General features: G+C 43.1%; 1 protein-coding gene across 1 annotated transcript; it reads right to left on the bottom strand.

Annotated features, from left to right (window-relative positions):
- Window positions 1–22122: 22122 nt before the first annotated feature.
- Window positions 22123–35024, bottom strand: LOC126234256 (uncharacterized). Its single transcript, XM_049942948.1, has 2 exons — window positions 34903–35024; window positions 22123–23926 (listed from the first exon to the last, which is right to left on the bottom strand). Exons 1-2 carry the CDS (start codon window positions 34961–34963, stop codon window positions 22599–22601), a joined length of 1389 nt encoding a protein of 462 aa, XP_049798905.1. The 5' UTR covers window positions 34964–35024; the 3' UTR covers window positions 22123–22598.
- Window positions 35025–72089: the final 37065 nt, after the last annotated feature.

Raw genomic sequence — 72089 nt, 5'->3', positions numbered from 1 at the left:
TGCCTGTAATTGAAGTTCACTGTACCCGCTCTGATGGAGAAATACATTTATTGATCATTGAATTTCATTACGCTGAGGATTTAGGATGATGTCTGGGATTCATAGAAAATGCAGTTTACTATAACACTTTTCACTATATTCTGAAAACGACAAAGCGTAAAGTTTCATAGAAATGTTTACCCAAGCAATGCTACTATCAGTTATTGTACTATCAGAGCTGCTCAGAGTCTACTGCGCAGATCCTATTATCCCTACATAACGAAACTGTTCAATAATCTTTACTGATGTAAATGTTCAGAGTGAATGCTCGCCAAAATTTGATGTTAATAGTCATCAAATGCCACTCTAGTAATGGTAGAGGATCTGTCCTGTGGCGACACGTAAAAATACACTCCTGGAAATTGAAATAAGAACACCGTGAATTCATTGTCCCAGGAAGGGGAAACTTTATTGACACATTCCTGGGGTCAGATACATCACATGATCACACTGACAGAACCACAGGCACATAGACACAGGCAACAGAGCATGCACAATGTCGGCACTAGTACAGTGTATATCCACTTTTCGCAGCAATGCAGACTGCTATTCTCCCATGGAGACGATCGTAGAGATGCTGGATGTAGTCCTGTGGAACGGCTTGCCATGCCATTTCCACCTGGCGCCTCAGTTGGACCAGCGTTCGTGCTGGACGTGCAGACCGCGTGAGACGACGCTTCATCCAGTCCCAAACATGCTCAATGGGGGACAGATCCGGAGATCTTGCTGGCCAGGGTAGTTGACTTACACCTTCTAGAGCACGTTGGGTGGCACGGGATACATGCGGACGTGCATTGTCCTGTTGGAACAGCAAGTTCCCTTGCCGGTCTAGGAATGGTAGAACGATGGGTTCGATGACGGCTTGGATGTACCGTGCACTATTCAGTGTCCCCTCGACGATCACCAGTGGTGTACGGCCAGTGTAGGAGATCGCTCCCCACACCATGATGCCGGGTGTTGGCCCTGTGTGCCTCGGTCGTATGCAGTCCTGATTGTGGCGCTCACCTGCACGGCGCCAAACACGCATACCACCATCATTGGCACCAAGGCAGAAGCGACTCTCATCGCTGAAGACGACACGTCTCCATTCGTCCCTCCATTCACGCCTGTCGCGACACCACTGGAGGCGGGCTGCACGATGTTGGGGCGTGAGCGGAAGACGGCCTAACGGTGTGCGGGACCGTAGCCCAGCTTCATGGAGACGATTGCGAATGGTCCTCGCCGATACCCCAGGAGCAACAGTGTCCCTAATTTGCTGGGAAGTGGCGGTGCGGTCCCCTACGGCACTGCGTAGGATCCTACGGTCTTGGCGTGCATCCGTGCGTCGCTGCGGTCCGGTCCCAGGTCGACGGGCACGTGCACCTTCCGCCGACCACTGGCGACAACATCGATGTACTGTGGAGACCTCACGCCCCACGTGTTGAGCAATTCGGCGGTACGTCCACCCGGCCTCCCGCATGCCCACTATATGCCCTCGCTCAAAGTCCGTCAACTGCACATACGGTTCACGTCCACGCTGTCGCGGCATGCTACCAGTGTTAAAGACTGCGATGGAGCTCCGTATGCCACGGCAAACTGGCTGACACTGACGGCGGCGGTGCACAAATGCTGCGCAGCTAGCGCCATTCGACGGCCAACACCGCGGTTCCTGGTGTGTCCGCTGTGCCGTGCGTGTGATAATTGCTTGTACAGCCCTCTCGCAGTGTCCGGAGCAAGTATGGTGGGTCTGACACACCGGCGTCAATGTGTTCTTTTTTCCATTTCCAGGAGTGTACGACTTACGCAAACTGAGAATAAACCACTGAAGTCGTTCCGCAATTAAAACTTTACTACGATGCGAACTCATTGTTACGTGCATACCGAGTTACATAATATGGCATCCAAGGCTCTTCCTTGCAACTGCACAGACGCGACGCGGCTTCCGACATGGAGTGCCTGCTGATAAGAATCTAGAAGAGAATTGGGGCCTTACTCTAGCTCGCAGCACTCTTATTTATATAGCCACGGTGCGGACCGCTGAAAGCGCAGCTGACAACATTGGCCTTCCTTACTAGCTGCTGGGGCTAGCAGAACACTACTTCAAGTTACTACAAAATTAATGGCTTCATTTGCTGAAGGCCAATGAAGCTCTCAATTTAACTGTGCTATCAGCACACAGGTAAGTATGTGTAATAAAATTCTGATGAGGCTAGGTTAAACACTTTTGGTGAGAGAATTATTTTAGTTGCAATGCATGCGATAGATGAGCTCTGAACTTGCCTTTTGGAGAGATGCTACAGCCATAGTTTTATAGCTACCTTTTGGAAACTTCTCACATCTTTATTTTAGAGTATCTCCATTCTACCTAAATCTAAACATCATAGCTTTATCTAATCACTTACTTAATCTATCTTTCTTCCGATCTTTTAGGACACAAAAACAGAAAACCATGAATTTCAACCAAAACATTACTTTGTGAGATCCAGCATACTGTTTCCATTAAATTACAATGAAAAAGGAATTCGAATATAAATTTTGAAGTTTCTAGCTCCTTCCTGTTGCGCATAAGATTTTTACGTAAACTGTCCAAATTTCGAAAACTGTTAAAGTTACTAAACTGAAACTTAACACATTATCATTTTAGCAACTCTCCTGACGTGCTATTAACTTTTCAGATTACTTGCTTTACTTTTAAGGTATTGCACAACATTTGTGATGTCATAGCTAGTTACAGCGGACTAGGCTGTCACGCAATGGCAAGCATATGAATTCTATATGGTGTGAGAAGGCTGCTTCCCTACAATGTCTTGCCTTGCATGGCAACAAAACGGGGCATAGATTGTCGTCAACATACTGCTTTGCTGTAAACGTGTACCGCCAATCACAACCAAAGATCCTGCTTTTCCTGGTTTTCATGTTATATGGCAGGCGGCAGTTGGTTGGAATCCCACCACTGTCTGGGGCGCCTCCTAACACGACTTCGTTGGTCATCGGGGCTCAGTTTGAAGCCCTCATCACTGAAGACAATCCTGTTCCCGTCAGTGGGATTCCAGGCCCCAGTGACAAGCGAAGGCGTGTCTGGAGACACCCTGGACAGCGTTGGGAAACCAACCAGATTGGCATGCTTCATATGGCCGACAACCAGGACTGATGTTCTGAGATGTCATTTCTTTTCGTAGCACGACGCCTTTGGTTCTCATCCGCGGCACCCTTAAAGAATAGTCCGCGACACCCTTAGATAACAGCGGTCTATCGACGATATTGTACGCCCCGTTTTGTTGCACTTCACGACAAGCTATTCTGGACTGACACTTCAGCACCTACCCTGGCCTGCAAGATCGCCTGATCTCCCCCCCCCCCCAACTGAGAACGTCTGGAGCATTAAGGGCAGGGACCTCCTCCCAGCTCGAGATTTTGGCGACCGAACAGGCAAGTTGGACAGAATTTGAAACCAAGTAATTGCATGCATACAGACCAGAGACGGTCCAACACGTTATTGACTCGCCCAATTTGTGAAGCTCTTTCTCTCTGATTAAATCGTCCAACTTTTCTGAAGTTACAATGATTGATTTGCCTGTACATGTCCCGCTTCTAGTATCACACGTTATTCTATCTAGTGCGCATGCGCCGATTCGTGCCATGAATAGCCCGCGTGTATCGTGTAATCGTCAGACGTGAACCAATCTACAGTTTCAGACATGAGCGTTAGATGCGTTGCTGCAGATTTGTATTCCATAGGTGTACCGTGCAACAGAGGTTTTAAATACGCCCGGTCGCTGTGGCCAAGCGGTTCTAGGCGCTTCAGTCCGGAACCGCGCTGCTGCTACGGTTGCAGGTTCGAATCCTGCCTCCGGCATGGATGTGTGTGATGTCCTTAGGTTAGTTAGGTTTAAGTAGTTCTAAGTCTAGGGGACTGATGACCTCAGATGTTACGTTCCTTAGTGCTCAGAGCCATCCACCGAATTTCGTCCCATTCAGATAATTCCTCTGTGGTTCACTTTTTCTTTTAATTAGAGTGTTTACTAAGTTTATTAGCAGTGTCTGCTGATCTATAATGTTGTGATATTATAAATTTCAGTTTAATAATTTCACAGCTGCAGGACCAAACGTGTTCTTTTTCCCGTTTTATAACTGTACTGCTGATTTCTGAGATCCAGTTTTCACAGCACCAGGAAATGAATATTTGTTTACAGTGGTATGTGCCTGTGTGTGTGTGTCTGTGTGTGTGTGTTTGTTTGTTTACAGCGGTATATGCCTGTGTGTTTGTGTGTGTGTGTGTGTATGTGTGTGTGTGTGTGTGTGTTTGTGTGACCATGTGTGTGTATGTTTATTTTAACATGGTTGTTTGTATTGTTTTAACATGGCTATATGTACGAAAGGATTTTTTATTTTTTGTTTGCGTTTGGTCATGTATCACATGTTTGTTCCTGCTTTGGCTTCCTACATACGATAGCGTTCCTGCATTCACATAAGTTTTATAGAGGTTGTATTCCTAATGATATTTATATCTTGATCTAAGTCGAGAAGATGATTGTTACGATGTTTTGGGCATTCTGGAAATGTAGAATAATTTGTTTCACATTGACAACACTTGAAGTGTTCTTCTTACAGTGTTTTAATCTCCTGCTTGTCATACCTATGCACACTACATCACAGCTTCGACATTAAATATTGTATGCTCCTGATCCTTGGTCGTGGGGTAGCGTTCTCGCTTCCCACGCCCGGGTTCCCGGGTTCGATTCCCGGCGGGGTCAGGGATTTTCTCTGCCTCGTGATGGCTGGGTGTTGTGTGCTGTCCTTAGGTTAGTTAGGTTTAAGTAGTTCTTAGTTCTAGGGGACTCATGACCATAGATGTTAAGTCCCATAGTGCTCAGAGCCATTTTCAACCTGATCCTTGGAAGCTGTCTATCTTCAATATTGGTTGGCTTAGATTTTTTTGGACAGTTTACACAAATTTATGTATGATATGGGGGCTCTGTTCCTTTAGTATATGCGCCACTTTGTGTGCTAATTTATGTGTGTAAGTCATAGGGAACCATGTGCTTTGATTTTGTGTGGTGCTGTCACTCTGTATGGGTGTTTTATGTGGTTGCAGGTCTGGGTCTTGTGAGTTTTCCTGCATTCTGGATGTGTTGGATGTGTTGTGTTTGTTTCGTATTTATGTTTATATTTTTGATTGGGTCTGTGTACAATAAGTGTGTTATACCCAACGTCCCTAGCTATATTACAGTATGATTGTACTCATTTCATTTTCATAGTTCCTCTTATTTACTGGAATCCTCATTATCCTATATACAGGGTGTTACAAAAAGGTACGACCAAACTTTCAGGAAACATTCCTCACACACAAAGAAAGAAAATATGTTATGAGGACATGTGTCCGGAAACGCTTACTTTCCATGTTAGAGCTCATTTTATTACTTCTCTTCAAATCACATTAATCATGGAATGGAAACACACAGAAACAGAACGTACCAGCGTGACTTCAAACACTTTGTTACAGGAAATGTTCAAAATGTCCTCCGTCGCATGGAATCCCTGATGCGCTGATGCAGCCCTGGAGAATGGCATATTGTATCACAGCCGTCTACAATACGAGCACGAAGACTCTCTACATTTGGTACCGAGGTTGCTTTCAAATGCCCCCATAAATGAAAGTCAACAGCGTTGAGGTCAGGAGAGCGTGGAGGCCATGGAATTGGTCCGCCCCTACTAATCCATCGGTCACCGAATCTGTTGTTGAGAAGCGTACGAACACTTCGACTGAAATGTGCAGGAGCTACATCGTGCATGAACCACATGTTGTGTCGTACTTGAGAAGGCACATGTTCTAGCAACACAGGTAGAGTATCCCGTATGAAATCATGGCGGTGAATCGAGGAAGTACAGTACATACTGACGAAACTAAAATGAGCTCTGACATAGAAATTAAGCGTTTTCGGACACATGTCCACATAACACCTTTTCTCTATTTGTGTGTGAGGAATGTTTCCTGAAAGTTTGGCCGTACCTTTTTGTAACACCCTGTATAATGTGTCTTAGTTAAGCTAGCTTCTGGCTGTGGGGATAACTGGATATAGAATGTATTGTAGTGTCTGTGGCTCTTAGTTTCCTACTACTATCAAAAGAGTGCTTAGCATTTGCTTTATTTCTGTTATGTTAAGAAAATTTACTTGGTTTTCTTTTTGCTTTGTTAATTTCTAAGTGCAGTTCATGTACTTTTCCATTTGGCTTAACTACCAGACAAATGATGTCATCCACATACCTACGGCAAAATACGATTGTTAATCTTTCAACAGTGGTATTTTTTAAAAAAATTTGGTTTCTGATTGTTGGAAAAATGTTGGTTAAGGTTTTTGATGTTGGCATCCAGTGGGTAGTCCATCACTCTGCAGATAATATTCATTCCAGGCGGGAAGTACAGGGTGTTTCAAAATCAATATATGTGTTTTAAGCAAACCGGGGAGCTACTTAATTGAGAAGTAGCGGCTCCGGGAGAGCGATGCGCAGATCACATGCCCCTCCATATCCGCATCCACTGACGCCTGTGGGCTGAAGCTGACACGGCGGCCGGTCGGTACCGTTGGAACTTCCAAGGCCTGTTCGGACGGAGTTTAGTTTTATATGTGTTTCAAGGCAGTGTAGCATTTATTACATTAAACTTACAATTATAAATAATTCATCACATGAAGGAGCAATTCAAACAGCTTTAATGTTAATGTCAATTCGTCACACATCAACCAGATAGGCGAGTTCCTTTCAAACTTTGCTCAGTGCGTCTGGCGTAATGGACAGAAAAATGCTGTTTCTAAAATCAAGTACACTACTGGCCATTAAAACTGCTACACCACGAAGATGACGTGCTACAGACGCGAAATTTAACAGACAGGGAGAAGATGCTGTGATATGGAAATGTCTAGCTTTTCTGAGCATTCACACAAGGTTGGCGCCGGTGGCGACACCTACAACGTGCTGACATGAGGAAAGTTTCCAACCGATTTCTCATACACCATCCGCAGCTGACCGGTGTTGCCTGGTGAAACGTTGTTGTGTGTAAGGAGGAGAAATGCGTACCATCACGTTTCCTACTTTGATAAAGGTCGGATTGTAGCCTACTGCAATTGCGGTTTATCGTATCGTGACATTGCTGCTCGCATCGGTCGAGATCCAATGACTGTTAGCAGAATATGGAATCGGTGGGGTCAGGAGGGTAATACGGAACGCCGTGTTGGATCCCAACGGCCTCATATCACTAGCAGTAGAGATGACAGGCATCTTATCCACATGGGTGTAACGGATCGTGCAGCCACGTCTCCATCCCTGAGGCAACAGATGGGGACGTTTGCAAGACAACAACCATCTGCACGAACAGTTCGACGACGTTTGCAGCAGCATGGACCATCAGCTCGGAGACCATGGCTGCGGTTACCCTTGACGCTGCATCACAGACATGAGCGCCTGAGATGGTTTACTCAACAACGTACCTGGGTGCACGAATGGCAAAACGTCATTTTTTCAGATGAATCCAGGTTCTGTTTACAGCATCATGAAGGTCGCATCCGTGTTTGGCGACATCGCGGTGAACGCACTTTGGAAGCGTGTATTCGTCATCACCGTACTGGCGTATCACCCGGCGTGATGGTATGGGGTGCCATTGGTTACACGTCTCGGTCACCTCTTGTTCGAATTGACGGCACTTTGAACAGTGGACTTCATAGTTCAGATGTGTTACGGCCCGCGGCTCTACCCTCCAGCCGGCCGGGGTGGCCGAGCGGTTCTAGGCGCTACAGTCTGGAAACGCGCGACCGCTACGGTCGCAGGTTCGAATCCTGCCTCGGGCATGGATGTGTGTGATGTCCTTAGGTTAGTTAGGTTTAAGTCGTTCAAAGTTCTAGGGGACTGATGACCTCTGAATTTAAGTCCCATAGTGCTCAGAGCCATTTGAACTATTTTTTCTACCCTTCATTCGATCCCTGGGAAACCCTACATTTCAGCAGGATAATGCACGACCGCATGTTGCAAGTCCTGTACGGGCCTTTCTGGATACAGAAAACGTTCGACTGCTACTCTGGCCAGCACATTCTCCAGATCTCTCACCAACTGAAAACGTCTGGCCACTGGTGGCCGAGCATCTGGCTCGTCGCAATACGCCAGTCACTACTCTTGATGAATTGTGGTATCGTGCTGAAGCTGCATGCGCAGCTGTGCCTGTACACGCCATCCAAGCTCCGTTTGACTCAATGCCCAGGCGTATCAAGGCCGTTATTACGGCCAGAGGTGGTTGTTCTGGGTACTGATTTCTCAGGGTCTATGCACCCAAATTGCGTGAAAATGTAATCACATTCTAATTAAATCTCTTTCTTATTATTGTTTTGTGATGTTTTGAATCGTGATGAAAGTCTTTGTGTGTTGAATGCAGCTTGCCGCGAACTTCGTGTAATGTTTGTCTGTACAGAAGTGTATCTGTCGTCTTTATCGCTCCTTCACGCTCATACCTGAATCAGTACAGTAAAGTCAGGGCTTCGTGTCTTATGATTGGCTGATCCGTAAAAGGACAGACAAACAATTATACTAATGGAGGATTGTAAGTAATTTCTAGAATTACATTCACTCTCTCTCTCTCTCTCTTTCTCTATAATTTATCTGTGTACAATAAAGATATATATTACTTGAGATCAGCCTCGTCGAATCTCTGGTAGAGCCCCTCGTCTTAATATTCAGCGGCAGTTTTGCTAGAAAAGATGTTTACATTTGTTATTATTATTAAGCGCTGCATTCAGTTGGGAAAATCGATCGTTTGAACAATTCGTTCAGTTTACGACAGATCTAATATTTCAGATGTGGACGAAGCCTTTTTGGACGATTTGTAAAACTCATAGATTGCAGGTTCTCTTCGTCACAGCTGAAACTTCCCAATTAATTACAGGCCCAGACAATCACCAATGATTCATACAGAGAACTCATTCTTCATTCACTCTGTAATAAAATGTTCACAAACCTGATTTCAGATGAACGGTTTATATTAAATCCTTTTGTTGTACAGATTCCGTTTCCGGGTATTTTAAATCTCAGGAGATTTATTTTTACAGGTTTATCAGTTCTTTATCTCTCCCACTAGCGGCACAAATTTTCCTTGTTCGCTTTAGTGCGAAGAAGAGTACCTAAAACTTCTTTAACAATCCGATTTTGGAAAAAATTCCCTTCTCTCTCTCTCTCTCTATCCCAACTATATTAACCATGGAGCATACATATCTGTACCTCTGTTGTTCCAGAGAATAAACGTACTAGAAAAATACCTTGGCGTCGACGAGCTGTCGGCGCATATCTTACTAGAAAATCTGATCAGATACTTTTCAAACGTAAATAAATGTGGATGATTTGATTAATCACCATTAATTAGTGCGTGGTAGAGGGTAATTTTCCGTGGGGATATTACAATGCCCCTCGCAGCGAGCGAAGTTTGTGAGCTCAACTTTGATTCACCGAACACACTTCGCGAGCTATCTATGAGCGTGGATAACCCGGAAGTGATGATTGTCAGTCCTCCGACTGAAAAAGAATATTATGTTTGAGACAGACGAAGAAAAGAAATGTGGAAAACAGAAGAAATGAAGAGACAGGTACCGCGGCTGTATTGCTTTTACGTGCATCTCGGTGTTATGTTTGCTGTGCACAACCAAGGAAGATGATCTTTCATGAACTGTTGTCAGGGTCTACCCATTCGGGAACTTTCTTAAGCAGGGAAACCTTGGAAAACCTCTTAAGCTTAGACCCCCAGCCTACGATACATAGGAGATAGGAAAGCCTATAGAAGAACAAAATTAATTTTGACATTTGTCTCTAAAGAAAAGATAGGGATCAATTTGTATCACGATTTGGAAATGAGTAGTTTGTGCCTCTAGCAAAAAAACTTTTTACAATAAATAACGTGAATTTGCGTTTTACAATCTTGCTCCTAGTACAATATCTTGCGGTGCTAAACTCCCCCGGGTCTTGCATGTCCCCGACGTCCACATTTGTAGTCGGTCTTCTACGCGGCCCCCTTTGTAGTAGATCTTCTACGCGGCCCACAATGGGAAGAGTAGAAGGAACCGGGATACTCGAATTGACATGCAACATTCATTCCCAAAAGAATTAGCAGTGAACAAAAAGGAAACTCTTCCTGTAAGAGAACTGATTAGGTTGCACCGTCCAAGATTCTCCTTTTTGAAAGCAAAATCCTTATGGCTTCATGGATCCTTTTTGTTACGACGTACTTCAATGAATTTAACTCTTAATTAATGATGTTGCCAAAAGCATCATACGATTTACTTTCGTTTGAATACTCCTTTTGACTTTGCCTCCCCACTGGTACTTATAAGTCCAAACGCTTTAACAGATTTTCTATGACTGATTTGTCCTTCGTAATTTAAAGGATTCATGTAACTTACTATAGATTTTGGATTCAAATCATCGAATAATGGAAAGTGTAGTTCATTTTATACCAGACATCATCCATATTCCCTTAATAAGTCATATAATTTAGCTATCCTCAAAACCTTTTATTCTAAACACATATATTTCTTCGGTTTAGTGCTGAATTGTAAAATTTATTAGCATTGAGGAATGCGGATTCGCTTCTTTCATTTTCTCTCTGATTCATACTGCGTTCATCCATGCGCATCTATGGAACTGGATTTTTCAAACAGAATTCCCAAACGAACACAAACCATTTAACAACTATTAATTCTATAAATATTAATAATTTTAAACACTCTTAACTCCTAATTGTGACACTCATTCCTTTTAAAGTTCAACCTGAATGAGTTTATTCTCGCGCTTGGTGCGAGTCTCTTATAAAGCATATCTGTGTCGTCTCTATCGATTATAATTCTCGCGCCGACGTCAACTGTTTTGCACGGGAAATTGTCTTTGCGGCGTTAACTGTCACTCACGATTCACTACCACAACACATCCCTTCACACGTTTATACATCTAAGCGTTCACATGAGATTATATCTGAATATTCACTTTGAACCTTTTTTTGATTATTCAGCGTCCTTTTGCGGGTAACATTTCATTCTTCTCGCAGGTCAGTCAGATACTTTATACATCTTGATCACATTAGCAAAGCTAGAGTTCTATGTTCACTCAAACCACAGGTGAAGCCTATTTCCACTATCCTTTTTACAACATCCAATAATAATAATTAGTCACTATTTCTATATTCTATGTCATTGATTAACTATTTCATTTTAAATGTTTTTAACACTACACACACACAGTTTATGGTTATATTTTTTACGAGTGTTCATCTCTGGCACTCGGAACACCATTCCTCCCTATCTCCTATTCTTCATTATATCCTTTTTAAGTCATTGTGAGGAAATAACCCTTTTATTTTGTTCGATCCCGTGTATGCTTTTGACACGACCAACAATAGTGAGCAGTAGGGGTTGTGGAGGGTTCGATCAAACCCCATTTCAACATGCGATCTATTTCTTTTTGAACTTGAGCCTTTAACCTCCAGGGAACAGGATAGAAAGTTCGACAATATGTTTCGTGTGGCTTAACGTAAAGATGGCATATGTATCCTTTAATCACTCCTGGCCTTTCATCAAACACGTTTTCATACATTAATAATAATTCTTTGAGCTGCTTCTTCTGATCTTCAGTGATGCAGTCAGATTCATTTAACTTCTCATACACTAATTGACCGAAATCTCCTTTGACTTGGAACTCATTATTTGCGTGCTGTTTAGAATTCTGTGCAGTCTTGATTACTTGCACGCTGATCCCACTATTATATTTTCTGGTAAGGCTTTCCTTTTTCAACAAGTCCAACTCAATTTCTTGTTTATTTATATTTAACCGAATTTTTCCTGTTTTAAAATCTATTCTGCATCCGTATTGACGTAGGCTGTCGACTCCGATAATGCAGTCTACCACCAAATTTTTCACAACAAGGAATGTGCTTAATATTGCTACATTTCCTACTTCTACACTAAGTAGTGACTGCACTTTTACATTCGCCGATCGAGCCCCAACGGCGCCTATTATTTTGCAATTTTGAACTGGAAAAATTGGTACTCTTCTTATATTTCTGATCTTGTTGAATAGAGCCTCCGAAATAACATTCGTGGTTGCAGCTGTGTCTAAAACCGCCACTATAGGTACAGTCTCCAAAATCACTTGCACTTCGGCTACTGCCACCTGTTCCTTATCCTCATCTTGGGGTTCTAAGTCTTCGGTCAATTCATCTGCCAGTAATCTTCCATCATTATACGTCAGCATGGGTACACATATCCTGTTGCCCCTCAACCTATTGTTGACCGCTCCTCCGGGGCACGAGTGGGTCCTTACAAGTTTGTTGGATTTTGATTCGCCTGGTGGTTGACATCGTCCGTCACTTCGGTAATTACCGGTTGATTCGTAGATGTCTGTCCCCACTGATGTTGATTGTTTGAGTTTATTCCCCCCGGTTGATTCCACTTTCTATTACCGTTATTGTTCCAAGCTTGCGGTCTAAAATTCCTTTCGTTTCCCCATACGGGATTGTATCTTTTCCCATTCCTGTTATTCCTTGGATAGCCCCTCGCAAGACTATTGCCGGTATTATTGTTGATATTTTGAGGGGTTTCTCCATTATTTATCGATCTCTGTGCGTTCCCTTGCCTACCATTAGCCGGAGGTTCTATCTCCCTATATTGGAATCTGCTATTACGTGCTTTCTGGCTGTTCTCTTCTATAATGTCTATATGATCTAACGTCGTTAGGAACTACTCCAGGTCTTTATCGTTGCCGTAAATTAATTGATTTCGGATGCTAGTTGGTAATCTTGCCTTAAGTATGTTTATTATGTCTGGCAAAGGCATAGGTCTGTCCCAATATCTTGTTTTATTTATATATTTTTCAAAATATTTCCTAAGGCTTCCCTTCGAAAAAGAGAAAGGCTCGGGGTAGAGCACCTCCTGCCTTAGGCGTTCCTGTACTCCTTCTGACCAGAATTTCGCTAAAAACGCTTTTTCAAAATCTTCATACGTCGAGCAAACAGAAGTCATGTCCGAGGCCCAGATCGCCCCCGAACCTTGTATATACCCAGTAACGAAACTGATCGTCTGCCACTCCGACCAATTTCTGGGTAGCACTCCTCTAAAACTTCGAATAAAAACAATCGGATGGACCCCCCTTTTGTCAGTGTTAAAAATCTGAAATTGCCGATGCTTTATCATTTTTTCTTCGGCATGACAAAGGCTTTCGTAATCTCCATCCGCTAGGACATCACGCGAACAACTAGCTCGTGGCAATTTGATATTCGAGTTACTTACACATGTCGGTATTGTGTGCGAATGTGCAGTAACTGGGTCTATAGTCGCTGACAACTTCTGCTGTCGACCTGTATTCATTTGTTCTGAGCCTTGTTGTGAAACGCGTATCGATTCTTCGATCGTTCGTTTCCAATGCTCGAGATCATCACCTAACTGCTGTCGCACTTCCTCAAGTCCTTTCGCAAACAAATTCTCTTCGTGTTTGCCGCATAGACTCTGGAATGCTGCTTTAGCATTTTGCTCAACGTTTTCACACATTAGCCTTTTGTTTTCTAATGTGATTTCGGATAATTTACCCGTTAATACATTAATCTGGTGGTCAATAACGTCTTGACGTTCTGTCAGATGTTCCACACTTTCCTTTAGGTTCGTCTGCGTACGTGCCAATTCAGGAAGTTGCACATGACATGGCATCTTGCTTTTGTACTAACTGCGGAACCATTTCCACCTGTTCGCGTACGGTATCTATCTTAATGGCCACATACTCCTTCATTTCTACACGTACACGTTGAGTAGATTCCTCACATTGAGCTTTAACCAATTCTATTTGTGCAGTTAATTTTCGTTCCGTCTCTTCGGCCTGATCTTTTAGTTCCTTTGTCTTTTCCTCTATCCGCTGCTCTAATTCGGAAAAACTGGCCTGTAAGTGCTGCTTAATCTCAGCTTTCAAATTTTCCTGCCCTTCAGTGACTGAAGCTAATTTTGTATTCAAATGGTTTTGCCCTTCAGTAACTGAGGCTAACTTCGCATTAATGTCGGTTTGCAAATTTTCCTGCCCTTCAGTAACTGAGGCTAATTTTGTATTAATGTCGGTTTTCATATTTTCCTGCCCTTCAGTAACTGAGGCTAATTTTGTATTCAATTGGTTTTGCCCTTCAGTAACTGAGGCTAATCTCGCGTTAATATCGGTTTTCATATTATTCATACTCTCGGTTATCATTTGCATCTGTCTCATTATAATTACTAATGGATCTAATCCTACCTCATTATCGTCGGTGCAAGCTTTAGTAAAAAAAAATTATAAATCTGGCCTTATTTTTCTGCGCCCTGCATGCTGTTTATTCGTAGACCCCACTAATTCAGCTGCGAGTATTTCTTCTCTTTTTTCCAAGTTAGGTTGTCTCGTCGTCGTTCACATGAAACAAAGAACAAAATTATTTTAACAACGTCCAAAAACGTGTCCTGTCACGGATTGGCCATTCTAATTAAATTCTCTTTCTTATTATTGTTTTGTGATGTTTTGAATCGTGATGAAAGTCTTTGTGTGTTGAATGCAGCTTGCCGCGAACTTCGTGTAATGTTTGTCTGTACAGAAGTGTATCTGTCGTCTTTATCGCTCCTTCACGCTCATACCTGAATCAGTACAGTAAAGTCAGGGCTTCGTGTCTTATGATTGGCTGATCCGTAAAAGGACAGACAAACAATTATACTACTGGAGGATTGTAAGTAATTTCTAGAATTACATTCACTCTCTCTCTCTCTCTTTCTCTATAATTTATCTGTGTACAATAAAGATATATATTACTTGAGATCAGCCTCGTCGAATCTCTGGTAGAGCCCCTCGTCTTAATATTCAGCGGCAGTTTTGCTAGAAAAGATCTTTACATTTGTTATTATTATTAAGCGCTGCATTCAGTTGGGAAAATCGATCGTTTGAACAATTCGTTCAGTTTACGACAGATCTAATATTTCAGATGTGGACGAAGCCTTTTTGGACGATTTGTAAAACTCATAGATTGCAGGTTCTCTTCGTCACAGCTGAAACTTCCCAATTAATTACAGGCCCAGACAATCACCAATGATTCATACAGAGAACTCATTCTTCATTCACTCTGTAATAAAATGTTCACAAACCTGATTTCAGATGAACGGTTTATATTAAATCCTTCTGTTGTACAGATTCCGTTTCCGGGTATTTTAAATCTCAGGAGATTTATTTTTACAGGTTTATCAGTTCTTTATCTCTCCCACTAGCGGCACAAATTTTCCTTGTTCGCTTTAGTGCGAAGAAGAGTACCTAAAACTTCTTTAACAATCCGATTTTGGAAAAAATTCCCTTCTCTCTCTCTCTCTCTATCCCAACTATATTAACCATGGAGCATACATATCTGTACCTCTGTTGTTCCAGAGAATAAACGTACTAGAAAAATACCTTGGCGTCGACGAGCTGTCGGCGCATATCTTACTAGAAAATCTGATCAGATACTTTTCAAAAGTAAATAAATGTGGATGATTTGATTAATCACCATTAATTAGTGCGTGGTAGAGGGTAATTTTCCGTGGGGATATTACAACATGTCAGTTCCAGTATAATATATTTGTCCATGAATACTCGTTTTTCAACTGCATTTCTTCTTGGTGTAGCAATTTTAATGGCCAGTAGTTAGATCAGCTGGTAGCGGAGACATACACATATGATCCTTCATGAACCTACAAAGGTAAAAACCACGTTGTATCAGATCGTTAGTGTGCGTGTTGGTCATGCAAAATCAGTCATCCGACGCCTTGTGGCCAGTCCAGCCGTCGGGTACACTGTCATTTAACCAGTCCCATACTGAATTATGCCAGAGATGTGGAACACCACCTTGCTACCAAATAAAGTTTGTGCTTCAGCTTCATCCTGATAAGAAGAGCGCCTTAGGCCTAGTGCATCGAGACCAGAAACACCGGTACTGTTGCTCTGCAGAGAAAGAAATGGTTCAAATGGCTCTGAGCACTATGGGACTCAACATCTGAGGTCATCAGCCCCTAGAATTTAGAACTACTTAAATCTAACTAACCTAAGGACATCACACACATTCATGCCCAAGGCAGGATTCGAACCTGCGACCGTAGCGGTAGCGCTGTTCCAGACTGAAGCGCCTAGAACCGCTCGGCCACACCTGCAGGAGAGAAAGAAAGGCCTGTATACGTTCTCCCGGGATACGGCACAACAAACATTCAATTTAGGGGAGTCTCATTGCACCTGTACCTTCGCGTGAGGGTTTTTTTGGTTCCCGGATGCACACATTACATGCTTTCACGTTTCTGCTTAGTTGAACTGTTACTTCACCACTGAATACGACACAATGCAGAAAATATTCACCATCATGTAGCAATATTTTGTCTGCAATACTGATACATAAAGAATAGTCTGTAGGCTTTAGAGCTCGTAACAACTGCAGATATGAAGGCATAGCTGTAAGCTTTTCCTTAAAAGTCTCCACACATACTTCAATGGAACTGCTAATTCACAGCTAGCCTTCAGAAGTAATTTCTTGTGGCTAAGCGTGAAAGACTCTCATTCGTTCAACAGGTTTTTCAGTCACTGATTTTCGTTCTATTTTCTTCCCTTTGCACACAGGTATACAAACAAAACTGTTTCAGTTGCCCTTTCCTGTATTATGTACAACTTTAAGTTGAATGTAAAAAGAGGGTCGTCCACAAAGTAAGTTCCGTTTCTATTTCTATCCGCGGCAGCGCTACGATCGCAGTTCCTAGCATGAGCGGCAGTTACTCTGACTCAAGGAGAAGACCTTTGCGCCGTTTTCAGATTCCTGCTGCCGACGTGTACTTTCTAGGTGCTTCTTTTTAATGTCAGCCGTAATTGAAAATGCCGCCGCGTGTGAAATCAGATATGTGATTCGTTTTCTAATTGCAAAGAAAGTTAAACCAAAGGAAATTCATCGGCAAATCTGCGAGGTTTACGGACAAAATGCTGTGAGTGACTCAGTGGTTAGAAGATGGGTCAGACTGTTCAATGAAGGACGTAATCAAGTGCACGATGAAGAATGAAGTGGACACCTGTCTGTGGTTACTGATGAACTGGTTCACACAATTGAAGAGAAGATTAAGCACAGCCGTAAGTTTACACTTAGATCCCTTGCTGTGGAAGTTCCGTAAATCTCACGATCACTAACTCATGAAGTTGTCACTGAAAAACAGAAATTTCGAAAACTTTGCTCACAGTGGGTACCCAAAATTCTTACTGAACAACACAAAAAACAACGGTGGGCAGCGCCTTTCAGATTTGATACGCTGCAATGAAGAAGTCGACGGTTTTCTTTCTCGGATAGTCACGGGGGATGAAACTTGGGTATCGTACTACACCCCTGAAACAAAACGGCAATCAATGGAATGGAGGCACACTTCATCCACAACGAAGGTTATGCCTCAGCAGATCTTGACACGTCGAAAAGTAATGTGCACCGACCGTTTTTTGGGACAGCAAAGGCATTTTACTGAATCATTTCTTACCACGAGGCCAATCAATCAATGCACATGGTTACTGCGAAACCATTAAGAAATTCCGTCTCGGAATACAAGACAAGAGCCGAGGATTAGTGTCAAAAGGAGTTGTTTTTTCCACGATAATGCCCGACCTCACACGGCGAATGTGACCAAACAACTAGTATGGGAATTTCACTGGGACGCATTTGATCATCCTCCGTACAGCCCAGACCTCTCTCCTAGCTACTTTTATCTCTCCTTACACCTAAAAACTGTCCTTGGTGGTCAACACTTCAATGACGACGACGAGCTGAAAGAACATGTTACCACATGGTTGAATACACAGGCGGCAACCTTCTATGAAGAAGCCATACAAAAACTTATGCCACGCTATGACAGTGCCTACAAAATTTCGGAACCTATGTAGATAAGTAGTTTAACAGTTGTAGATTCTTGTACAATAAATATTTTTTCTGTATCTGCACACCTTTGTTTTGTTTAACCAAACTGAACTTACTTTATGGACTAAAAAGCATTAAACTCATATATTCATTTTGAAGCACCCTATATTTGTGTTCAATAATCAGCTTGAGCATAATCGTTATTTCTGTTATTACTGCTCCAGTGAGATTGCTGTGGCATGTGAGATTTGTTCTATGATTTTTACCGGTTCTTTGATGCGGATGTAGATGTTGTTCCTTGGTTGGTTGCTTTACCTGGGGGAAGTGGACCAAACAGCGAGGTCATCGGTCCCATCGGCTTGTTAAAATGTATTCAAATGTGTGTGAATTCCTAAGGGACAAAACTGCTGAGGTCATCGGTCGCGAGACTTACACACTACTTAAACTAACTTTTGCTATCAACAACACACACACACACCCATCCCCAAGAGAGGACTCGAACCTCCGGCGGGAGGGGCCGCGCAATCCATGACATGTGAGCAAAGAAACCATCCCGGAATTTGCCTGAAGGTTTTTTGGGAAATCACGGAAAACCTAAATCAGGACGGCCGGACGCGTGTTCGAACTGTCGTCCTCCCGAATGCGAGACCATTGTGCTAAACCACTGCGCCACCTCGCTCGGTGGTAAAAGTACATTTGTTCTTTGTAAAATGAAATCAGTGATGCTGTGTGTGGTACCTCTGTATTTTATACGTGTTCTGTTAGCCCTCATACTCTCATCACTGTCTTATCAGTTTCTGCTTTATAGTGATTTGTGACTATTTATAACTGGACTGGTCAGCGTGTTATGTTTATATATTTTTGGTTGTCTGTGGAGTGTCCATTGCTGCAGGCTCTTCTGTATTGCGTAGTGTATCTGTGTATCAGTGGGTGCATTTGGATGTTTTAAGTGTTTTCTTCACATTTACCTGAATCCTGCGATTGGATCTAATTGCAGCAGATTATTTTTACTTCTCTGTGTATCACTTTTGCTGACAATCAAGACGTCTACAGGGTGGTCCATTGATCGTGACCGGTCCAAATATCTCACGAAATAAGCGTCAAACGAAAAAACTACAAAGAACGAAACTTGTCTAGCTTAAAAGGGGGTACCAGATGGCGCTATGGTTGGCCCGCTAGATGGCGCTGCCATAGGTCAAACGGATATCAACTGCATTTTCTTAAATATGAACCGCCATTTTTATTACATATTCCTGTAGTAAGTAAAGAAATATGAATGTTTTACTTGGACCAATTTTTTCCCTTTGTCATAGATGGCGCTCTAATAGTCACAAACATATGGCTCAAAATTTTAGACGAACAGTTGGTAACAGGTAGGTTTATTAAATTAAAATACAGAACTTAGGTACGTTTGAGCATTTTATTTCGGTTGTTCCAAAGTATACATGTACATTTGTGAACTTATCATTTCTGAGAACGCATGCAGTTACAGCGTGATTACCTGTAAATACCACATTAATGTAATAAATAATCAAAATGATGTCCGTCAACCTCAATGCATTTGGCAATAAGTGTAACGACATTCCTCTCAACAGCGAGTTGTTCGCCTTCCGTAATGTTCGCACATGCATTGACAATGCGCTGTCGCATGTTGTCAGGCGCTGTCGGTGGATCACGATAGCAAATATCCTTCAACTTTCCCCACAGAAAGAAATCCAGGGACTTCAGATCGGGTGAACGCGTGGTGCTTCAACGATCAATCCACCTGTCATGAAATATGCTATTCAATGCCGCTTCAACCGCACGCGAGCTATGTGCCGCACATCCATCATGTTGGAAGTACATCGTCATTCTGTCATGCGGTGAAACATCTTGTAGTAACAACGGTAGAACATTACGTAGGAAATCAGTATACATTGCACCATTTAGATTGCCATCGATAAAATGGGAGCCAATTATCCTTCCTCCCATAATGCCGCACCATACATTAAGCCGCCAAAGTCGCTGATGTTCCACTTGTCGCAGCCATCGTGGATTTTCCGTTACCCAGTAGTGCATATTATGCCGGTTTACGTTACCGCTGTTGGTGAATGACGCTTCGTCGCTAAATAGAACGCGTGCAAAAAATCTGTCATCGCCCCGTAATTTCTCTTGTACCCAGTGGCAATACTGTACACGACGTTCAAAGTCGTCGCCATGCAATTCCTGGTGCAGAGAAACATGGTACGGGTGCAATCGATGTTGATGTAGCATTCTCAACACCGACGTTTTTTAAATTCCCCATTCTCGCGCAATTTGTCTGCTGCTGATGTGCGGATTAGCCGCGACAGCAGCTAAAACACCTATTTGGGCATCATCATTCGTTGCAGGTCGTGGTTGACGTTTCACAAGTGGCTGAACACTTCCTGTTTCCTTAAATAACATAACTATCCGGCGAACGGTCCGGACACTTGGATGATGTCATCCAGGATACCGAGCAGCATACATAGCACAAACCTGTTGGGCATTTTGATCACAATAGCCACACATCAACACGATATGGACCTTTTCCGCAATTGGTAAACGGTACATTTTAACACGGGTAATGTATCACGAAGCAAATACCGTCCGCACTGGTGGAATGTTACATGATACCACGTACATATAGGTTTGTGGCTATTACAGCGCTATCTATCACAAAGTGAAAAAAGTGGTCCAACTAAAACATTCATATATCTTTACGTATTACACGAATATGTAATAAAAATGGGGGTTCGTATTTAAAAAAACGCAGTTGAGATCCGTTTGACCTATGGCAGCGCCATCTAGCTGGCCAACCATAGCGCCATCTGGTTTCCGACTTCAAGCTAGACGAGTTTCGTTCTTTGTAGTATTTTCGTTTGTTAATTTCGAGAGATATTTGGCCTGGTCATTATCAATGGATCACCCTGTATAACTGACCTCGCTACAGAAGCTCATTACCTAACTCTGCGACTGCACTAATAATGTCTTACTGTCTCCTTCTCCACCTGATCACTTTACACTACTTTATATTATTTTAATGTAATTGATTTTCAAGCCGGCCGATGTGGCCGAGCGGTTCTAGGCGCTTCAGTCTGGAACCGAGCGACCGCTACGGTCGCAGGTTCGAATCCTGCCTCGGGCATGGATGTGTGTGATGTCCTTAGGTTAGTTAGGTTTAAGTAGTTCTAAGTTCTAGGGGACTCATGACCTGAGATGTTAACGTCCCATAGTGCTCAGAGCCATTTGAACCATTTGATTTTCAAGTCTATTTTCATACTTACTCTACGTAGTTTTCCAGTAATTGCTGACGTTTATCAGGAAAACAGTATTTCTGGTACGTATTCTTGCTTCTGAATAATTCTAGGAATGCTAAAAGTCACTTTTGGCGATGTAAAAATTTCCGTGTCTGACACCCCTCTCGATTCTGTATTTCCCATTTTTATGGTGCAGTCTAGTAGAAGCAGTATAATAGATGTATTTACACTTGAACTTACCAATTTAGGTGTAATCAGTGACGTTAACACAGAATCTGTTCAAATTTGAGTTAAAAGCTTTCTCAAAATTGGTTTTCCCATTATAATATTCTGTGTTGCATCTTAATTGTTTCCTCGACTTGTCTTCTTGTAACCATCGTGAGGTGATCGACTGATCTTCACTAGAATCTGCGAGATATCTCATACGTTAAATCTTAGGGATTTCATATAGCAGATGACCCATGTTTGTAGACCGAAGAAAAATAAAGAGGTATTAAATAGGCGTAAAGTTACTTCTCTGAAATGCAGTTTCGCTTCAACTGCAGTTTTTGTCAATTTTAAATACCGATTTTCCATTTCTCTCTATCGTTTATGTTATGACCTCAAAGAAAGTAAAGGTAGTTACTTTTGAAAAACAGTAATTTCTGTCAGCGAAAGTCTGAGGCTCTACAAACTTTAATGTTGTAGAACTAATATTAATGGCGCACTATTTATTAGAAATATCAGTTCAATTTCATACGTTACATTTTCTACTGAAAGACAATTGAGTTACAGTTCACTCACTATTAACTAATGTGAGACGACTTATGACCTACAGGAATATTTTGGGTAGGAATTTTTTAGGTATCTTTCTCAGGTGCGGTAAATATAAAAACAAACGTCTGTTGTCAAAATATATAGTTTTATTTTAACAATCATGTTATTGTTGGCAGTGAAAATGGCGTAATTGTAGCGAATTGTGATTGCACAGCAAGATATAAGTAAATAATGTAACGATTTCACAGAAATCATTTTCTTAAAATCACAAATTTCCAAATTGAAAATCGTATATCAGATCTACAGAAGGAACATCAGAGAATTAGACGGCATCCTTCCAGCATTAAAGTTTAAGCATGCCACTAGAACATTTTCAGTTTACTGTGTGTAACGCTGTCCAAATGTCTTGTTTCCTAACTTTCCGTTTCTTCCAATACTGCTACACGAATGAGACAAAGAATTGCATTTAACGCAAAAATAACATAAAAATCATAAACGCTGAAAATAACCGTTTCCAAAACCGAAACACATTTCAGATTACTGCAGTACTGACTAAACCTTGAAATAGGACCCCTCTTTTTCTTGTTGCGTACTTGGAATACACAGATTACTCTCGTGATCTTTGTAGTATGACTCAATTAATCAACTTTTCAGACAGTAGTAGCTTTCTCTGCCTCCAATTTCTTTTCATATTGTTTTATTTTATGGATAGTGATGCACCTGATAATTCTCCACATTACGAGACTCGCCACAGCAAGACAACCGAACACGATTATGAGTGTAGCATCCCTGGCAATTGACTCTTCTATTTCCTCTTTCTGCTCCAGGAGATCCGGAGGTTCGATTCCTCCATCATCGATTTGGCCTAAGACATCTTCATTTAAACTTGTTGACGGAAGCGTTGTGGCGTCAGTACTAATATCTTCTGACTCTGAGGCCGCTGTTTCGCCCTGGTCTATTCGCTCATGTGTGTTAGGAATTACCGATGGTCGATAACTCCCCGAAAGCTGTCCCTCGACGCTGATTCGGAACGGCTGTAGAGCAGACGCAGTAGGTTGTGGAAGAGATGGCACGTTTGCATTCTGGGGACTGATTCCCAGTTTTCTCGCCGATGAATGTGGCGACTCACTTTCAGGTTGCTCTTTTCTGGCTGCGTCACTGTGTCCTAGACTGATGACGTCATTGCTAACAGATGTCAGTGTCAGAGGGTGTTCTTTCACCGTCTGTGCCAGTTCTCCGGCGGGAGCCATGTTATTGTAATCTTTCCAGAATCTCTTACGTAAAGCTTCGCCGGACGGCCTGTTGTCCGAATCGGACGACTTGTGGGTAGAAACGTTTCCCTGTTGCGATGACGTCTGCTTGTTCTGCTTGGGACTGGTTCTGTAACCTAGCCGTTCCGACCAATGACGTCCGTTCAGAGTTACATCCGTGTACAGCTTGTTTACAAGACCAGCCTTCGAAACTTGTCTCTCGTGGTTGCTTCTCTGCGAGTAAACAGGTGAGACAGTCGATGCTTCATCACTTACATACTTCACCGCGACTTTTTCGACGTGTTTCCTCGAGAAATAAGTCTCCAACTTATCGGAGAGGTGTTCACCACTGACGACATCAGATGCTGAACTGAAGACACCAGATGTTGACGGTGTTTGGTGGTGACCTGCAGTTGATGTCTCTCCGCGGAACTGGTCGTGTATTACGAAAGACGTGGGGACTGACGGCATACTGCTCCGTTTGCCGCCACCCAGTTTCCCGTGGTGGAGACTGCGCAGCGTCTTGGCAGCGTCCCTCGTACCGGACCCTAGTGCTGAGAAAGTGCTGTCAGATCTGTGGTTCAGCACCGCCAGCTCCGGCGTAGTCGACAACGTGGCACTGCTGTCGTGAACACTTTGCGAGGCAGAGCGGCTACAGTTAGGTCCCGCACAGCGAACAGGCGGCGGCGACGCCCACAGAGAATCGCCTGCGGATGCGGCTGCTGCTGCTGCAACAGTCAGAAATAACAAAAGATTAGCTCAATCTGTTGCTGTTCCACGGACATGTGAAAGTCAACACTCCAAGTCCTAGAGCGTAAGGAATGGGAGGGAGAAGAGAGGAAGAGTGGAATAACTACACTACTGGCCATTAAAATTGCTACACCACGAAGATGACGTGCTACAGACGCGAAAGTTAACCGACAGGAAGAAGATGATGTGATATACAAATGATTAGCTTTTCAGAGCATTCACACAAGGTTGGCGCCCGTGAGGACACCTACAACGTGCTGACTTGAGGAAAGTTTCCAACCGATTTCTCATACACAAACAGCAGTTGACCGGCGTTGCCTGGTGAAACGTTGTTATGAAGCCTCGTGTAACGAGGATAAATCACGTTTCCGACTTTGCTGAAGGTCGGATTGTAGCCTATCACGATTGCGTTTTATCGTATCGCGACATTTCTGCTCGCGTTGGTCGAGATCCAATGACTGTTAGCAGAATATGGAATCGGTGGCTTCAGGAGGGTAATGCGGAACGCCGTGCTCGATCCCATCGGCCTCGTATCACTAGCAGTTGAGATGACAGGCATCTTATCCGCATGGGTGTAACGGATCGTGCAGCCACGTCTCGATCCCTGAGTCAACAGATGGGGACGTTTGCAAGACAACAACCATCTGAACGAACAGTTCGACGACGTTTGCAGCAGCATGGACTATCAGCTCGGAGACCATGGCTGCGGTTACTCTTGACGTTGCATCACAGACAGGAGTGCCTGTGATGGTGTACTCAACGGCGAACCTGGATGCACGAATGGCAGAAAGTAATTTTTTCGGATAAATCCAGGTTCTGTTTACAGCATCATGATGGTCGCATCCGTGTTTGGGGACATCGCGGTGAACGCACATTGGAAGCGTGTATTCGTCATCGCCATACTGGCGTATCACCCGGCGTGATGGTATGGGATGCCATTGGTTACACGTCTCGGTCACCTCTTGTTCGCATTGATGGCACGTTACATTTCAGGTGTGTTACAACCCGTGACTCTACTCTTAATTCGTTCCCTGCGAAACCCTACATTTCAGCAGGATAATGCTCGAACGCATGTTGCAGGTCCTGTACAGGCCTTTCTGGATACAGAGAATGTTCGACTGCTGCCCTGGCGAGCACATTCTCCATATCTCTCACCAACTGAAAACGTCTGATCAATGGTGGCCGAGCAACTGGCTCGTCACAATACGCCAGTCACTACTCTTGATGAACTGTGGTATCGTGCTGAAGCTGCATAGGCATCTGTACCTGCACACGCCATCCAAGCTCTATTTGACTCAATGCCCAGGCGTATCAAGGCCGTTATTACGGCCAGACGTGGTTGTTCTGGGTACTGATTTCTCAGGATCTATGCACCCAAACTGCGTGAAAATGTAATAACATGTCAGTTCTAGTATAATATATTAGTCCAATGAATACCCGTTTATCATCTGGATTTCTTCTTGGTGTAGCAATTTTAATGGCCAGTAGTGTATTTCAACAGCACTCTTTCCAAAGGCGGGTAGATTGATAGTGGAGTCACATATATAGGATCCTATGTACAGATGTTTGAAGACATGATGTCTCAGCTCACCGTTACCAATTATACTAAAATAAAGAAAGACGCCGCCTCTGTCGCTTCGTATGTTTATTACGATAACCTTCTTCTGATCTTTATTACACGTCATTATAAGATCCAACATGTAATAAAGAAGGGAAAGGATTACAATACTAAAAAATCTGATCGTAATGTGACATACAAAATACAAAAAGTGGAACTTTAGAAATTGAAAATGAAGCATCGTACCTAACTAATAGGCGCAGATATACTTCCGTGTCAACAGCCAAACATATAATCTCGGTCGTTGACACAAGATGGATACCCACCGCAAACCCTAGTAGGGAGGTATCTAGAGAAGCTGGAGTATCTTGAAATATGTTCTGCAAAAAGAAAAGAACCTGACACTTTTTTTGAATCAGCAGTACCTGTTTTCTCAGCGTTCCTGTTTCAACATATACGGTGAGGTTCACTGCAACATCTACCATTTCTGATGTACTTTCCTGATTTCATAATCGCAGACATGCCTGCTATTTACGTGGTGTGTGCCATCGGCTGGCTGCACCGAGTGTAAACATGCTATATCACGCTCGACGCTCTACGTTCAATCGCTCAACTGCAGATGGTGTCCTCTTGTCCCTACATGGATATAGTCTTTCTTAAACTTATACATTTTTGAATTTTTGTATAACAATTTATACGAAACAAAAGAATAATTTATTTCAATCTTCATTTTGTTTAAGCTTATAACTTATTTAACTTAGAACTTATTATGAATATGGTTTCAATTGTATGAGGGCGCTAGAGTACGTTGTCACCCACAATACAATGTTGATAATATTTATTATGGTTCCACTTGCGCAACCTCCCCAATTTTAATTGATCTCCGTCCTACTAGCTGTGCATCGCAGTAATTAGGTATTAATTGCTTAGTGATGTTTTATTTTGTATTTGTGTACTATGACCAGCTATGTAGTATCGTGCGCCTTTCTCTTCCTTTTTAGATGTTCGATGAGAGGATGACCTGTAATAAAGGTCGAAACCAGTCGTCCTCATTAAAATACAAAGTGTCCCAGACGGCGTCTTTCTTCGTTATAGGAAGGAATATATCTATCGTCCGGTCTACACCAGTCTCCGTTCATCCATCATGGATATGGAATTCCGGCCGATCATATATTTACCAATGAAATATCACCAAACACTCGTATGTTTTCAGAAGTTGTAATTTTATTTACGCTACCAGTTTCGGCATCTCATGAAGGCCGTCTACAGACGGCTATGTATTTCATATACAGAGAATCAGATACACCGATTCATGCATAACCGGACCCTTTCATACCTGGATTCCGTGAAAGTTTTGTGGAGTTTGTGCTTCGAGGACTGGACAACAAGTTGTTATCAGTTGTTTTCAACTCTTCAAAGTGCACGCTCCACAATAGTTCCACGGAATCCAGGTACTGATGGCTCCAGTCATGCATGCATCGATGTGTTTGATTTTCTGTACAAAGAGTGAAAAGTGGCCTGAAGATAGCATTAAAGGGATGCCAAAACTGATCTTGTAAATAAACCAATACCTTCTGAAAACATGCGGTTTTGGTGATCTTTCTTTGTTATACACTCCTGAAAATTGAAATAAGAACACCGTGAATTCATTGTCCCAGGAAGGGGAAACTTTATTGACACATTCCTGGGGTCAGATACATCACATGAGCACACTGACAGAACCACAGGCACATAGACACAGGCAACAGAGCATGCACAATGTCGGCACTAGTACAGTGTATATCCACTTTTCGCAGCAATGCAGGCTGCTATTCTCCCATGGAGACGATCGTAGAGATGCTGGATGTAGTCCTGTGGAACGGCTTGCCATGCCATTTCCACCTGGCGCCTCAGTTGGACCAGCGTTCGTGCTGGACGTGTAGACCGCGTGAGACGACGCTTCATCCAGTCCCAAACGTGCTCAATGGGGGACAGATCCGGAGATCTTGCTGGCCAGGGTAGTTGACTTACACCTTCTAGAGCACGTTGGGTGGCACGGGATACATGCGGACGTGCATTGTCCTGTTGGAACAGCAAGTTCCCTTGCCGGTCTAGGAATGGTAGAACGATGGGTTCGATGACGGTTTGGATGTACCGTGCACTATTCAGTGTCCCCTCGACGATCACCAGTGGTGTACGGCCAGTGTAGGAGATCGCTCCCCACACCATGATGCCAGGTGTTGGCCCTGTGTGCCTCGGTCGTATTCAGTCCTGACTGAGGCGCTCACCTGCACGGCGCCAAACACGCATACGACCATCATTGGCACCAAGGCAGAAGCGACTCTCATCGCTGAAGACGACACGTCTCCATTCGTCCCTCCATTCACGCCTGTCGCGACACCACTGGAGGCGGGCTGCACGATGTTGGGGCGTGAGCGGAAGACGGCCTAACGGTGTGCGGGACCGTAGCCCAGCTTCATGGAGACGATTGCAAATGGTCCTCGCCGATACCCCAGGAGCAACAGTGTCCCTAATTTGCTGGGAAGTGGCGGTGCGGTCCCCTACGGCACTGCGTAGGATCCTACGGTCTTGGCGTGCATCCGTGCGTCGCTGCGGTCCGGTCCCAGGTCGACGGGCACGTGCACCTTCCGCCGACCACTGGCGACAACATCGATGTACTGTGGAGAACTCGCGCCTCACGTGTTGAGCAATTCGGCGGTACGTCCACCCGGCCTCCCGCATGCCCACTATATGCCCTCGCTCAAAGTCCGTCAACTGCACATACAGTTCACGTCCACGCTGTCGCGGCATGCTACCAGTGTTAAAGACTGCGATGGAGCTCCGTATGCCACGGCAAACTGGCTGACACTGACGGCGGCAGTGCACAAATGCTGCGCAGCTAGCGCCATTCAACGGCCAACACCGCGGGTCCTGGTGTGTCCGCTGTGCCGTGCGCGTGATCATTGCTTGTACAGCCCTCTCGCAGTGTCCGGAGCAAGTATGGTGGGTCTGACACACCGATGTCAATGTGTTCTTTTTTCCATTTCCAGGAGTGTATATACAGCCTACACACGACTCTCAATATTCACACCGCACACACACACACACACACACACACATACATACACAAACTTCAGAAGGAGCATAATGCAGATCTCAAATATGAAAACATGTCGTTATGTCGACCAAGTACACTCTTGTATCACTCCGCAGGCAACGTTAGGGAAAATAGCAAAAATATTTATAAGCATAGCATACACAAGTAAACTTTAAACCAGCTTAGATACCATATAAGAGATTGATTTCCAAGGAGTTGTACAAAACCAGGTATACGCCGCTACGGATGACAAACAGTTTGCGTTAATGAAAACAACGGTTACAATAACGTAAATACGACTCTTAATCCCGTATGACTCAGTATTTTAAGATTGAAAAATTGTAAGGGATGTGCAATAATATGTCCTTAGTTGTCAATGAACAACTCATCCAGTAAACTAGAAGTCTATCCATGGGTATTTTTGACAATATTCGCTGTTCTAAGATCATCATTCCGTACCAGTCAACCTTAATCTTGACTACAGTTGCATGACTTAAATTTGTTCAAGTCGGCCTTGATATGAAGGGTCTGACAAGTATAAAGATCATTGGGGTACTTTAATCTCACTTCATTAATTGCAGGCGCATGTGAAAAACTCGTCAGTGTGTGTGTTAAAGCTCCGCAAATGAATCTTAAAGCAAAAAGAATTTATTTGAGTTTCAAACATGGATGCATGGTCAGCGACCATTTACAAAATAAAATTAAAGCAATAACTTCCTTCTGTCGCAAAAAAAAAAAATGATTCAAATTACTCTGAGCACTATGGGACTTAACATCTGAGGTCATCAGTTCCCTAGAACTTAGATGTATGTGATGTCCTAACTAACCTAAGGACATCACATACATCAATGACCGAGGCAGGATTCGAACCTGCGACCGTAGTGGCAGCGCGGTTCCAGACTGAAGCGCCTAGAACCGCTCGGCCACACCGGTCGGACGGCCGCAAAAATTAAGTCTTTTGATCCGGTTTCGGCACTAATATGAGTGCCTTCATCAGAAGTAAAACACTCAAACTGGCACGTCACCTATATAATAAATATCAAGCGATTTAGCTTTCCACACAATTTTTTTTTAAAGAATACATGGAAGGTAAGCCACTATGGGCTACTCACACATTTCAAGCCACAGGTAGCAACAGACTCTTATCGTTTGATATTTACTTTATATGTGACATGCCAGTTTGAATGTTTTACTTCTGACGAAGCCACTCATAGTAGTGCGGAAACCAGATCAAAAGACTTAATTTTTGCGACCGAGGACTGTTATTGCTTTAATTTTATTTATTTGAGTGTCTGATTTAACTGTAGATCCGAAACTTATCCATCGGAAGTCTAAAGTGACCTTTAATTCAGAGCCAGAAAATGATTATAGGACTTGCTTAACCTTTAATATGGACTTTCATCGACACTGTTCGTGCTTAAGTGACGCAAGTTAATCACGAGAAGTTAATCAATCGACTAAATACTTCGAGTGTCGCTCGCAGTTATCAGTTAGAAGATAACTGCGAATCATAACTGCGAATCACGGTTCAAAGAGATAACTGAAGAAGTCCGAGGGCCGTATCCACACCGTAACTGATGGGATAAGAGAAAGCAGGTCGCCGCTCGTCGTCCCTTAATACACTCGATGGGACGAGGCTGCCCCTGGCCCCATAACGTCCTCCATAGTGACATATTTAGGGCATAGGCCTAAGATAAGAATTTAATGCACTTCAGTTCTGTGTCAGTCCAGTGCAGATTGGAGAAAAGCTGGAGTAGTGAGTCCGATACGAAAGTAAGATATTGGGGATCCATTACATCTGCTGGACGCAAACTGCGATTCCTGGCATTAGAATTAATCTACTTCTCAGTGGCGCTGACGGGAAACTTTATCGCGGATGAAAAGTGTTCGAAACGAAGAGCGTTTTCCGAAAAATATCAGTATCCGGCGTCGATCCTTGGCCCAGCAGACAGCATTACTGTACCAGTAACTTGAAACATTCCTTCCGTCTCATCCACAGAACTTCTGCAGCGTCGCGTGAAGTATGTAACAATCCTCTTTTCAAAACTGAATCTATAGATGGCGGTCTCACCGTATATATCCGTCCGATACCACTTTTGGTAGATTTTGCACGATTCTCGGTTTTAGCCAGGTAGCCTTGTTTATTAACAAACTGTTCGGTAATTAAAATCCCATTATCGTTTTCAAAGTTGTTGAGAACATTCGTTATATTTTTAATACAAGAATTCAAGCTCTCCAATAAGTTAGTCTTCTTGTTCCTCTTTTCACGTCCAATTCAAGCAAAAACAAATGAAATGATATATTTTTGTAAAGTAAAAAGAACCAAGTGTAACAAATCGATACCTTAGTGATGATTCTGTTGTCAACAGTCAAAAGTACAGTGAGAATTTATAGTCATATCAATCCGTAAATGTTAATGTTAGCTATAATTATGCCATTGGATTTGTAATCTCACCATTACGGCAGTTTTCGTAAGTGCAGTTGGTTATCTGTTCTGGAAGAAGACAGTTTTGATGTATAGAGCTATGTTTATGTAACGGTTTTACGAATGCAATGCAAAGATTATTCGACCTTTCCTCTGTGTCAGAAAAAAAACTGATTTGATGATGCGGATGTGGACGCACGTCATCGAATAGTTGAATAAAGTAATTTTGTTTCACTCGCGAAAATAAAACACGAACCTGATTATTAGAAAGTCATTCCACGCTATTGCAGCTGCTAGACACTGTTGTCAGAGTCAAATGAGTTAAATTTCTTTACTTTCTACCACCTCTACGATAAAAGTGTCTCTAATATTTCACAAAAGGATTTAAAATCTAGTTTTCAGTTTGCGAACTTTTGCATTTCTGGGTTCATTATAGTTCAGCATTGTAGCAGGTGGTTAGAAGTCCCGTCCACGCCTCGGTCAGGATCTGTGCGCTCTTTATGTGTCGCGCGAGACCAATTACGCGACGTACTGCCCAGCAGATTGACTCGGAAACAGATTAATCCCCCATCACTGACACACCTTTAAATCAGTCTTGATAAGGATCGACATCCTCGCTTTGACCCCCTGAGACAAGTTTAAAATTATCACAACTCTTACGTCATTGTAAAAAATTCCTGCCAGAGCATTATACTAGGGGTTGAAAATACCGCTTCAGTTGTAAGGTTTTTTAATTTTGTTTTTAGTGCTTAAACCAAGACCGGTTTCGAGCTATTAGATGCCCATCATCAGGTGCGATAATTTTGTTCTGTGACCTTGAGCGCCGCGGTGGGGAGTAAAGGACGCGGCGTACCAGCAGCGAGCGCAGAGCACAGAGTCCGTAGTTTAAGTAACGAAAAATAAAAAAATAAAAAAGCCCTTACAACTGAAGCGATATTTTCTGCCTGTACTTTTACGTCACTAACAAATGCCCTATAGCAACCCATCGGTTATCAAAAGACTCTGAGAAACCTGAAGTGGAAAACGAACGCTGCAAACATAACTACAACATTATAATAAATGAAAAGCACCAGTCTGCTGTTTCCGAATCAATCTGCTTCGCAGTACTGTAGAACAAAAGCAACCTGGTGCTTTTCATTTATTATAATGTTGCTCTACCAAGAACCGGCGGAATATTCTGTTAACATGACAACTATAGCAGCTAGTTTCCAGCAATTTCCACTGATGACCTTCTCCATAAACAAAAGATGATAACAGGCTAAGTTCAAAAAGGATAATTTATTGTCCTCTCTTACGCCTAACCAAGTCAGCCTTGTTCACTTAACACCACCCTGAGCTAACTAATGGCTCCCCGCTCTCCTATGCGAGCTCTTCCTACCGTGCCCACCAACTAAACCAAACTTCCAAATTACATGAGTGAAATTCCACGTCCACGCACGGCAACGCAATTATCTATTCAGTCGAATGTTTCTGCACAGAGAGAAGCTCTTTACTGGTCACAGAGATCATTCATTACCGACATGATACAGGCAACACTTTAAATATGTCTTCACCCCATACGGACCACGACTCCCAGTGCTACCCTCGCGGAATTGTAACTGCGTTCCAAACGCAAAATTCCCCTCGTAATTTCCGGAATCAAACTCTTTCTTCTTGTATTTCTGCTGACCAGTACGGATTGGCGCCGCTGGAATCACAGCCTGATCTTATTGCAGGTGCATTTTGGCATTTCAGGCCCCACCAATAGCATACCTCGTCTCGTACTAACCAACCGTCCACATCGCTAAATAGAATTCTTTTATTTATTACGCCGTTTAGACAACTGCGGCCATTACATACCTGCAAGTAAGACTAAAGGAACATATAGAGCCACAGGCGTTCGTTATACAGCATCAAGCTATAAAGGACGAAAAAATTAAAACATATTTCTTAAAATTTTACTCACTAAAAAGCTTAGAACTTGAAAAATGCGGTTCAATGTCAGTATTAAAACCCTATTCCAGGTTTACTGATGAACTAATTGACGCCATCTGAAAAGCTAATTGAATGAGTATGCAAGGGTATAGCCATTTAAGTCGTGTTTTGAAGTTTGACTTTGAATATTCAAATTTTTAAGACTAACTGACTTTGATAGGTACGAAAAGAAGAAAATAATAAAGCAGTGGGTTGACGAGCCGATTACTGATAGTTTTTTAATACTGACTCTTAACTTTGTTTAGCATGTTCTAACCTTTTTGGCGAGTGAACTTTATATAAAAAATATTCGTTTAATTCTGAATTTTTCGTCTTTTGTAGCTTGTATAACGCTTGTCACTCTTTACGTTTCTTTAATCGTAATAAGAGATTAAATAAAGAAATTTTATTTACCGGTCCGCACGGCTTCATTCAGGAAGTGTACTACAACTTTTCCACTGATACGGATTTCTTGGATTTATATCTTCTGACGATAATGTCATACATCTCTGACCATCGTCACGGTTTTGGGGAGATTGCTTTTTCCAAATCACTCAGATTTTTGAAGCGTGTAACGCTGTATTTGCACAGAATTAAAATCAGTACACATGACGGTCTCTAGGAAAAGAAAATTGTCGTTAGTCTGTTCAAAAACTGTCTGGGCAAAGCACAAAACCAGCAATCAGACAGTTCCTACAGTAAGAGAAGGCGGGATCTATAATGAATCCTCTCCTCTCTCAGTTCTTACGTGATTTCCATTGATACTTGCATCTATCTGATTTCAGTCACACTGTTTTCGACCACTGTCCGTAAGGTGGAAAAATCTCTTCTCGCCGTACAGTCGAGATGAAGAATCAACGAAATGCAACTGACAGAAAACTGAAGCGAAAGAGAAACTGCAAAAACTTAGTCCTAACCTGAATGGCACCAGAGCAGGCTATGGCGGCATCTCAATGTGCCACGAAGTAAGAGACGATACCGTCTCCCATACTAAACACGCGACTTCTGCTACAACAGATGCCGTCGACAACCAGGCAGTTAATGTGAGTGACACAAAAGACACCAGAATTCCAGAAGACAGCAAACAGATGAAGAGAAACTGTCTCGTGAAATCTTCACATCCGAAATCGTTGTAATCACACTGACATTTTCCCGTGTTTTATTCGCCACATCAGAATACAGAAATAGCTAAAAACTGAATCTAATCCTAAATAATGACATTTATTCGATCATTTCTTTAGTACTTGTGTTCTCGACCACCTTGAAACTTAACTAAACTCCGCAAGAACAGGCCATTAAAGCACAACGGTACCGACCGGCAGCCGTGTTACCCTCAGCCCACAGGTGTCACTCGATGCTGATATGGAGGGGCACGTGGTCAGCACACCGCCCTCCCTGAAGTATGTCAGTTTACGAGACCGGAGCCGCTACTTCTCAGTCAAGTAGCTCCTCAGTTTTCCTCACAACGACTGTACACCCCGCTTGCCAACAGCGCTCCGCAGACCAAACGGTCACCCAACCAAGTGCTAGCCCAGCCCGACAGCGCTTAACTTCGGTGGTCTGACGGGAATCGGTGTTGGCACTACGGCAACTTCTCAAATGTATGCACAACGTCCCGTAAGTCCTCTTTACTGCAGTCTTTACGCCATGTCGCTCTTGTTGAACATCATGATTGATGTTGACCCAAGTCGTGATGTCTGAAAAATAGCTTAATGGCTAAAACCTGGAGAGGATTACTTGTTTAGCTTATAGAAGGACATCGCCTCACAAAAATAAAATAACATTTACTTATGTAATTTCTGCTAATCTTGCTGACCGTTGGTACAGTTGGTAGCCCTTCTAATTTGTTTGTGAAATAAAATCTGTAAGTGATGCCCTATGCTTTTAAAATATGCTGTGTGTCTACCAGTCAACAGTAAACACAATATGAGCTGCTGCTTACCGAAACACGACAGTAGTAGGAGAATTGTAAACATGGCAGGACAGCCACACAGAGGACGCATTGAAAGCGGCGCCGCTTCCACAGTAGCAGGCAGAAGACGACGGTGCCTTCTTCCGCCATCGCTGCAGGTGTACGGCGTACTTATACACGAAACTTGTAGGGCGCCACTGCTGTAGTCGATTGCCGATTATCTAATCAGTCGCCTCGCCTTTGGTGCCTTCATAGAAATATTACGTAATCTGGGCGGCACTGATGCACTCTGGATTTCGGATAACGATTAACGATCGAGGTAACATTTCATGGGTACACAGGGCAGAATACCCTGTGCCAATGAACGAGTACTTCAGCTCCTGTAGTTTGTGTAACTAGTAAAATATTGATCGTGTATGTTTCATTCCTTACATTTTTCCCTTACTGCTCCTCTCCGAGCCTGCCTCGCAAAAGACGCTCAGTGCACTGCAGTGCATGTACGTCTCGGGTCACAAATCGAAAGATGATCTACAATACCATTACTTTAGTATCAAAGACTGTAGATTCATTTATCTAAGAATCTTCCTGGTAAGGAAACAATTACTAGCGGGCAGCGGAAATTACCTATGTACTAAAGAGAACACTAACCCCGCACGTGATAAATTTTATACTTAAGTCATGGATCTCCAAAATACGGCCTGCGGGCCATAATCGGCACTCGAGTGGATTGAGTCCGGTCCGTACCTGAATGAAGGTCTTTTAAATTAGCGAGCGATCCTTGCCACTCGTTTAATTCTTGAGTGGCAGCTGGATGCATTGCTTTCGTTTCTTCATAAATAATAGATACGGCACCGGATGAGCTGTGTTCGCTTTGTTGTTATTTTAAGTTTCTTTCGTTCCAGTACGTGTGCAATACATCAATTAAAACTAAGAAAAATGGGTAGTTAATGCATCTTCAGTGCAACGTGGGCTGTGGAATATTTCGTTACAGAAGAAGACAACTACCCGACGTGTATTACTGTTCTTAAGGAATACAATATTTATCTCCTCTACGAAATAAATCATGGTTCACAGGTTGATAAATTAAAGGGCATGGTACATGAACAGTAACTCAAGACACTGAAATGGGGACTTTGTTTTCAACAAAAAAAAACCTTACGAGACTTAGGAAAGGCAAGCCGCTACGAAGGCAAGTTACCAAATTGGCAATGAAACTGCCAAACAAGGCAAGGCCTTCACCGACCTTGATTACATAAAGAGGTTCATTTGAGTTACAGCTGAAGAACTATTTCATGACAATACAGAACAATGTAAAGTAGATACTCTTTCAGTAAATGCAGTGATTCGCCGAGTTGAAGTATTGCCAGTAATTTATGAAATCAGTTATATTAAAGACATCTCGGTACTCAATAACACTGGTTGAATCTACAAACGTTTCTGGTTCTGCTCAAGTACTGTTGTTTTTAGGGCTTTTGACAACGTTACCGAAGTTACTGAAGACTCACCGTAACTGATAACCTTGCATGGTACAGCAAAACGTGAGGATATCTTTAAAGGGGTACAGTACTTTTTAGCTGAAAAGTACAACTGTCCTCTTTCTTGACTGACACCTATTATACAGATGGTAGGAGAAATATACGCGGCAAATCTGCAGTATTGCTGAAAGACTAAAATCAGGATGTGAAACAAATGGTGTTACCAAACACATGACAACACTGCGTTCTTCATCAGCACTTTGCTAAAGTCAGTGTGTAATGTGTAATGAAGCCTGTAAATTCTGTTGTTAATTTCATTCGATGTCCTGGACTTAAACACTATCAATTCAAGGTTTTCCTAGCGGAAGCAGATTCTTTGTCAAGTGATCTTTTACACCAGGTGTCAAGAAGGTGGTTTACCAGTGGCAAAATTTTGTCAAGCTTCTTTTATTTGAGAACGGAGATATTTAAGTTGGTGCATAAGTTCCTAGCGGTTTTCCGTAAGCTGTAACAGATACACATAAGAGACTTTAGCCATTAATAATAAGTTTTCCTCCACTATTTACAACATTCTTACACTGCTAGTTAACTTTTCGATTCTATGACTGAAGAAATCACGTGATTTTGGAACGAAGAACTCGTCAGCTATGTTCGGTCCGCATTTTCATCCGGAAAAGAAGTTTTTCGAAGCTTGTCCGGCAGAGAGCAGGAAGGTAAAAGTCTTGAGAGCGCCAAATCAGGTGGATAAGGCGGGCGCAGAAAGACTTCACAACCACACTCCTGGCTTTTTTTTTCCTGTCTAGCAGAATGCGGGCGGGTGTTACCGTGAAGAAGGAACACTCTTTACGCAGTATTATGGTCGTTGTTCTTGGATTGTTGTTGACAATAAATGTCACCAGTGATGGCAACACCTTGGAGAAGCAGTTCGTAGTACGCCACATCATCTCTGTTTCAGAGTTGCTGCTTTATTTGGACTAAGCCATTCCTTTCTTTTCATTATGTTAGCATAAAGACACAATTTCTGGTGAAACAGGATAGCAATGGTCGCTGTTGTTCACGAGTCAAATGATGACAAGGAAGGAGAGGTACTCATATGGCCTCCTGCTGACTTTTGGGATTTTGATTTAGAGCATGCGGTACTCATAGAGCCGATTTTTGAACTTTTCCCATCGCAAACAAATGTCGCACGATGGTAAAATAATACAGTTCATCACAAGTCACCCTTCTATTGAACTGACACAGAAGAGTACATCGGAAACTTTCCGATTTCTCCACTTGGCACTCCATTTTCTGGCGTCCACAGCTCCACTAACGATCTCCAAATGACAAAATGACAACAGGCAAACTCATATAACAGTCCATTACAAATAAAAACTGAAAATCGATAAATAAACCCATATCACACGGAGTACCAACATGTAAAGTAAAAACGCAAGGAACGTAACGCACAAACCTAATATTTCTGAATGAGAGATACAACCCTTTGGAAGCCCTTTCCGGCAAAGAATGGTTATGCGAAGTAGCGTTCTTGACTGATGTTGCTCTGCATTGAATTAAAAAACTCAAGGGGAGGATTACATTGTTTGTGACCTATTGTCATATATTAAAGTTTTCAGAGAGAACCTGATACTTTTTGAACGCAACGTCAGGAAGCATATTTTCTCACTCTCTGTAATTTAAGTCATGAAAGGGTGCCACCCATTAAAGGGTGAACGTGGTTCAGCTTTTGGACTTTTTTTACAATTGAATTACATGGTGATCCAAAGAAACGTTTCTCTTCCTGGTTCCCAGACATAGATGCTCATTCCAACGATAACCAAATTTCCTGGAACCCCTCTTCCATGAAGTAGGAGATTTTCAGGCAGCACTACAAATGGAGGTCATTGATCTGCTAGCTGATGATACCATGAAGAACAATTTTAAAAGAGGACGGCTTGTTCAGTTTTACGAGTTTCTTCCTGGATAAAACTACCGCAAGACTGAGGATTTTGCGCGAGCATTGTTACCTGTATGTTTCATTACCTACAGAAGTGAACAAATATTTTCTTTCCTGAAATTTACAAAATCGAAATAGAGAAGTAATCTGCGTGACGAACATTCATGATACCAGAATGATATTTTCACTCTGCAGCAGAGTGTGCGCTGACCTGCCAGAGATTTTTTATTCATGCAAAAGAGAAAACCACATTTTGAGAAAATTTCGGATTCAAAAGACTAATTTGATACTTAATCCAAAGTGTACTAGAGAGAAGTAACGTGTACCCGAGATTTTGACTCAATACTATGTTTGTGTTAAACAGCAACAAATTTCTTCATTAATTTCTGATACTCTCGTTATTCGGCCCCAAGGAGAGTTAAAATTTGATTTGTGGTCCCCATGATCTAGCAATTTGGAGATCCTAACTCTAAGTCTTAACAGAAATAACATACTTCTTTAAGCCGTGAGACTGTTTCATGGGACACTAACCCTGAAGGTTATAGTGTGACCGAATTATAACACACTAACGCATTGCAGTCAAACTACTAGATTCTGCCACATAAGTTCGAGACTGATCTAACTTTTTCTTTGAGTCATCAGTCTTCTGACTGGTTTCATGTGATCTTCCACGATGTCCTCTCTTGTGCCAACCTCTTCATCCCACAGCAGCACTTGCACACTGTCCTTAAATACAAGGGTTGAAACTTAAATAGTGGCAATTATTTATTCACAACCGATACAAAAGAGTTACATGTTTGCACCTGTTACTGTCCTTCAAAGTAGTCACCAGCGTTTGGTAGAACCCATTGTCAGAGATGGGGAAGGCGTAGTATACCGTTAGCAGAGCCTGTTCTGTTGGTGGTGCGAATGGAGCGGTCTAAAGCCTGTCGAATCTCTGGAACAGTTCTGAAGCGAATGCCACGAAGTGGTTTCTTCATCTTCGGAATCAAATCAAAGTCATAATGAATTAAGTCGTATTACTGTTCGTTTTTGAGCATCGCCTGCGACCAGCTTTGCGAAAGAAGCGGCGACACTTTCTGCGCAACCCACCCATCATTCTGCAGGACAGTGCGCGCGGGCGCATAAACCGTAAGCTGTGGCTACTCTGTTCGGTCGATGGGACTGGGAAGTACTGTACCATCCACCATACTCCCCGGACTTAAGTCCTTGTGACTTTGATTCCATTCTGAAGATGAAGGAACCACTTCGTGGCATTCGCTTCAGAACTGTTCCAGAGATTCGACACGCAGTAGACCGCTCCATTGGCACCATCAACAGAACATGCTCTGCTAACGCTATACTACGCCTTCCACATCTCTGCCAACGGGTTCTACACAACGCTGGTGCCTACTTTGAAGCACAGTAAGAGGTACAAACATGTAACTCTTTTGTATCGGTTGTCAAAAAATGGTTGCCACTATTTAAGTTCCGACCCTCGTATTTGTGGGGGTATTCCAGCCACTCTCTTACCCTACAATTTTTATCCTCTACAGTACAATAAACTTATTCCCTTATACAGGGTGATTCAAAAAGAATACCACAACTTTAAAAATGTGTATTTAATGAAAGAAACATAATATAACCTTCTGTTATACATCATTACAAAGAGTATTTAAAAAGGTTTCTTTTTTCCCTCAAAAACAAGTTCAGAGATGTTCAATATGGCCCCCTCCAGACACACGAGCAATATCAAGCCGATATTCCAACTCGTTCCACACTCTCTGTAGCATATCAGGCGTAACAGTTTGGAAAGCTGCTGTTATTTCTCGTTTCAAATCATCAATGGTGGCTGGGAGAGGTGGCCGAAACACCATATCCTTAACATACCCCCATAAGAAAAAATCGCATGGGGTAAGATCAGGGCTTCTTGGAGGCCAGTGATGAAATGCTCTGTCACGGGCTGCCTGGCGGCCGATCCATCGCCTCGGGTAGTTGACGTTCTCTGTAAACTGTTTATACCAACGTTTAATACAGCACCTATCAGGAGGTTTAACACCATACTTCGTTCGAAATGCACGCTGAACAACTGTCGTCGATTCACTTCTGCCGTACTCAATAACACAAAAAGCTTTCTGTTGAGCGGTCGCCATCTTAGCATCAACTGACGCTGACGCCTAGTCAACAGCGCCTCAAGCGAACAAATGTACAACTAAATGAAACTTTATAGCTCCCTTAATTCGCCGACAGATAGTGCTTAGCTCTGCCTTTTGTCGTTGCAGAGTTTTAAATTCCTAAAGTTGTGGTATTCTTTTTGAATCACCCTGTATCTTAACACATGTCCTGCTATCAAGTCCATTCTTATAGTCAGAGTTTTCCACATGTTACTTCCTTCGCCTATTCTGAGGTGAACCTCCTCTTTTATTAACTTATCAGTCCGCCCAGTTTTCTGCATCCTTCTGTGGCACCACATCTCAAACTCTTTGATTCTCCACTGTTTCGGTTTTCCCTCAGTCCATGTTTCACTACCATACAATGCTGCCCTTCAAACTTTCATTCTCAAAGATTTCTTCCACAGATTAAGTACAATGTTTGATACAAGTAGACATACACTCCTGGAAATGGAAAAAAGAACACATTGACACCGGTGTGTCAGACCCACCATACTTGCTCCGGACACTGCGAGAGGGCTGTACAAGCAATGATCACACGCACGGCACAGCGGACACACCAGGAACCGCGGTGTTGGCCGTCGAATGGCGCTAGCTGCGCAGCATTTGTGCACCGCCGCCGTCAGTGTCAGCCAGTTTGCCGTGGCATACGGAGCTCCATCGCAGTCTTTAACACTGGTAGCATGCCGCGACAGCGTGGACGTGAACCGTATGTGCAGTTGACGGACATTGAGCGAGGGCGTATAGTGGGCATGCGGGAGGCCGGGTGGACGTACCGCCGAATTGCTCAACACGTGGGGTGTGAGGTCTCCACAGTACATCGATGTTGTCGCCAGTGGTCGGCGGAAGGTGCACGTGCCCGTCGACCTGGGACCGGACGCACGGATGCGCGCCAAGACGGTAGGATCCTACGCAGTGCCGTAGGGGACCGCACCGCCACTTCCCAGCAAATTAGGGACACTGTTGCTCCTGGGGTATCGGCGAGGACCATTCGCAACCGTCTCCATGAAGCTGGGCTACGGTCCCGCACACCGTTAGGCCGTCTTCCGCTCACGCCCCAACATCGTGCAGCCCGCCTCCAGTGGTGTCGCGACAGGCGTGAATGGAGGGACGAATGGAGACGTGTCGTCTTCAGCGATGAGAGTCGCTTCTGCCTTGGTGCCAATGATGGTCGTATGCGTGTTTGGTGCCGTGCAGGTGAGCGCCACAATCAGGACTGTATACGACCGAGGCACACAGGACCAACACCCGGCATCTTGGTGTGGGGAGCGATCTCCTACACTGGCCGTACACCACTGGTGATCGTCGAGGGGACACTGAATAGTGCACGGTACATCCAAACCGTCATCGAACCCATCGTTCTACCATTCCTAGATCGGCAAGGGAACTTGCTGTTCCAACAGGACAATGCACGTCCGCATGTATCCCGTGCCACCCAACGTGCTCTAGAAGGTGTAAGTCAACTACCCTGGCCAGCAAGATCTCCGGATCTGTCCCCCATTGAGCATGTTTGGGACTGGATGAAGCGTCGTCTCACGCGGTCTGCACGTCCAGCACGAACGCTGGTCCAACTGAGGCGCCAGGTGGAAATGGCATGGCAAGCCGTTCCACAGGACTACATCCAGCATCTCTACAATCATCTCCATGGGAGAATAGCAGCCTGCATTGCTGCGAAAGGTGGATATACACTGTACTAGTGCCGACATTGTGCATGCTCTGTTGCCTGTGTCTATGTGCCTGTGGTTCTGTCAGTGTGATCATGTGATGTATCTGACCCCAGGAATGTGTCAATAAAGTTTCCCCTTCCTGGGACAATGAATTCACGGTGTTCTTATTTCAATTTCCAGGAGTGTATTTAGGCCAAGCGTACCCAGTTCGGCTACGGTAGTCTGATTTTCATGTTCTCCACTCCAGAACCTCACTTTTTATTTCCGTCATTGTTGTAGGGGAGAAAGACTGCACCCCTGCCTCATACGGTTGTTTATCCGAGCACTTTGTTCTTGGTCTTCGATTCCATTGTCTCTTTTTTTTTACATGTTCCCTATAGCTTATACCTACTTTACTGGGATTTGGATCATTTTGCAGTTTTTTACGTTGTGAAACGCTTTTTCTAGATCGACGTGTCTTAATTTTTCTGACTTCTTGATCCCGTTATCAATCACAACGTCAATATAGGATGGGAAATGAAAGGACATGTCTAGACATACTGCAGATAAATCGATGAATTTTACAGTAACTTCTTAGCCTCATCGATCGAATAAATTAATCACAACTTGCGCCATATGTAATAGAGCATTGTCCAGCAAAATGATGTTGGGTCCTGAAAACAGTGTCGCCGCTTCTTTCTATAGGCTGGTAGCACGCTGTATTCCAAAAATGAACAGCTTAAAGAAAGAAGCGGCAACACTGTTTGCGCAACCCGTCCATCATTTTGCAGGACAATTCTAAGAAGCATATGGGGCAAGTTGTGACTGATTTGTTCGATCGTTGAGGGTGGAAAGTGCTGCAACACTCATCAAATTCTCAGGAGTTAAGCCCCTGTGACTTCAACTTGATTCCTAAAATGAAAGAAGCACATCATGGCTTACATTTTGGAAATGTGACAGAGACTCGTTATTCAATAGATAGCTCCACTCGAACTATCAACATAACTGGCGCTTAATATTAAAAAAACGAAAATACGTTTTAGGAAATTTCATCGATCATAAAATACTTTTAGAAATATAACAAAGACAGTCTAGAACGTGTAAAATATTTTATTTTATAAAACGATGACCGATTTCGACCAATATCTGATCACCCTCAGACCGTTATATACACCTTGCTGACTGTTGGAGTTCGTGTCATGGAGCACTAACTACTCTTGGCTGTTGTGAAGAGCAACTGCTCTCTACACCAGCCAAGAGCACTTACAAGGGGAGGCCGCCAATTGTGAAATTCAGATTCGCTTCATACTGCGCATAATAAAAGCTCATGGCCAGAGGTGTAATGTGGCAAAGCACCAAGACGCACTTCTCAGCCGTTGTCGAGAAAATCGACAGTTAAAAGAAACCTTTGCCGTGAAATACTCTCTACGATTAAAAATTTCCTACAGCGTCGTGGCGCAGCGGTAAGCGCTCTGGTTCTTAATCCATAGGTTGCCGGATCGAATCTCGCGGCATGCAACTTTTTTCATTATTTGTTTCGCACGAACCAGAGTGATAGTTATCATAGAAACATGGAAAGCAGAAAACAGCACGACATCGAGCACATCTGATAAACGATGCGTTTTTACAAGAACAATTGTTTTTTAAATTATCTGTTGGGAAACACACCTGATTGGACATTCTGAAAAGTTATTCCATCGTTCGTCAGCTTTGATGCATACCACGCGTATCGTATCATATCGGCAAAAATCGGAGAAGACAATTGGTGGTGGACGATGGATTGGATTTTTATACAATCGTGTCTGGAGTTGATGTCTCGGTTTCGCTCGATTAAAAAAGAACATTTTTCAAGGCGCTTGATAAATTTTTTTACCTGCCAGTAAAAATACACGTCACACGGTTGGACGAGAGGAGTGCACTTTGGAGGAGCGACTTTTATAGTGCACGTTGGTAACTTCTTATCGTCCTGGAACATCTCATCGTATAATGCCGTGTTCTTTTGCTCACCCCAAGAGTCGATCAGAAGGAAAATTCTTTCTTTTGTACATATGGTTGCAAAGCATTACGCAAGAAGTCCATGAACAAACCCGTTGTTAGTTTACCGGATTTGGAGGGTGTAATAACAACGTTGGTATATTTCTTGGCGTACTCGTCGACTGTCTTCTGTACTCTGGGTTCAAACGTACCTGTGTACTCTTGGAGGCATACGAAAACAAGTGGCAAGACTCGTCCAGACATCGTGATTGCATATTGTGCCGTATACGAATGCGTCACCTTGTTCATGTCGTGTCGGGTTACCAGGACAGCCTTTGTGTGTGTGTGTGTGTGTGTGTGTGTGTGTGTGTGTGTGTGTGTACATTTGTATTACAAAAACAAATAATAAAAAAAAGTTGCATGGCGGGAGATTCGATCCGGCGACTTTCGGATTACGAACCCGAGCGCTTACCGCTGCGCCACGACGCTGGAGGTAATTTTTAATCGTAGAGAGTATTTCACCGCAACGGTTTCTTTTAACTGTCGATTTTCTCGACAACGGCTGAGAAGTGCATCTTGGTGCTTTGCCATATTACACCTCTGGCCATGAGCTTTTATTATGCGCAGTATGAATCGAATTTGAATTTCACAATTGGCGGCCTCCCCTTGTTAGTGCTCCATGCCACCAGCTCCACTAGTCAGCAAGGAGTGTATAACGGTGTGAAGATGATCAGATATCGGTCGAAACGATCATCTGTTTTCAAGATAAAATATTTTACACGTTCTAGACCATTTTTATTGTATTTTAAATAGGTGGCGCCTCTACTTGTCTGGCAACCGGGTACACTCAATGCTCGTGACTACATTTGAACGACAGTGAAACTTTGAAATATGTCCATAATCTGTATGTTGTAAATGAATAAATCAAAGGTATCCGGACACGCCCAAAAACATAGGTGCATTGCCACCTACTGCCAGGTACTCCTTATCAACGACCTCCGCAGAACTCAAGGACTTCGAACGTGGTCAGGTGACTGGGTGTCACTCGTGACATATGTCTGTACGCGAGATTTCCACACTCGTAAACAACCCTTAAAGTTCATAATGCACGGACTGTGGCGGAGAGGTTAGACGACAATAACATACGTGTAACGTACTGGCCTGCACAGAATCCTGACCTGAATCCTACAAAACACCTTTGGGATGTTTTGGAACGCCGACTTCGTTCCAGGCCTCACAGACCGATCTCGATACCGCTCCTCAGTGCAGCACTCCATGGAGAATGGGCTGCCATCCCCCAAGAAACCTTCGAGCACCTGATTGAACGTAGGCCTGCGAGAGTGGAAGCTGTCATCAAGGCTAATGGTGGCCAACACCATACTGAATTCCACATTACCGATGGAGAGCGCCACGAACTCGTAAGTCAATTTCAGCCAGGTGTCCGGATACTTTTGATCACATAGTGCAGCTGCCACTATTAAAGTCCAACCCTCGAATATTTCATTCTTAAGGGATTTATACTGTTGTATTCCTGTCTTTCGCTTAACATTTTTGTACTTCCTTCTATCATCGATAAATTACATTATTTTTTAAGTTACCCAAGGTTTCTTCGCAGTTACCTTCCTTATACCTATGTTTGTCTATCCAACATCTGTGATTGTCGTTGTTAGAGATGTATACTCCTCTTCAACTGAATTGTCAACTCAGGTATTCCTTATCAGAGTATCAGCATCCTTAGCTAACTTCAAACATACCTCATCACACCTCAGTAATTCAGCATCCCACTTCCTTCCACACTAATTCTTCCGAACGATTCTCTAAACCTTCACTCTACTCTCATCATGACCAAATGCGATCTCCATCTTTTTCTGCCTCTCGGTACCCCTTACATTTCATATGGGATCTTACCGTTCTCCGGCTCCTTTCCAAGTATATCTTCTCCTCTTGTGATTTTTCAACAGTGTATTCGCTTCTACCATCACCATTTACAGCGGAACTCAATTAGCCTTTCTCCTCTCATTCCTACTGCCAAGCCCTTTTCCTGTAACCCTTCCTTCTACTCCTTCCCCTACAACCACATTCCAATCCCCCATGACTATTGGAGTTTCATCTACCTTTACCTACTGAAATACGCATTCAATATTCTGATATACTTTCTCTACCACTTCATCTTCTGTTTATGATGTTGACATTTATATGTTTTCTTTCCATTTCACTTTACTATTTCTAGATTGAGCTCTTGCATTTCCCTTTTCAGATTTCCTTGCTTCCCTACCACGTTAAGACTTCTTACATTATTCGTTGGAGCCGGCCGCGGTGGCCATGCGGTTCTAGGCGCTGTAGTCCGGAACCGCGCGACTGCTACGGTCGCAGGTTCGAATCCTGCCTCGGGCATGAATGTGTGTGATGTCCTTAGGTTAGTTAGGTTTAAGTAGTTCTAAGTTCTAGGGGACTGATGACCTCAGATGTTAAGTCCCATAGTGCTCAGAGCCATTTGAACCATTTATTCGTTGGAAAGTTACACTTTCGTTGGCTATTAAATCTTTTTCTCATGGACACCTCCTCCTTGCAAGTCCCCTCCCGGAGACCGTACTGGGTGACCAATCCAAAATATTTCACTAATGGAGATATCGTCAAGACATTTACTTTGATTACAGGCAACATGTCCTATGGATAAACATTATGTATCTTTAACGGAGTAGTTTCCATTAACTTCTGCATCTTCATCTCGTTGATCATTTTTGATTCTTCCGCCTTTTTGGGGCATTTTCGCACCCAAATGACAAGGGAGTGCCCTGAACCACTGTCCGCTCCTCATCGCTTTTTGAGAAGGCCATTGGCAGAACAAGGGTGACTTCCAGAACAAGAGTGACTTTTTCTGCCGGGTTGTCTTTGGCAGCCGTTGTTGTTGAGTTTTGGTCAATACTTTATCACTAGCTGTGTTCAAAGCCAGGACACAGGACGTTTCGGTTACTAGTCGAAGGTTGGGTGGAGGGGCTGGGGGGGGGGGGGGGGCCTTGCGAAGTACTGATGTACATGTAGATTTAGATGACACACTGGACTATTTGCAACTCGTCCCATTTCCTCCAAGCCTCGCTTAAGTATCCTCAACGAAAATCCTTATCGACTCTATGAGGGTCTTAGCTACAGCTTTCTGGACCCGAGTAATCAGGTGGAGATTTGTAGGACTCCTCTTAATAGGTCAAGGGTGCACTACATGAACGATACAACTACTCGGGTAACAGAGTACTTGTGGAGGGCTCATTATGGTTTTTTAGGCTAGGTGGTAGTTTGAGGTACTTTGATGAACACTCGCCAGTCAACACTGAGAAAGCGAAATCATATCACATTCAGAGTAAAGACATCAGCAAATTGTCGAAGTATTCATTACAAAATTCCCTAATTTACTGTCCTCTAGGAAATTTGTCGCGGTCAATGTATTCTTGGCACCGAGAAATGACTGAAAACCAGAATGTAAAGCTCTGAAATATTTAGCAAGTTGTAGGAAATACAGATTAGACGCCACAGAAAAGGTACTTTTCTTTGCAGCGGATAAAAATACTGCGTCTGTTGAGGTCGAAATTGAGTGTGACAGTGAAGTTGTCTGGACACGTATAACAGGTCAAGGTGAAATTAAGCTAATTGATGGATATTTTTACCGGGCACCCGATTCCGGCGTGACACTTAAAGAATAATTCAAAGGAAGTCTACGCTCAATAGCACGGAAATACCCACATTATGCAGTGTTATAAGTTCAATTCTTTTATCTTGGCGGTTCGCGCATGCCCGCCCAGACGCGGGAAATTGTTGCGTTGCCAGTTGTACGCGCTAATAGAAGCAGCGCCATAGTATACTTCGCAAACTGACGTTTAGGGGGGAGCGCGCAGTTTATGAAGTAAAGCCACCACGGCCGCAATAACCCTTTCGCTGCTACAGAGACGTGCTCCCCGCATTCCGTGATGAGCGCCATTTTGTCATCACTGCACTGCTCGCCTGTGCAGACACATAGTGTTTCGACTGCTTTGACACACTTTATGATTCGATTTCACAAAAACTGTTTGGCCCAAAAATTTGATTTTTACACATCTTCTTGACTGATACCTTCCCCCCATAAATGACTTAATTTTGTTTCGATGTTCAACGCAGTTATTGTGCAGCATTAGATGTAGTAAACCATTGCACGAAATTTTGAATAGTTTGCAGAGGTAAAAGTCCATAGCGTATACTTTCGGTATGGTCGATTTTAGTTGCCACTAGAAATTTCAAAAAATTACATTCAAACGAATAAAATTCATGAAGTAAGACACTTCGATATTGTTTTTAAATAACGAAAATATTAATCACCGATCAAGGATTGAACTCAGAACCTTTCGCTTAGCAGCTATACACTTTAACCATTTTTTAAAAGTTTTTTTAAAGGGGTGGTAGCGGACCGGTGGGGGCTCGGGGGGCAAAGTGGGCAGGGGTCGAAACCCGAGGCCTGGCCACAGTGTCCCCCTCACCACCACCGAGCCAGTGGTGCTTAGGGAAGTGGGAGGCACAGTAAACAACAGTAGTGGAAGGCGTTGTTGTTATTTATTTATTTGCATGTGTTTTTGTAACATTCACTATTATCATGAAATTATGTGAACACATCGGCGAAAGAGAAAAAGGAAAAGCAAAAAGAAATAAAATCCGCGTAATCTGCGACGCGCTCTCCCATCCGCGGAGGTCAGAAGTAGAATCGATCGTAGGCGGTTTAGACTCAGACACCGCCGGGGGAGGAGGGGTAGGTGCCCTCTGAGCCAGGCGCCCCCCAACTCAGTGGAGGTCTAACAAAGACCACTCGAAGATAGTTAGCAAATAGTGTTCGGTAACGTGGCGTGTTTTCGAGAGCTGCAAGGGCTGTTCGTAAATAGGTCCAGAAGTCGAGGCGGGATTTAGGTCCCTCATGAAAGAGATAAGCGACCGCCCACCCTTTAACCCACGTAATAGCATGACATTTGGCGGCGGGAAAATGTCTGTCCTCCGGGTATAGAAACATTCGAGGTTCGATTGTGTCTGGTGGCACCCGGAGATAGCAGGCAATGATTTGCTGCACGAAGAGCCATACATCTTGCGATGAGGCGCATGTCAGACGGTGTTCATCAGTGTCCAGTTGCTGGCAAAGGAGAGAAAGAGGGGATTCTCACAAGCCTATGTTGTGCAGTCGCTGCTTCGTGGCAAATTTCCTGTTGACTATGTGATACCACAGTGCCCGGAAGTTCGTAGGGAGGAAGGGCTGGTGGACGGTAGTCCACACTAAGGGCCACTGGATGGAGGGATGTTTGATCTCCATCACATTCCGGGGAACACAGCGCAGCAGCAGACTGTAAAAATCCTTAGTCCTGGGTGGGCGCGTATCTGGGAGACTGGTATGTATGTAACTGTAGTCGACAGAAAAGGTCGAAATATGGGACAAATGAGGCACGATATGGCCGACAGATACCGGTGGTGAGGTGGAAGCAGGTAGGAGGACCTCAAGCAAGCTGCGTGTTAGAGATGTACCCTGGCCCATCCACTGTTTTCTCATGGTACTCATGTACAAGGCTGCAGCTCGCATACGGACATTGACGAGCCCGACGCCACCATCCCGTGAGGGCAGGGTAAGTGTCTCCTAACGGACTTTAAACATGGAACCAGCCGTGAGATAATAGCCAAACGCCGCCTGAAGGTTGCGCCCAATTGCAGTTGGCAGAGGGAGAACTTGCGTGATATGAACCAATTTTGATGCCACATAAAGATTAAGAAACTCAACCCGTTGAAGTGTTGAAACGTCCCCTTTGAACAATTATACACGACTGTGCTTAACCTGATACACAATATTTTTTTAGCGCAACGCAATCTGACTTTAAATAATCTCTACAAGAGAATGGCCTTGACTAACATTAAACTATACCTTTCACAAATCACTTACCTCACAAAAATCTTCGCTACTCAAGCTACTGCAATACAGCGAGCGCCACTACTGCCAGCTAAATAAAAGATTCAAACTATGGAAGGCACTAACTACTGATAGGGATAGTTAGCAAATGAAAGATATTAATAGAGAACAAAGAATGTATTTACCTTGATATCATCATATATATAGCAGTTCATGACAAATTACAAAACTCCGCCATCTCTCTCCCCACATCCACCACTGCTGGCGGCTCACCTCCAACTGCGCAACGCTACGCGCTGTTCACAGCCAGCTGCCTAACACTACAATGGCGAGTATTACAACAATGCAAAGCAGCCACAGACTGCACACAGCACAGCCAGTGATTTTCATACACAGGTGGCGTTACCAATAAAAAAACCTAAACAGCCTTCTTACATAGCCCCCATGCTCCCCACAAAAAATTTTACAAATTTTGTTGGGCACTGGCCAATACATATTTGTTAAAATTTTTCATAATCGTAATTACAATAACAAAGAAATCAAATGCACACACTTATTGATACAATGTTGGTCAAAAGCTAAAATTTTCTCACAGTCCATAAAGACAGTGCTGATCGTTCATCGTAAAACTGCCGTTTCTTTTCTCAAAGTCTGAGCAGTAAAAGACAATGCACACGGAAGTAGTGGATTTCCATGCAGTCTTGAAGAAGTATCGTTGTCCTTCCAACGGAAAGACAGTGCTGACTCTTGACATGCAGACAGGTATTGGTCCACAACAGAGCAAACCCACAGCGGAGTCAGTCGAAGTTTTGAAGAGTATTGGTGGGTAGGTCATCACAGAGCAGACCCACTGTAGTCCTGGTAGAGATTACGGTACTGGTGGGCCACCAGAGGTGCAGACCCACTGCAGTCCTTGTGGAAATAATGGTATTTATGGATCATCAAAGATGCAGACCCACTGTAGTCCTTGTAGAGATGGCCAGCAGCCATCCGTTGTGACTGTGCAGGTGCACAATCACCATTGAAGAGTCTTGCGGATAATATAGCAAGTCCATAACCACCACTTGTGCACTCACAAAGTTTTTGGAATTGTCCTTAGAACCAGCAATGCTGTTATCCAGTCCCTTGCTGAATTATTAACACACATACAAACACTAACAGTCCCTACTTCTCACATATTGTCCATATACTATGACCAACAGAAACGTGTGCAGTGAAATGTAACTTACAAGTTAATAATATGATGAACTGGTGTCTATACAATTATAAATTTACAACATAAGAATACAATTACAAAGGTACAAAATACATTATTAAAGAACATAACAATAAAGATAACATTTGTAGTAATAGGGGCTTTACAAAAGAATAGAAATATATACATCAGTGTTACAGGAATTATGACATGAGTACATACATGAAAGATCAGAGTAACTTTCGAATCATCAACTTCACCCATGAGCATTAAAACAAAACAGATAAATAATGTCTAAGCATCTTTACAAAGTAAATAACATATTATCAATGCAAATTATATTTGAGGATAACAGTATTCCTCATCATAGTTCATGTAGCTGAGTATTAGAAGAGAAAAAGTTCTATGAAACTACACAGAGACAGGAAGAAAACAAATACACAAGGGTACACAAACACATAGTGGGATAACACAAAAGGAAAGGACAGGGTTTGTTTTCAGTGTAACATTTGGTACTGCAGGCCAACCCAAAACTTCGTTCCATAGATCTTTCGTCTTATTTCAACCTTTGCTTCCACCAAAAAAATCCTATCCAAGCATGCTTTCTGTATTTATTTCACATATTTCTTAACTCATTATTTATTTCCAAGAAAATCCTACCTATATCTGTTGTCCCTAAACCCTACTTTTTTTGGTTCATATCCTCTTTCAAAATACCCTTTTTTTTTTGGCCAAAGCATTTTCTTTAAGCTTCTCAATGCATTTCTTCCAATCCATCATAGTTAGTTTCTTATATAGTCTACCCCCTCTTAAGCTAACTTAAATCTACTGAGCTCAGATACTAAACTAAGGGACGAGGCAATGCAGCATCACATAAAACAATTAATATAAACAGCAATGAAAAAAAACGCAGATTTGCGAAGCAAGCAGCATTAAGAAATTAGCAAAGCAATTGTAATATTACAACTAATCTAAGGCAATATGCAGCAAACAATAAAAATAAATCATTAGTAAAACTGGCTTAACAGCGTAATACAAAGTCAAATTCAGTAACATTATGCCTGGCAAACAGCAGAAGCAAAAGCAATAAATTATATCTAAACATGACAACGCTCAAGCAGAAAAATATTACAGTAAAGACAACAATGCAGATAAGGGAAATGTATAATCACATCTTAATGTCTAAGTAATTAAAGTGGTGCACCACAAGAAGTTATTCTACCAAAAAAAATTACCCAGTAGTTGAAAAGAAAATTCCATATGCAATTCCTGTGAAGGGAAATATCTTTTTATGCTCCTTCGTTTTTTTGAATAGATCATAAAATTATTTACTGGATCTGGAGACAGAAAATATTTATATTAGTACATCTATAAAATTTTATTTTAACCAGTGCTGCAGTGCAGCTAGAAACTAGATATTAAACAAAATGAGTAAATAAATACATAAAGCAAGCCATATGGCATTTCTCTCAATTCTCGTAGATAGACACTTGTCCTAATCAGGTGTGCAGATGTAAGAATGTTTCCAAGCTATTATTAGCGTCTCGTATCTACGATGCTTTCTACAAAGGAACGTCAATAGTGAGGATAATGGCCTCCCCTTTTTTTTTTCTACCTGTGCCGCTGGAAGGCTAATGGCTTTTTTTTTTTTTTCGGGCCGCTGTCGCCAGGTGGGTGCCCGCGACGCATTACCTGCAGGTGGTCACTTAGCATTACGTGCAGGTGGTCACTTAACTTTCGTACGGAAATATGCTACAGTGGCAGTCTTATATAAAAATATTTCACAGGTCAAGAATTTGGGTTACAAATCTGTAGAAACAAAATCCTATAAATATAAGTGTCCAAAAAAAATATTCGTCAGCATTGAGATACAGTCACGCATTTACACAAATTTCATAACTCTTAAAGTACAATTCTTGGTTTCCAACATCCTTTTTCCCTAACCACTACTCATTATTCCTTACTTTATTACACATATACATATTCGTCGACACGTCTTCAATATTTCATCTTAAAAATCCGTAGCATAATCAAATTCCTCATATATGGTAGCATCATCTTATTGATCATAAACATATCTCAACAGCATAATACACATCGTCGTCGTAAAAATAACATCATAACACCTCAGTCAAATCTCTCAATCGTCGTAGCTTTCTGCAATAATATCAAAACCTAAAAAAAAATTCTCTGCTCATTTCAATGGTGCCATCGACCTCAAACGTACTTTAAAAATCATGATCCCATACCAAATACATCATTCAAAGCTCACGTAGTATCACAATGGTTCCAAAAAAATATGAACAGTTTACAAAGTACAGACAAAATACAATTTCATAAGTGTGAAGTTATCCAACTGTGTAATTGCGTAAACATCTGTCACTGACGTAGTAAGAAAAAATGTTTGTCTCTCAGTTAAATGATCTGATAGCTGTGTAAGTCTGTGTTAGAGAAATATGGTACCGATGTGTAAAGTTGTATAAGCAAATACCATATTAGCTAGGGCTCCTTGTGCGTGCCAAACACATGGTACACAAAGTAAGCGTGTACCCCCCTGAGGATTAATGTAATTATACCCTCAGGTGTTACAGATTACAGCAATGGAATGAAATGTATCACGGAAAACCCTTGTATCATTGCACTTCAAATATCTTTAAAAAAATGTTTTAAATGCGAAAATAATCACTCAAATACGTGTACTGTAGCGCTAAACTGTGCGTCATGTTGTAAGATAATCTCTGTGGAAGTCTCGTATTTATCGTCCTCCGAAAGCTAAGTTCTGCAGAAGCCAATGTACTTACCTCACGATAAACAATAGTGAAATGCTTTGTGTATAGATATCGTAGTTATTACGCTTATTGTTGTGATGCAGGAAGTACTGTACTGTAACGTATTGTTGTGCTACGGAAAAGGCTGTCTCATTGTTGCTATACTACAAAAGTTACTACTAAAACATGTTTTTTTTTCCAGAAGAATTCAGAAAACTGTGCAGATATAAAACAGATACACCGCAAAAGCAACATTGTAAATTGTCACTCATTAGTAGCGTCGTGATATAGTCGTGTAGCTGTCAAATAAACTAACCACTGTGTCATCTGGTATCTCTCAGAAAGCACCTTGAATCCATAATGTATTTTCAAGTAAACCAAAATGTTGCACTAAAATCTCATTACCAGTACTGGTAAATGTTCTAAGTATGTGAGCCGTATAGTCGTTACGTAATCGTGCAACTAACAAGCAAGAATGCACACACACAATAACACTGTGTCGTCTGTTCACAATAACAGTACATCCGTAATTTCTGTTTAAAAATGTTCCCTAGGTTCTAGACTGGATACTTAACTTCAAACATTGTTGCATGTTAACAGTTTCTTAAGTCTAACAAAGCATACTAGAAATGTGAAGTGAAAAGTTTTATGGCAAAGACAAAGTTTAAAAGCAGATTATCTTTCAATAAACGGTTTTACATGCGAAATGTGGTGTAAACCTTTACTCTTCCTAGTGCAGAGTTTGAACAATGCAATTATCATGCGGTATACGTCGGATTCTGTAAGGTCCATTGTAAACTAGAAAGAATTTGTGACTCAAGTGTTTCTTCTTATGTGACAATGAATGTATTTACCTTGATATCATCATATATTTAGCAGTTCATGACAAATTACAAAACTCCGCCATCTCTCTCCCCACATCCACCACTGCTGGCGGCTCACCTCCAACTGCGCAACGCTACGCGCTGTTCACAGCCAGCTGCCTAACACTACAATGGCGAGTATTACAACAATGCAAAGCAGCCACACACTGCACACAGCACAGCCAGTGATTTTCATACAGAGGTGGCGTTACCAATAAAAAAACCTAAACAGCCTACTTACAGTGTGTCCTGGCGGCGCAAGAGGTTCTGGCGGACGTCGTTGCGGATGACGTGTAACAGGCGACGGAAATTCGTTGCCGCTGTGCGTGTGACCGTGGGGGTAAAGGTAATGCCCAGGTACCGGAAATTCCGCACAAGCGGCAGGGGTGCCACTTCATCCTCCTGGAGGCCTCGTCCAATGTGCATTGCAGAAAATTTGGCGACATTCATGGCACTGCCAGCGGCAGCCCCATAACGGGTAATCAATTCGAGGACTTCTCGAATCTCAGAGCCGGAGCGAATGAGGAGTAGGAGGTCATCAGCAAATGCCCGACAGCGAAAAGTGTGTTGGCGTAGGGTGAGGCCAGAGAGCTTGGTCGTCAAGCCTCCAATAAAGGGCTCAAGGGCAATGGCATACAGGAGGGTAGAAAGGGGGGCACCCCTGCCGTATCGAACGGCAGATAAGTACCGGCCCCGCTAAACGTCCATTGACTTGGACACGTGAACTTGTAAAGACGCCGGATGACGTCGAGAAACGGAGGGGGGATGCCCATTCGGGCTGCCACCGAAAACAGGAAACGATGACGCACTTTATCGAAGGCGCTGTCGAAGTCTATAGCGACGACCGCTGCACGGAGTCTGCAGGCCGCCGCCATCGCAATTAAGTCGCGGCATTCCCCTGTGGCAGTCTGTATGTTAACCTGTCCTCCAGGCGTCGTTTGCTCTGGCGAGAGGATATGAGGGAGTATTGTTCGGAGCCGCATTGCCAGTAAGCGCGCGAAAATCTTGTAATCGGCATTTAGTAGGGTGAGCGGTCTGTAACTCGTGACCATTGAACCACGGGCTGGTTTGTGGACTGGTATGATGATGCCCTCAGCAAAGGCGGGTGGGATTGCTTGGTCAGATGTCATCAGTTTTTGATACATAGTCGTCCACCGTGGTGCCATGAGGTCCCGAAAGGTACGGTAAAACTCAATCGGTAAGTCGTCAATGCCGGGCGATCTGTTGACAGCACCCTTGGCGATTGCGTTGTTGACTTCGTCTCGCGTGACCGCCACTGTCAAAGCATCCGCCTCCGTGTGGGGGAGGGTGCGCGTGACGTAATGCAAAATGGAATCGTCTGCTGCAGTTTCAGCGTCTTCTTCACTATAAGTACGACGGTAGTGCTCGACGAATGCGTGGACGATGTCATTCTGAGTGGTCACCTGCGTGCCATGAGGCGTGGTCAGAGTGCTGATGATCTGCCGACGACGCCGTCGTTCATCGGACACTATATGATTCATGGATGGAATTTCTAAATCCGCGTGATCGTGGCGTCGCGTCCGTATCACGACCCCTTGCAGTTTACGGCGTGCCAGCGCAATTATCTTCGCCTTTGTTCTTTGCCGTTCCAACTGGTTGTCCGGGGTTGGCGGTTGAGCGTCCAGATCTCGGAGAATCGTATAATAGAAATCACCAGTGTTGCGGTGCCAGTCGGCCATGTCCTTCCCGTACCTCATCACTGTCCTTCTGATCGCCGGCTTGTCGCAGTCCAACCACCATGTCAATGTCGAGCGGTAGCGGGGAAGGCGTCGTTCGCAGGCTGCCTGCGTTTCAGTGACTTGTTGGCGACATGCCAGTTCAGGCAAGTGTGAGGTATTGAGTTTCCATGGCGCACGGCTGCGCCATACTGATTGCGGCGGAAGGAGGACCGTACAGATGTAAGCGCAATGGTCGGAAAAGTCCAGCGGCCAGCGTTCGGCGCCCCGTATCGCAGATCTAAGAGTTTGTGAGACGTATATCCTGTCTAGTCGGCTTGCGGAATGACTGGTAAGAAAGGTATCGCCAGAACTGTCGCCGTGTTGAACTTCCCAGGTACCGTGAAGCAGGAGGTCTTGCACCACTGTACGTAGTTCCTGGCATGTAGTGGGGAATCTGATCTTTCGGATGCAGAACGCAGTTAAAATCACCTCCTAGTAGGCACTGGTCATAACGCCCTAAAAACAGGGGAGCGATTTCCTCGGAATAAAACTGGGCTCTTTCATGCCGTCGGTCGGTGCCTGAGGGAGCGTAGACATTAATGATGCGTGTCCCCATGGCAGTGAGTGCCAAGCCCCGAGCTGATAGAAGGAAGGCGACATCGGTCACAGAAATCCCGTGGCGGACGTAGATGGCCACTCCGCGGCCCATAGGATCACTCGCGGAGGCGTGGGCGGTATAGCCATTGATATCCGGGAGACTAGCCAAGTGAACTTCCTTCAGAAGGGAGAAATCAATATCCGAAGCCCAGAACATCTCCTGCATAAGGCGGATTTTCACCCTGGAACGGATGTTGTTGGTGTTGATGGTTGCTATCCGGTAGGCCTGGTGTCGGACTGCTGGAGGCTGGTCCACTCCGCCGTCCGCGCAAGGGCGCGGGCGTCGCAGCGGAACGTTATCCCGCTGGCCCGCAGGGGAGTCTGGGGAGAGTATGATTAGTGGTGCGGCCGCGACGGCGCAGGGTCCCGTAACGGGTCCTGCTCCTTGACCTCCTCCTCGTGCCACGCCGCGGAAGCGGACACTGGTGTATCTTCCATTTTGTCTGCAGAAGATGTAATGGTGCGTGGTGTACTGTCGCCTGTGATACGTTCATGATTTAGTTCAGCGTCAGCACGGGGCGCAGGCACACCGATAGATGTTTCCGCGCTCATAACGTCTTCGTCAGCAGTAGCGGGTTCTGAGGTCTCGTACTGGTCGACGGTTGCGTCGTCCTCGACTTGTAACGTCTCCTCTTGGCCGGAAACTGTGCGACGTCTTCGCTTGCGACGTTTCGGGGAACGTTGTTTCCTTGTGGGACCCTCCGTGTCCGACGACGGAAGGGAGTCGCGTCGCTCTGGCAGAAAGGCCGCTGTAGGAACGATGAGCGAGTCGATCTCCATCGTGTTTCCGAGGTCAGGGTCAGCGTCCGGTTGCGCCGGCATCGTCGGAGCGGCGTCCATGGCCGGCCGAGGTGGCGGGTCGTCCGAGGCGCTCTCCGTCGGCGTCTGGTCGGGCTCGTCGGTGGCGTCGTTTGTGGTGACCGGGCGACGTTGCAAAGCGGTAGGAGAAGCTAGAGCAGCGCCGTAGGTCACCGGTAGCACTGTAGGTTGCGACGTGGGTGGTTCTTCGGCAGCTGGAAGCTGCGTAATACGCCATTGTAGGCATTCGGATCTAAGGCGGCCTTCTTTGCCGCACCCGGAACAGGTCTGAGTCTGGCCGTCGTATATAATTATTGCACGGCATCCGCCGATCTGTAAGTAGGACGGGACGTGACTTCGGAGATCTATGGTGACCTGTCGGACCCCGTTTAGGACAGGATACGTCCGAAATTGTGTCCACTTCTCTGCAGTGTGGCCGTGGACTGTGCCGTATGGGCGTTGTGCCGCAACGACTTCCTCAGCAGGAAGTTCAAATGGCAATTCGAAAATGCGTAACGTTCGCATACCTAAGCCTGCGTGGTCGACGGTTACCTCCCCCACATTGCCATCAGCGTGACAGAAGCGGAGCCCCTGTTTGGTCTCACGTAGTATGCGTTCGCACGCCGCGTCGTTAATGATTTTAACATAGACCGTGCTGCTCACGATTGACAAATGCATGCCGATAATATCGGTCGCCGGGACCTTCACTTCCTCTCGCAGAAAACGCTCCACCTCGAGTGCTTTGGGTCGGGCATAATCGTTGCAGAAAGTAAATCGGAGTGTAGATTTACGGTAACGGTTCGCCATGGATCGTACACGGTAAGCCGGCACTTAAGCAGCGGCCGTCAGAATGTAAACAAGGCGAGCTCGCGCTCCGCACGCAGTCAACACGGACGCGTCCGCTCTGTTGCCCTGCCGAAGGCAGACTGCCCGTTACGCTAACGTAGCTCGTAATTCAAAAGATCACGCAAAATACCGACAAACACTGTTGGTATGATTATGAATTACTCACGTTTCGTCGAAGTACAGTAGGAAACTAACAATTACCGCTGTTCTTTATTGCGAAAAGGCGGTTAGTGAGAATGATACAAACACCTTTCCTTGCTATCGCCTGAATTAGGAGGCTTATTACTTGTTTGGTTTAATTAATTAATAGAATATGAAGCAATTGGTATAAAGAATGCCTTTTCCAAACTTTCTATAAAAGAAAGTCGGCTATCAAGACATTGCTTTTGTTCAATTACTTTATTTATGACTGAACGTTTCTAAAACTGAAGACACTCGTCTGTGCTCTGCACTGCAGTCGAGCTCTGGCAACGTCGTTCTCTGTTCATTGACTGACTGTGTTTTGTGATGTCAGATGCGCAGAACGAACCTAAACTCGGCCGCCGTCATAAATGACGCGCACTTTAGCTGTAGGCGACTTCAACCTGTAGTGCATAGGCGAGACGTCTACGGATTCATTACAGGGGGAACGGACAGAAAGACTTGTGAAATACTTTTGAATACGTTTTCCGAAAACTGTTTTGAGCAGTTGTTTCGAGAGCCTACACACTATGGACATATTTTAGCCCTTGTACCTACAAATAGGCCTGACCTTATCGATGGTGTCAGCATAGAGACAGTGACTAGTCATCACGCTGTAATCATGGAGAGTATGGTTACTAAAGCTAAAAATCAATCAAGAAGACAAGGGGAGTATTTTTGCTAGAAAGAGCAGACAAGCAGTTGTTAGCAATCCACTTAGAAGATGAATGGAAATCCTTTAATTCCAGTACGATGGTTGCAGGTAGATTATGGGCGAAATTTAAACGGTCTCTAAACCGCACTCTGCGTAAGGATGTCCCAAGTAAGTGGACTGAGGACGGAAAAGAAGCCACCATGGTTTAATAACTCATTTCGGAAAATATTGAATAAATAAAGATTGTTGCACTCTCAGTTCAAAAGTGAACGCTCAAATGACGACCGGCTCAAGTTAGTAAAGTTTTGTGTGTCTGTAAAAAGATCGATGCGCGAAGCATACAAGAATACCACCGTCATACGATAGCAAAAGATTTTGCCAAGAACCCGACCAATTTCTGGTCTTAGGTAAAATCAGTAAGCGGGTCGAAGGCTTCCGTTCAGTCCTTTGTTGACCACTCTGGTATGGCAGTAGAAGATAGCAAAAGGAAACCCGAAGTTTTAAATTTCACATTTAAGAAATCACGCAGCAGAATCGTACATAGTACCGTCGTTTGACCACTGTACAGACTCTCGTATGGAGGACACAGTGATAGACATCCCTGGCGTAGTGAAACAATTGAAAGAGTTGAAAACAAAGAATACTCCTTGGTTTTGGCCCCTTACTTACCTTGCTTTTATCTCGAATCTCTCGCTCAGTGCAAAGTCCCAAGCGACCGGTAAAAAGCACAGGTTCAAAAATGGTTCAAATGGCTCTCAGCACTATGGGACTTAACATCTATGGTCATCAGTCCCCTAGAACGTAGAACGACTTAAACCTAACTAACCTAAGGACGTCACACAACACCCAGTCATCACGAGGCAGAGAAAATCCCTGACCCCGCCGGGAATCGAACCCGGGAACCCGGCGGTGGGAAGCGAGAACGCTACCGCACGACCACGAGCTGCGGACAAAAAAAAAAGCACAGGTGACTCCTGTATGTAAGAAGGGTAAGCCAACGGACCTGCAAAATTACAGACAAATATCACTAACATAGATTTGGTGCAGAATTATGAGTTCGATTATGATTAATTTCCTCAGGACGGAAAAGCTTTTATTCACAAATCAACACCGCTGTGTGAAACTCAGCTTTCCCATTTCTCACATGAGATTCTGCGAACTATGGACGAAGGGCAACAGGTAGATTCCATATTCCTAGATTTGCAAAAAGCATTTGGAACACTGCCTTACTACAGACTGTTGAAGACGGTACGAGCATATGGAATAGGTTCCCAGCTCTGTGGGTGGTGCGACCACTTCTTATGTAGTAGAACCCAGCGCATTGTCCCCAACGGAAAGTGTACATCACAGACAAGGGTATCATCAGGGATGCCGCAATTATTCTTCGCAATCTCTGTGCACATAAATGATGTGATGGATGTAATGAGCAGCAGTCTGAGGCTGTTTGCTGATGATGCCGTGGTGTACAGAAAGGTGTAACCGTTGAGTGACAGAAAGAGGATAAAAGATAGACAAGGTTTCTACCTGTTTTGATTAACTGCAGCTAGCTGTAATGTAGAAAAATTTTAGTTGGTGTAGATGAGAATGAAAACGATCCCGTAACGTAATTGCTGTTTCATACAGTCATGTCGATTAAATATCTAGACGTAATGTTGCAAAGCGGTATGAAATGGAAGGAGCATGTAAAGACTGTAGTAGGGAAGGCGAGTTGTCGGCTTCAATTAATTGAGATAGTTTAGGAAAGTGTAGGTCATCTGTGAAGGAGGCTGTATATAGAAAAATAGAGCGATCCATTCTTGAGTGCTGCTCGAGTGTTTCGGACCCCCACCAGGCCCGGTTAAAGGAAAACATTGAAGCAATTCAGAAGCATGCTGCTAGATTTGTTACCGGTAGTTTCGATCACCACGGAAATTTTATGGGGATGCTTCGTGAAATTAAAGGTAATCACTAGAGGGAAGGCAACGTTCTTCTCCACAAACTCTCAAAAAAAATATAGCGAATCGGCATTTAAAGCTGACTACAGAACGATTCTCCTGCCTCCTGCATACATTTCACGTAAGGACCAGTATGATAAGATAACACGAATTGTGGCTCGTACGGAGCCATATACACCGTCGTTTTTCCCTCGCTTCGTTCTCGAGTAGAACAGAAAAAGAAATGACTAGTATTGGTACTATGTACTCTCGACCATGCACCATATGGTGGCTTGCGGAGTGTATATGTAGACGTAGATGTAGATGTCACAGTGATCTGTGGTGGGCCGGCCGAAGTGGCCGTGCGGTTAAAGGCGCTGCAGTCTGGAACCGCAAGACCGCTACGGTCGCAGGTTCGAATCCTGCCTCGGGCATGGATGTTTGTGATGTCCTTAGGTTAGTTAGGTTTAACTAGTTCTAAGTTCTAGGGGACTAATGACCTCAGCAGTTGAGTCCCATAGTGCTCAGAGCCATTTGAACCATTTTTGATCTGTGGTGGAACATCAACCGCCCGTAGACAATACAGAACTTGAGCCGTTTTCCTATAGCTCCTTATTTATGTTAAAACCTCAGCGTAAAAGGAGGACCCCGTACTTTTAGTCATGTACGTACAATCTCCTAATTTAAATGTACTAATAATTTCGTATTTGAGTGCTTCCTTGATGGTCCAACACTTCTTGTTTTCAGGGGGCGTTCTAGTACAACAGATTTTCAAAGATTTAAATGTTCGCTACGGTAGCTGATTATAATGACGAGCCGTATTCATTAAGAAATTTCCAGACTTACTCAGTGCTTAAACCGTTATGGAAACTAAACTGCCGGACAAAAGAAGTGCAGCATCCAGAAATAGAGGAGGAAACGAAATCAAACTTCCCTGGTTGAGATGGTGTTTCGCGTCATTTCAGTGACTAGAAAATCGAATCAGATTTGCAAAGACTTTGACAGTGGGATCCTGCTTATCAGTAGGTCGCGGATAGCAGAAGTAACTCTTTTATAGGATAAATAGAAACCACGAGTTGTCCTGCCTCAAAATTTATCCAGCAGTAAAAGTAATTCACGAGATAGAATCTAATACACCGAATCACACACACACAGAACTTGTCATAACGAAAAAGAATCAACTGGAAAAAAATAACATGAGACATTCCACAGAATTCTTCATCAGGATATGCTGTCAAAAAATATAGAATACAACAATCTGAAGTTGATACCCTATCGCTGAAGTGCAGTACTTAGTGTCATTGACTGTAGGTCTACTTCAAAGGATGAGGATCATGCATTGATATCAGGAAACGAAAATAGTTCAAATCAAGGCAGTAACTTAGTACAGTAAATGATGACAAACATTTTCAAATATCAGCAATTAAATTAACAGTGCTTGATACCACTAAAAAAATTAAACATTTTGTATGTGTATCGACCTCCAAGGGGCAGTGTGATCCTTTTTTCCAACAAATTAACAAAATTCTAGATACAGTCTCAAGTATAAAAGTCATCACAACTTTGTATAGAGTTATAAATACAGGGTGTTACAAAAAGGTACGGCCAAACTTTCAGGAAACATTCCTCACACACAAATAAAGAAAAGATGTTATGTGGACATGTGTCCGGAACCGCTTAATTTCCATGTTAGAGCTCATTTTGGTTCGACAGTATGTACTGTACTTCCTCGATTCACCGCCAGTTGGCCCAATTGAAGGAAGGTATGTTGACTTCGGTGCTTGTGTTGACATGTTACTCATTGCTCTACAGTACAAGCATCAAGCACATCAGTACGTAGCATCAACAGGTTAGTGTTCATCACGAACGTGGTTTTGCAGTCAGTGCAATGTTTACAAATGCGGAGTTGGCAGATGCCCTTTCGATGTATGGATTAGCACGGGGCAACAGCCGTGGCGCGGTACGTTTTTAGATTAGATTAGATTTACTTTCATTCCAATTGATCCGTAGTGAGGAGGTCCTCCAGGATGTGGAACATGTCAGAAAAACAACAATACATGACAAATATTTACAACTAAAACAAATAAGCTAATGTACCATTCCACAGGTCCCAAGTGGAATGATCGTCATTTTTTAATGAACACTAAGAGTCATTTTACAAATACTAATGCACTGAATTTAAAATAAAAAAGTTTTTTATTTATTTATAAGGTAATACAACTACTGTAATACTTATTTACAATGAACACACTACTGCACTGAAATGGTGCAGAAGTTAGATTATACTAAAACACACACACACACACACACACACACAAATTTTCAATGAACACATTACTGCACTGAAATTGTGCAGAAGTTATGTTGTACTTATATACAAATCAGTTGGTTTTACTAAGAAATTCATCAATGGAGTAGAAGGAGTTGGCCACCAATAAATCCTTTAGGCTTCTCTTAAACTGAATTTCATTGGTTGTTAAGCTTTTTATGGCTGCTGGCAAGTTATTGAAAATGTGTGTTCCTGAATAATGCACACCTTTTTGTACAAGACTAAGTGACTTTAAATCCTTGTGAAGATTATTCTTATTTCTAGTATTGATTCCATGAATTGAGCTGTTGGTTTGAAAAAGTGATATATTTTTAATGACAAATTTCATTAAGGAATAAATATATTGGGAAGCAGTAGTTAGTATCCCTAGTTGCCTAAACAGGCTTCTGCAGGATGTTCTTGAGTTCACACCACATATAACTCTCACTGCACGTTTTTGTGCCCGGAAAACTTTAGCTTGGCTTGATGAATTACCCCAAAAAATAATCCCATATGACATTATGGAATGAAAGTAAGCATAGTATGCCAGCTTTTTCATTTTTATATCCCCTATGTCTGACAAAATTCGCATTGCAAACAGAGATTTGTTAAGACGCTTCAGCAGTTCTGTGGTGTGCTCCTCCAGGTTAAATTTATTATCAAGCTGTAATCCCAAGAATTTAACACTGTCCACTTCTTCTATCTTCTTGTCATCGTATGTTAGACATATACTCTTGGGACACCCCTTACAAGTTTTGACCTGGGATTCTACCGGTCTCCTCCTTCACTATATCCCATATTGTCTTTATTTTGTTATCTGATATGACTATCTTTTCCTTGTAATATATTTGCTTTGACATCCGTATTACAGTCTTTAATATTTTGCAGTATTTCTTATAATGTGCTATAGCATCAACATTGGAAATGTTTCGGAGTGACAGATACAGTTTTCTTTTTGTTTTACAAGATACCCCTATTCCTCGAGTAATCCATGGCTTCTTTGTAGACTTTGCTCTAACCTTGGTAAGTTTTGGGGGAAAGCAGTGTTCGAATAAGGTAAGCACTTTATTAGCAAAAATGTTATATTTTTCATTCATGCCATGAACGCTGTAAACATCAGTCCAGTGAATGTCTCTGAGGAGTGTCCTAAAATAATCAATTTTTGGCTTACTGATTACCCTTTTGAGCTCAGATTTAACAGATTTTATATCCTGTTCAGTATTAACATTTAACAGAAGGAACTGCATGTCATGGTCTGAGAGGCCATTGACTATTGGTTTTGTAATATAATTTTGTTCATTGGACTTTTCTATAAAGATATTATCAATGGCTGTTTGTGAGCAAGTGGCTATCCTAGTGGGGAACTTTACTGTGGGAATTAAGTTTAATGATAGTGTTACTAACTCAAACAAGTTCTTATTGGGAGAGTCTTTAAGGAAATCTACATTGAAATCACCAGCAACCACTATTTCTTTGTTTTTGGTTGTTAAATGGGCCAGTACAGCTTCAAGGTGGTTGACAAACAGATTAAAGTTACCTGCAGGTGCTCGATATACACTTAATATTATGAAGGATTTTTTGTGAAATTCTAATTCTGTTGCACATGCTTCCATATGCTGTTCTAGGCAAAATTTATGAATGTCTATGTTCTTAAATTTATGACAGTTCCTGATGAATGTGGCAACTCCTCCTTTCTCCATTTCTGATCTACAAAAGTGAGATGCTAACCTAAACCCTGTAACACTTAAAAGTTCTATACCAGTGGTCACATGATGTTCAGAGAGGCAGATTATGTCAGCTGGGTTTGAAGACTCTAATTCATCTATGCAGATAGTTAATTCATTAATTTTATTTCTCAGTCCTCGAATATTTTGATGCAATAAAGATAGCTGACATTTCTCATTGACTGAGTTAAAATTGGCTACAGTTAAAACATCTGCTGACTGTTGAACATTCTTAACCAATGGCTGTTTATGCTGATGTAATAAGCTGGAATTATGTTTTTTGATTTCTTTCTCAAACTGAAGATTTGTCTCAGTTCTAACCTCTCTTAAAATTTGCTTTCTTTCTGTCCTCCCTACCCTAAAAAAGGGTCTTTTCTGAATCCTATAACCACTGGTATTTTACCACTCATGACAGTGCCTCCCCCCTTTAACTTTCCTGCTATTTCCCCAGCCAATTTACCCTTCCCCTTCCTGTTGAGGTGAAGGCCATGCCTAGTATAATTTGTATCGAGACAGATTTCCAGAACGAAGGTGTCCCAACAGGAAGACGTTCGAAGCAAATTGATCGGCGTCTTAGGGAGCACGGAACATTCCAGCCTATGACTCGCGACTGGGGAAGACCTAGAACGACGAGGACACCTGCAATGGACGAGGCAATTCTTCGTGCAGTTGACGATAACCCTAATGTCAGCGTCAGAGAATTTGCTGATGTACAAGGTAACGTTGACCACATCACTGTGCGGAGAGTGCTACGGGAGAACCAGTTGTTTCCGTACCATGTACAGCGTGTGCAGGCACTATCAGCAGCTGATTGGCCTCCACGGGTACACTTCTGCGAATGGTTCATCCAACAATGTGTCAATCTTCATTTCAGTGCAAATGTTCTCTCTACGGATGAGGCTTCATTCCAACGTGATCAAATTGTCAATTTTCACAAGCAAAATGTGTGGGCTGACGAGAATCCGCACGCAGTTGTGCAATCACGTCATCAACACAGGTTTTCTGTGAACGTTTGGGCAGGCATTGTTGGTGATGTCTTGATTGGGCCCCATGTTCTTCCACCTACGCTCAATGGAGCACGTTATCATAATTTCATACGGCATACTCTACCTGTCCTGCTAGAACATGTGCCTTTACTAGTACGACACAACATGTGGTTCATGCACGGTGGAGCTCCTGCACATTTCAGTCGAAGTGTTCGTACGCTTGTCAACAACAGATTCGGTGACCGATGGATTAGTAGGGGCGGACCAATTCCATGGCCTCCACGCTCTCCTGACCTCAACCCTCTTGACTTTCATTTATGGGGGGCATTTTAAAGCTCTTGTCTACGCAACCCCGGTACCAAATGTAGAGACTCTTCGTGCTCGTATTGTGGACGGCTGTGATACAATACGCCATTCTCCAGGGCTGCATCAGCGCATCAGGGATTCCATGCGACGGAGGGAGGATGCATGTATCCTCGGTAACGGAGGACGTTTTGAACATTTCCTGTAACAAATTGTTTGAAGTCACGCTGGTACGTTCTGTTGCTGTGTGTTTCCATTCCATGATTAATGTGGTTTGAAGAGAAGTAATAAAATGAGCTCTAACATGGAAAGTAAGCGTTTCCGGACACATGTCCACATAACATATTTTCTTTCTTTGTGTGTGAGGAATGTTTCCTGAAAGTTTGGCCGTACCTTTTTGTAACGCCCTGTATGAACACAAGTGTCGTAACTGAAACTAGTACCATCTTCATAAATATCCTTCGAAGTTTTGGCATGGCCCGTTTGATAACAGTTCAACAAGGATTACTGTAACGACTGCATCAGTCACAAATATGGCCAGGGAAAAGTGTTATATAGTTGTAAAAGAACTTGGACTGCGCACATTCATATTTTTCCAGCACTTCGTTTTCATGTAAGTGAGGCGGCTTTCTGCACTCAGTACCATAGCACGTCCACCGTAGTATGCTGTTCATGTGTGTGCCCACACTTCGTTTTCTTCACAGAAGCTAGAATTACTTTCGTTCCAGCCCCCAGATCGTGATAACAATTCTATACAAAGTACTTTGACATTGTACATAATTTTCTTTTAGAAAGTATAATGATAGGCTAGACATTGATTTTTAAGCATGTATATCGTTACTTATTGAATGCGTTTCCAAATGTAGAATATATTGGTCAGACACTTAATAACTTGGCCCTGTGCTCTAAATAACAGAAATAATGTGAACAGGGTTAGACCCATACATGAAGTGATTTAAGATACTCAACCTTTCAGAATGAGATATAAAGTAGCAAATAACTAAGTACGCGGTCAAAGTATAAAAGAAATTCCCTGGCTACTTTGCGTTCACATCTTTCACAAAACAACTCTTGTCTCCTTTTGTCTACAATGACAAGTACAAAAAAAATAATGGAAACACTACTACAAGAAGAAGACAAGTCATTACTTAAGTCTAAAGTGCATTAGTAAATATATTTACAATCGAAGAAGCTATTGCCCTTGGGTTGCTACCCAAACCAAGGAATGGCACCGTGCGTAATTTTTCGCACGGCCATTTCGGTGTACACACAGCACTCTGCTACAGGCGGAAGATTCTCAGTTCTGTGTAGTGCTTAGCGCTAGGGCCTTGTATAACAAATAGATTATGGTGGTTGGCGAGATATGGGTTTAAGTTTTCTCTAATATTCAGGGTTTAGCTGAACGAGTATCTTCACTGTCTAGTAATAAGATAAATCTAAATTCGAAATCGGTGTTTACAACATAAAGCAATTTACAGAAGCAGCACTAAATTGCCTACTAGCTACGAGCCTTTTTATTATATAACTAAATTAGATCGTGGTTTGGAATCTACTTTCGTAGGGCCGGCCGAAGTGGCCGTGCGGTTAAAGGCGCTGCAGTCTGGAACCGCAAGACCGCTACGGTCGCAGGTTCGAATCCTGCCTCGGGCATGGATGTTTATGATGTCCTTAGGTTAGTTAGGTTTAACTAGTTCTAAGTTCTAGGGGACTAATGACCTCAGCAGTTGAGTCCCATAGTGCTCAGAGCCATTTTTACTTTCGTAGGTATCTTCATTCAACCTTTCAGTTCTTCATGCAGAGTTTTAAAACATGATAGTAAACAATGGTTTCATTTTACAGTCGAAAACAGTCATCCGTGGTATATGCGATTTCAGTCTTTCTCGGCGTATTCCACTGATGAATTCTTCTCGGGTTATCAGCCGAGTGATGGCGTCGTCTTGTCGCAACGTTTCCAATCTTCTGGCGAATATGTTGGGTACGAAACTCATTGAAACGTTGCGTCAAGACGACGCCACCACTCGTAGACAACCCGAGAGGAATTCATCAGTCATCCGAGGTAACTCCTGCTTCACTGCTACCCATTGTGCCCAGGGAACGGAAACGTTTGGAATGAAAAGATATCATGGAGGACGACATTAATATGGCTTACGTAACCTCTCATCACTCTGGGTTTACGGGAGAATGCTTGAACAAATTACAGTAATATGTTTGCCACTTCAGCCTTCTGATGCTCGTTAAGGCACCCAGATTCTTGCTCTTTGGCGTAAATCATATTGGTATCAGTCAAATCGCTTTCTCTAGCCGTTGACACAGGCTCGTAGTACTCGCAGCCAACAAGGTCATCATAGGCCCACAGCACTTTGCCGGCTATTATTTTTACCTTATGATTCTGCAGAATCTGCCCTAACGTGCCCGAGTGCGAATTAAATTTTACACATTTCCTTCTCTCAAATATTCAGTAGGCAAGTTCCACTTCGGACGTCAACTCTTGCATCCCCCCCCCCCTCCCCCCGGTTGAAGAAATTCCAAGCGCACTAAGCATGACACAGGTAACTCCTTCACAAATAAAAATTTTCACCCTAAGGCTCCGTTCTCAATTTATAACCCCATCTGTGATTGCTTTCCTACCCTCTGAATACGGACGTCAAAAGCCCCCAACACAGTACAATTCTGTACCGGAAGCGTCGGAATCTTAACAGTTTCACTGATCTTTTTCAAAGATGACTCGCCGAGACATTCAGTTTTGCTCCTGTGTCTATTACTACCGTGACTGTGTAACCTCCCCCTCACTTATCGACCTTAATGACAGTGAAAAATTAAACCGCGTGTACCTAATGGGAAATTTGGGAAAGCAATCGTCACCGAAGTTAATCTGTCGGTAAAGAGGGAGGAAAGGGTTACATCTAAATGAAAGGAAAAATGCAAATGAAACTGGTGGAAATTAATTTTGAAAGGGGGTAAAGTTAATAAAGAAAGTAAATGTGCGGCCGTTACGTCAACAATTAACTAGCGGTAATTAGATATTTGAGATTTGGGGGAAATCACGGTCGCCTGTCCTAAGGACAATTACTATAGTAACTGAAAAAGAAAGGTTATTACACATATAATTAGCACTAGAAGCGTGGCAACTGAAGGTTGACACGTGTAATGTGAAAACTGAAAGTTTGTCAGAAGTAATAAATTTCGCTACACTCTGACTTAATTTAGCAAAAGAATTAATAAATCCGGAAAATCGAAAGTTAATTTAGTGACTGAAGTTAATAGTGAGCTTTCTTTCTGAAGCACATCGAAATCCAGCAGAATACGGTTAGCCTTGGACTACCTCAACAATCATTTCAAAAGCTACTTGAATCTACGCAATTAGAAATAAGAGATTTAACTTTCAACTTGAATTAAATGATTCTGAACAATTAACAATAGTAAAATTTAGTACGTACCAAGCTGAGCTGCAGTCACAGGTAAGCTAAAATATGGTAACAAAACTAGCACTCTTAATTTGTGCTTGTGTAATCTAAGTATTGTAGCCAGCTATGAATACTTTAACTGAACTTTGAAATTAAAGCAGTGAAATGGAATTATGCTGGCGTTTGAATTTCAACGACACTCGGGTTCATTTCGGAAAAGGAAGGGACCCTGCTTGGTAATGCAATTGGGACAATGAGCAACAAAGGTTCATGCTAAGTAGCTGTAATTTTGTGATGCAACAATTTTAAAAGTTTGAAAAGCTGCGGTCTGCCATACAGTTCTAAAACTTTACGTGCTTCCAGTCTTCCTTGTTGGTTGATTGAAGGTTTGAAGCCGTCGATCGAGGATGTGGCGACAGTCACTCATTGTCGGCCGTCGCTGTTGCAGAAGCTAGATGTTGGCGCGCCTTCTTCTCGACACGGTCACCAGACGAAACGGGCTCTTGATGTGCGCCAGCTAATGCTTCCCGTCCGCGAGACCATGTCAGAAACTATCATCGCAAGTCGAGCGCAATTACATGCTGCCAAACCCCGAAAGCGCGGCAACTCGCGGGAGCTTCACACCACACACCTGCTCCACCCACTACTCCAGCCAGACTCCCTCATGCTCTGCCCGCGCTCCACGCGGCAGAGTTAACACTACCAAAGATCCTACACACTTTGATTCTTCACACGACCTATCGATGTAATCGTTCGATAGCAGTTTTCCCTAGGCAAGACCCAGCGTAAAAATACAAATAATCTTTACACAACAAACCAATTATACATCGACATAAATGCATAAATATATATATGTATAAATAGTAAAACAATTACAATATGTAAAGACACAGAAATGTCATATATTCAGGTAACAAAAATAAGGAAAACAAATTATAGTACAATAGATGGAAATAGCAGGATATGCATTTCCGGCGTTACACGTGCCCCACATTGTCTGAGGATGTTCGTGTAACGTAAACAGACTCAGAAAATGTCCCAAAAAAGAAACAGCGGAAACGCATATGCTCAAAACATGAAAAAAATTTAGCATTCGTCTAATTAACCATAAACCAATTTTTAGACAATAATAATTGAGTGGAGACACTCCTAATCTTATTCCACTCTGTCATCTTGCACAAAATAAAACAGGTTGACAACATATTAAAATTCATAGAAAACATAGAAAATTGTTTAGCTATTCCAAAATCATTAAAATTCGTAACACTATAAGAAATGAAATACTATTTGCAAAATTAATTAGAGTGCATGGTCATAAAAACAGGTAGATCAAAATACGCAAATAAATAATTAAATAGACTACACATTTTGTAGAACCTTTTCATAATTAATATTCTCGTCACGAGAATCTATTTAACGCTAAACAAGTAAATAATGTACAGCAGATCGACGAAAACATAAATATTAACAGCAGAATTCTTTCAGCTGTCCGGGAAGAAAAACAACTCCACCTTCCGTACTCGCAAGTACAAAGAATGCCGACAGCGGCACGGAGAGCCTACAGTGGCACAAGAGCCGACAGCGACTCCGCCTCGCCAGTATTGTTGCGCCCGCCTGTGCGGCACGCTTGATCTCATTCGCCCTTGTAACGGCACTTCCAGAACGTCCGTTTCACTGAATTCTTTCGGAAAAACTCACTCCCGAGTAATCTCAAGGAGTCCATTAACACTATCACAGTGGATGACGCAACACTGTCCATCATCACACGCATGTACCAGCCTGAAACTTAAAACAGTGTCTAAGTACATCGGCAATGACTAGTAAATCACATATTTATGAAATCTTACAGCTAGTT

The sequence above is a fragment of the Schistocerca nitens genome, chromosome 2 (genome assembly GCF_023898315.1).
Source record: "Schistocerca nitens isolate TAMUIC-IGC-003100 chromosome 2, iqSchNite1.1, whole genome shotgun sequence".
In the NCBI taxonomy this organism is placed as follows: domain Eukaryota; kingdom Metazoa; phylum Arthropoda; class Insecta; order Orthoptera; family Acrididae; genus Schistocerca; species Schistocerca nitens.
The sequence above is the reverse complement of the archived record's forward strand: the minus strand, read 5'-3'. Positions and strand labels throughout refer to the sequence as shown.

Bases quoted from the DNA above. Each gene is read 5' to 3' on its own strand.
- LOC126234256 (XM_049942948.1), bottom strand. From the start codon at position 34,963: ATGCGTCCTCTGTGTGGCTGTCCTGCCATGTTTACAATTCTCCTACTA. The intron at 23,927-34,902 runs GTAAGCAGCAGC...TGACTGTTGCAG, and splicing joins CCTACTACTGTCGTGTTTCG to CAGCAGCAGCCGCATCCGCA.